Genomic DNA, 72,089 nt, shown 5'->3' with positions numbered 1-72,089 from the left:
ACAAGAAATGCCTTTCTGAGACTCTACAGCTTTTCATCTCTTGGTCTCAAAGACATCCAGTATAGCTGTAGGAGACCATAACTGCCATCCTCATCCAGCCAACCTGCGTTACAAAAGCTAAACTGCAGCTCACCTTACTTATTGTGGATTCAGGAAAACAGACTTCAGGTGCATTTCATAGGCCTCTTTTCCCAGCAGATGGGCTGACTTTGCTATCGTACATGGTTTGTCAAACTGGAACCAGCGGTAAGTGTTGGGCTGACTTTGCTATCGTACATGGTTTGTCAAACTGGAACCAGCGGTAAGTGTTTGGTGCTTGATCTTCTAAATTATTTTGTTGGAACCACTAAAACATTGTTGACAGCACCTTGTATCAGAAGAGGCTACTTCTGTGGTCTAACTTTCATCTTCTGCATAGGCAGGGACAAACTTTGCCCAGTGGTACAAATCTGTGCCTTGGCCACTCTGAAACTTGGTGTCTCAGGCCAGAGGAGTTTGCTGCAGAGACAAACATTCTGGTGAAAAATATGTTTACACCTCTCCACTACTCATGAGTGGAACTGGAAAATGCCTTAATTGGTCAGGTCAGGGCAGTGATTACGGAGGGAGTCAGTACTGACTTCAGTCTGCTACTTGGATTAAAGAGGATTGTGAATTAAGTCAATTTTCTGGATCTAGCTTCATCAAGTATCAAGACTTGATATTATGAAGCTAGATACTTCATCATGTATCTAGCTTCATAAGTATCAAGACTTATCTTCTGAATGTATATATTGTTTCTGTTGAACTTGGCTTGCTTTCAAATGGGATTCAGCTGAATCAGTACAATGAATGGTGAGCCCTGGAGAAAGCCCTTTGCTCCAGCTGGCAGGAGGGAAAAGCCTTGTTCTTTTGTTGCCTATATAGGAAGGACCACTCCTGCTCTGTGCATCCCATCTGTAAGTGGCAGTAGCAGCAAGCATGACTTCTCAGATATCTAGAGTAATTGAAGGACAGTGATGTCCTCCTTAGCAGTCTCCTATTTTATGATAGCAGTATCCTATCCTGGACAGTTATCCACTTGCCTGTGTCAAGAATCAGACTTCCATTGTAATCTGCCTGTCATCTGAGTAATCTGTCTCTGGCTTGACAAAGTATTTAAAATATGGAGCTAATACTGCACATCTGAGCACTCTTTTCATTACTTTAAGGGACTAATCAGGTTGCTAAATGCAAGCATGTGGCTTAATGCTTTGCTGAAGCAGGACCATAACACTCAGTAGAGTGCAAAATAATTTAAAAATAAAATTAAAAGACATTTCATCCATAGAAAATGTGACTAAATACATGTTAAAACTAGAAATAGACCCAGACCAAACTATGGTCTCTGAATAACTTTCAGATGTGTTTGAAAGGTTGAATGTAAATTAAACAGGAAAGACAGCAGTGGTTACAAACAAAAGTTTGCATTTTTGTAACCTAAAGCAGAAGCACAGGTCAGCATAAACAGAATACAGGAGAGGTCTCTGAATTAAGGGTTTTAAACACACAGATGAACTTCTCACCCATGTGAGAGCAACTCATGTAACATGTTTACAACTCACAAATATTATTTATTCTGTGTTTCCAACTCCCACTTATTACTAGGTATTTCTTTTGGATATATGAAATGGGGGAAAATGCATTTACATTATAAAGGAAAGTCTATTACATCACTTTAACATTATATATATTTTCTTAGTAAATAAGTAGATATCATTTCAAGTCATTATAAACTACAAAGTTCTGATGTTTGTGAGCTTTGAACACTGGACAACTCAAACTTGGTAAAAGGTTTTCTGTGGAATTGAACTTCATTCCCTTTGGCAAATCTTCATCTGAAGGACTGTATTTATTTAAATTTTTTTTAATTATTGTCGCAATATAGAAATACTTTCATTGCTAAATTATATTTTTGAACTTTAACTCTCAGATAGGACATATAATTTATTGCATGCAGCGGGATTATCTGTGTGCTTTAAGAAATTACTAGTAGTGTATCCAGCATGACTTCGTCAGTCATCAGATGAAGCATGACTTCATCAGACAGGCTGAGCAAGCTGGTGTTGTTCAGCTTGGAGAAGATGAGGTTCTGGGGAGACCTTATAGGGGCCTTCCAGTAGTTAAAGGGGGCCCACAGGAAAGATGGGGTGGGACTCTTTATCAGGGAGTGTAGTGACAGGATGAGGGATAACAGTTTTAAAGGTAGATTCGGATTAGCTATAAGGAAGAAATTTTTTACTGTGAGGGTGATGAGACACTGGAAGAGGTTGCCCAGAGAAGCTGAAGATTCCCCCTCCCTGGAAATGTTCAAAGCCAGGTCGGATGGGACTTTGAGCAACCTGATCCAGTGGAAGGGGGTTTGGAACTAGATGATCTTTAGAGTTCCCTTCCAACCCAAACTATTCTATGATTCTATGATTCCAAAACAGATAAATCATGCAGTCCTGTCCTACCTTCTTGCTGTCCCACTCAAATGACAATTTACAGTCAAGTCTTAATTATTCCAGTAACTTAATTCCCCATAGCAATTAATACAAAAGAAAAAGGAAGTTTAGAAGCAAAGTTATTTGTGTGAATTAGGCAGATATCTAGACCACTTAGGTTGGCTTTCCTAAATTTTATGCCAGCTGCCATTAGGAAAAAAATGAAGAGAATAGGCCAAGCACTTAGCATAACTTAAAAAGCCAAATAAAATTGTAAGTGAAAAGGAAATGGAATTGCTATAAAACACATATTAAGGAAATGTACTCTGGCAGCCCCAAGGGCCAACTTTCTCCCAACAAGCACACTCCCAGAAACCAATGGAAACCATAAACACAGTGAAGCAAACACCAAGTCCCACAGCCTCACACAGATGGCAAGTTAGTCGTTACACTGAAATGTGCTGTTTCTACAAACTGCAGGCACCAAAGAAAAAGAAGCCCATAAAATCACAGCAGCATAACATTTATGCAGTTTTACAATTATAAATAACCTTAGCAAGATTGTTTGTTTCATTCAGTGTTGTAGCAATGCAATCAGTCAATAGGGGAAAACTTACACAGATTTATTCAGACAAAGGAGACAGAGGACAATCCAGCTCTGATTGTCTAATAAAGATTTTTCAGAAAAATATGATGAGACTTCAAATATATTTTTATGCTGCCTTATATAACAAAATTATTATTCAGGAAAAACTAAGAGAAGTACAAAAAGATGTTTCCTGATATAGATATATTTTAAAGATGAATAAACTTTGAAAGATTAAGTAAAAGTAAGGGCACATTTATTAAGGTGGATAAATTAATTTGTGGTAAGTGTATTATTATATGCATGCACAATACCAGAGATGAACAAAAGACCTTAAGAAAACCTCGTTATATTGGAATCAACAGCAGGAAACCTTCCATCCTATTCTAGCTGCTTTTGAGCTTTCTCATCTAAGGCAAGAGACTTAGTCACTTTTGTACGCTGTTTTTAAAATGGTCTACCAAGAAATGACCCTGAACTGTTATGCTCTGTCCCTGACATTTGCAATTGAAGAGCATTATCCTTGAATTTTCTTAATCTAAAGAAAATTAAGTAACAATGTATTTTTATCACATCCAGTACAGGAATTTTGCTTGCCCTAATTACCCCTATTTGTAATCCTGTCTGAAGTGAATTTTTTCCCTAAGAATTAAGACAGCTTGGTAGAATGAGGAGTTGGCATGAGATAAACTGAATGTTAGCACCAATAAGTATCATTGAAAGGTGTTACTTAGATGACAGCTTTCCACTTTCAAGGAGGACAAATCAACTCTGTGACCAGCTGTTCCATTCTGAAACATGACCCTCACATTTCCACTTATATTTGGATGCTGGAGCATGTGAACTGAAAGCTGATCTCAGTTCTACCAAAGAAAACAGAGATAGTTCCAAAAAGCCTTTTGGCAAAGAGGAACATAAATGGAGATTTTCAACTTGATTGAAAATAATTATCACTTTCTTGGTAAAAAATGTTTGGGTTTTGGTTTTTTTTTTTTCTGTTTGGTTGGTTGGTTGTTTTTTTCTCTAGTTCTCCTTATATAGAACTAACAGTAGGATAGTGCCTGTATGGAACACCTCTCTACATTCTTACTTTCCACCTTAATGGAAGGAAAACTCTTTCTAGACACTTCATGTTAGCTCATGTTAAATTTATTGAATAATTAGGACTGGTGTCAACACCTACTTTCTCTTCTGTTTGCAATATTGCAATCAAAACACTGATACTTTCATTGGAGTGTAGAATTACCAGATGTACTCTACCTATTTTCATAGTACACTTTTGAAAGGGAAGTAGTACATAGACCAAAATATATGGTTTTGTTCCTTCTATGGGGTTTACAGTACCTGTAACTGTGAGTTACAAAATTGTATGTGAACACACATTTCAGGAAGTCCTGAAGGTACCTTTGAATTACATGTGCATATGCACTCTTTTAATTTTGTATTTTTATTAGTAATATACAACTTTTTGTGTGTCTAATCACATACATTGATAATAATAAATTTGAATAAAGCTCAAGAGGGCTAACAGGGATTTTCGTAATAACTTTACAGAGGAATTTTGCTCCTAAGTTGCTTTGACCCAGATTCTCATGAGCATTTAGGTAGGTAAACTTTAACTGAATTAAATTACTTCCATTTTAGTTGAAGCTTAATGTTTTAAATGCTTTTGAAAACACCCTGAAAGATCACCTCCACCTAAAATGTTCACTTGAATTGACAGTAAATACGATATGTTTACATCTCATGCTCTTATCTCACTTTGAAGGTGGCCCTATCTGTAATGCTATGCACAAAAAAATCAAATCAATTGTGTCCTTTATGTATCTTTTAAAAGATATAGAGTTTATATGGATGACCCACTAAAACATACAAATGATTTAATGCAAGAAAGGAATATGTTGGTTACTAAACTTTCTGTACCCTGTAATAGTCATGTTTGACTGGCTGAATCATTCTTAATCAAAAGTGAGGAGATCTGTTTTAATTCTACTCAGGTTTCAGTTATTTGGTTTGGCTGAGAGGCCTTTACTGAACCTGAAAACGTTGAGTACTTCATAATTTTGCAGTGGATTGACAAATTTAGTATTCCAGCAACAACATGGACAGTCAGTGAAGAAGAGTGGGAATAAAAATTATGGAGTTTGATTCACGCACATTTTTCTACCACTCATCACTGTTAATTCTAACTGGCTAATTAAATCAAATCTGTAGATTTCTAAAGCAGAAAGTCACTGGAAGTGGGTGTCTGATTTCTTCAGGCTGCTTGTAGAAGTCCAACTTAGTTTTTCCTTCTCTGGTCAGAATTGCTAGATAAAATAAAAATTCAGGGTCACCAAGCTCAGTGGGTTTTTTTCCATTTATAAATAGCCTTTCATGTCTTTTGAATACTAACTTTATTAGAGCAGTTTCTACCTATTTCCTATTTCTTGTTACTGATGGATGCAGATCTTATTTGAGTGAAAACCAGATAAATTACTCTGGCCAAGGGCATTAGACCCTGGTCTTTAGCAGATTTTGGTCTGTTGCCCAGGACTAGAAATTCATTAACTAAGCAGTGTGGAAAACATTCCCAATTAATACAGTGCATAAAGTTTCACTGCAGCAATAAGATTCACTGCAAATTCACTAATACACTTTAGAAACATCTCATTACTATGAGAGAAGTAACTACTTCTGTCATTATTTTCTATTAACATACTTGGGGTTTGTATAAAAAAAAATATTAGCAACTTAAAATATTCTAAAAAATATCGTAAATTAAGTATATATTAATTGTCTTGACATGGAAGCTGTAAGGATGTTTCATCCTCGCGGGGAAAAATTACCAAACAAAAAACACGTGCCAGAAAATCCTGTTAATTCATTGCTTAAGTAATGTGAATTGCTCTGAGAAATTTGGACAAATAATTTTAAAAAAAAGAAAAAAAAAAAAAAAGAGAGAGACTTGCCTCTCTGTATTTCGGCTAAATATCGTATCAGAAAGCTGATACGTTGTTTAGGCAGCATTGCAATTCAGGAGGTACTTTTACCCAAATCTGCATCTGCAATTAGGCTTGTATCACTCTGAAACCAAGGACTGCTGCTCACATTGAGTAGCACTGTCATCTCCAGGTTGCCTCACCTGCTGAAAATCCTTTTTGATTCCAGTGGGAGTGCTGGAAGGATAGTCCACAACACAATAACGTGATCTCTGCCTTGCCATTTAGTCATTCGTGTTATGCTGAAGCTAAACATGTTCAGATTCTTTCCAGTTCAATTTGGTATTTCCTTTTGTTCAATTTGGTATTTCCTTTTGCATCTCTGTTTCCTAACTATATGAATCTATTTTAATAAGGACTAGCTGTGCTTCCTTAATATTAACAAATAAAAATTATCATACTTGAGATGTTATGGAAATATCAGCTACATAAGTAAGAGAATTGTAAGATTCGAAGTTTAGTTACTGCATTAACTATACAATTTTTTTTTTCCCTTTTTAACCTTTAATATTGAAGAATATTAAGAGAAGTAGACAGTTCTGCTCTGTGGGTAAACTGGGAATATTACTAATAATATTTTATTTGGGTATTTCATTGCAGCAAAGACCTTCTAAAACAATTAACACATGCTCTAAGGTCTTTATCACCATATCTATTCTATTGCACTTTTATATTGAGAAACAAAATTGATTCTGGACTTCATCCAGTCTAATTTTCCAGTAAGTGGCAAACAGTATGTGCCTTTGAGTGCCAGTGAAAAGTGTCTGAATAGGAAGCAGTGCAAGTCATCACTAAGACAAACATTGCCAATGCTCTTCATATGTTCCAAAAGATAAGACATTGCTGTTCTGCTTTCTGTTTTATGGACTATTGTTAGATGTGGAGTAAGAGGATGCTAATTTTTTTTAGTATTTTGTCATCTTTTTCTTCTTCAAAACTTAGAGGAACCTAAAATCTCTGCAGATATTTCTGTATTTATAAGCTTCAACTTCACTGAACAGTGCATATAAAATACTGCCTATCAGATTTCTATCAGTGCTAATGCCTATTAGTGCTGTAGCTAGCCCATTACTCCCCCTTCCATTTTATTTATTTGTTTGTTTCTAAAAACTACACTGAAATGTGGTACAAAAAGCTTTTTTTAAAAAAGTCCATTTGGAAAATGCATGAACTATTCAAAAACAAAACATTGAAGAGGGCAAGGGGGAGCTGATTTTGTAGTGCTAAACCTATTTAAACAATTATTTTGTAGGGTAGTTAAGACAAAAGATAGTGGATCAGCTTCACTCTTCATTGTTAGGAACATTATATTCAATACTCACTGTATTTGTAATTGACAAGGTGGTTTTGTGACAGTTGTTTGTCTCTGTACAAGGATATCTTCCTACACAAACCAGCAAGGATCAAATACAGTAGACTATAATAACCATCTTATGATATGTCACTGTATTTTACAGTTAAGCAGCTTTATAATGAACAAATTTTTCTGATTTTGGCATCTAATTTCCATTAAAATAAAATGGGGATTTAAACACCCATGTGTTTGTAGTTTGGATAATCATGACAATGACTTTGTTTACCACATCAAATGTTTAGTTTCTTAAACTTCTGTGTAACTTCTCCCATGCTAAATTTAAGCATATACAGAAATCTGAGTATGTTTGAGCCACAATTAAGCTACCCACTCTTCAAATGCTTTCAGGACTCTTTAGGTTAATTTAAGGAAGATCTAGATACAATGCACTTTGAGAAACACCTATGTATCGTTATTATCTTTTGTATCCCATTGATTAAACAAGAATATAAGCTATGATTATTTTTAAAAAATATTTCCTTTTTTTTTTTTTTTTTTTTTTGGTAATAAGATCTGATCACAGGAGACTTTATCAACAGTGAAAATGGTATAGGAAGATCTGAAAAACTGGATGCTCACACAAGCCCACATACAATTCAGCATAATGTTATTCACCAGCAAATGAGGTGTGCAGTGAGATGAAAGTCATCATTTCTGATTTAATGGATCTGCATATTCCAAGGCTAAGAGCAGCTGCAGATGGATAAATTATTTTTAAGAGTAGCAATAGTATGAATCACTCTCAGGAAGCAGTATGCTTCAACTGGCCTTTTGGCATCCAAGTTCAAGGTCCTATCTTTATACCCAAGGCAGCACTGGCATTGCTCCACACTGTAACAACGGGATCCTGAGTACCTGGAGCTCTCCAAGTTAAATGTTGTTGACTCCTTTTTCTAAAGGAAGGAAGGAATTGTTGGTGTTTTGACCAGTGTTACATTATCTGAAAATAAAGTGTGCTTAACTTATTATTAGAGGGTATCATACTTGCTGTGTTTGGCTATTTTGATATCAGAATTTTGGGTGCTAACTCTGTTCTGAAGGGGATTGTGAGTAGCTATGGTGACAAAAAAAGAATTTCTTTAATTACTCACTGACACTTAGATAAGTTACAAAATTTACTAATTTTCAAATTTACCAAAAAAAAAGTCTAAACACGACTTACCCTTAAAACCCTCATTTCATTCAGTAATATGTAAAAATAATATTTTACCATTTTGTAATGTTTTCAAATAAATGTATCTCAGCTACTGTGAAAGATGCTCTGAGGTAGCCTGTTTGACTTTGCATTGTGATACAAGATATATACACACATCCTCTTCTGTCTGGGGGATGTGGTGGACAAAATTCTACCACCCTCAAGCTCATCCTGCACTGTCACTGCCACATTCTCTTGAAGATTGCTACTTTATGGGTTTTCCTGGACGAGGTGTTCCTGTGATTACTTTCTAATCTATTTCAAACAAAAAGTGTCAGGTTAGCAAAGAACACCTGTGACAGGTGCACCCACCCAATGAAAATAGGGCTTCTTGGCTGCTGAAGTGTATCATCTCCTGATTGCCTTTGTTCTCAGGGCTTCACAGTAGTTGGGGCCATTGGCCAACAGGAGCCGCTATTGACTACAGGTCAGATTTGGCCTGGGTGTAAATGGAGTCCCCTGGAGCAGCATACTGGGGTCCAGGACTCTCCCCTTGGGTCAGGATGCTGCTCAAGAAGAGTCCTTGAGGTGACTTGGATTGGGATGCTGCCCTGAGCAGGTCCTCGAGGTTGAGAGCCTTCACTCATTAGGTGAGTGATAGAGCATTAGGTTGTTGTTAATCCATAGGGAGTGTTATTTTGTTCTGTGTTTTGGGTTGTCGTTAAACCCTAGGAAGTTGTTCTGTTCTCCTTTCACAGACATTTGAACCTGTAATTTGTGGGGGGCTAGTTAATTGTGTTAATAATAAATTTTTAATTTTTGGTAGTTATTTATTTGAGAGCTTCTGTAACAAATCGGCAATGTTGGCAGGATAATAGAGGAGTTACTACAGAAATATAGTTGTGTCCCTTCTCCTCCAGATGTACAATGGCAAAGGAGAAGTGGTTTGATCCGGTGGCAGTTGTGAAACTTGAAACAAAGCTGGGGAAGTTGGTAGAATAGCGGAAGTAAAGGAAAAATGTATGCCAGTTTAGGTGCCTGCTTGATTCAGGCACAGAATTATTTTGTATAGTGGAGAAAGACATCTTAGAGGTGCAGATGGAAATTGATTATTTGAAGGCAGAACTGCTATGACAAAGAGAAGATGGTTATTAGAAAAAAAAAAAAAAAAAAACCAAAAAAAACCCCCAAACAACAACTTATTTTGGCATGAGTGAAAAAGCCTCCTAGTGTTGTTTAGATTTGAAAGTTAATTACAAATGTAGATCTTGAGGAGTGGGATGGAGATTATTTGGGGACAGTCTGATGAAAGTGGCTTGGAGGAAATAGAGGAATCGGAGGGAAAAAATGTGCAACCTCTCATTAAAACAGAAAGGTACACAGGTCCACAAGGTGGGAACCCCCAGATCTCCATCAGTACAACCCCCTGGACAGGACCTGAGCTTAGTGAACTTGAGGCTAAACATTCACATAAACCAGGTGAAACTGAAACTGAGTATTTGTGGAGAGTTTCTTTAACAGTGTGGGGGATTGAATTCTGTTGAGTGATGAGGAGGTGGAAGGTTTCTGGGGTCCTGGAGTGTTTTTAAATGACAGACTAACAGGTAACCAGTCGATAACACCTCAAGTGGCTTACTGGGCTGGGCCTGTGGACCCTAAGGAGACATGGGAACCTGTTACCATTAAGGTGAAGGGACTGTCGTAGCTGGCGCAGGGAGTACAGAAGGCAACTGGCATTCAGGTAGTGGATGAGAGGGGGCGGTGCAGAATACCACTTGCCATGCAGGTGGATCCCAGCCACATTAGACCTCTTATTAGAGGGCTCCTGGATACCTTAAGGATACATGTCCTGTCCCTCAGAGAAAGGGTGCAAAGAGCTATTGAATGCAACCAGCGGAACCCCCCTGCCCCTCAAGTGCACGTGTTAATGTGGGCAGAAGTGTTACATGATCTGGTTACTTATGGGCGAAAGATGGGCTGGACTGACCTGGGTGGGGGTGAAGAAGGAAGCCGGAGGATTCAGCAAGTCAGTTGGAAACTTCCCCCTGAGCAGCCTCCTCACAGAGAGTTTAAACTGCTCCAGAATAAGTCAGGTCGATTTTATGATTCAGGAAGGAATCGCCTTTGGCGGAAGGTGTTGGCACTGGGGGTACCCCAGGCAATATTACATGGGCAATTTACTGGTAACATCTTGAAGCTGGTGAAATTGCTGGAAGGGAGACCTTGAGAACAAAGGAAAAATCTTAGGGTTTGATGTTTTGGCAAGTAAACAGTGGTGTTTACCAGATGGCAGAGTGTGGAGTTTTAGAGTTAAGGGGACAGAAGTTACCTGTGTCTCAATATCCATTGACAACTCTTGCCAAACAGGGTATTTTTGAGGTGATTCATGATACTGAAAAAAAGATTATAAATTGTACACAATTTTCTTATCATTCTCCAGTGTGGCCAGTCCCCAAATCACAAAAAAAGTGGCAATTAACAGGTGATTATGGGCAGGTGAATGCCCATCCAGGCCTTTTGTCAGCTGCAGGGCCCAGCTGGGCTGGGCGCAGCACTGCAGGAGGGCACCTACCACGTCTGAGATGGGATCTTTGTGGATCCTTTGTCGGAAGCAAACAGAGATCGGTAATGGGCATTCTTGACATGCTTGGGAAGCCTTAGGTAAAGGTGGAAAAACTCACCCTATTAGTGCCCAATGGATAATTACTAATTTTTATCTTGATTCCCAGGTTCTGATCTGAGGCCTAGTTCTGTGGTTTTTTTTTTTTTTTTTGTCAGGATCTTGGAAGAACAGATGACTTAGGCATCCTGATTGGCAATGATGATCCATATGGACAATCCAGACTTGGATGACAACATGGTGGTAAATGAATCTTGTGAAATTGGCAGCATTCAGAAGAATGTGATTGAACTTGGTTCTGTTGTGTTAATGCCACTTTAGGTCCACAAATGAAGAAAGTGGCAAGAGATTAGAGGCAATTGTTGCTATATTAAGCATTAATTGGATACGTTTGTATCTTCCTTGTTAGAATGGTTGATCAGCTTCCTTCAATTTTGATTGTAACACATTGTATGTTTAGAGGGTTTTTTAAGATTTGACTGTATAATCATCTAAGAATGACAATCCACAACAAGTATAGAGACTTACCGGGACCGCACTCCCTTTTAACCTTGGAGGCAAGAGGTGACTGCACGACCACTTCAAGGAAACCAGCTGAATCATGACTGTAGTCATGGGATGGATTGTGTGGCAGGTGCATGCACCCAATGAAAATAGGGCTTCTTGGCTGCTGAAGTGTATCAGCTCGGGGCTGCCTTTGCTTTTGGGGCTTCATGGTAGTTGGGGCCTTTGGCCAGTGGGAGCCGCTATTGACTCCAGGTCAGATTCGGCCTGGGTGTAAATGGAGTCCCCTGGGGAGCCATTGGGAGCTCATCCCCTGGAGCAGCAGCTGCGGTTGAGGACTCTCCCCTTGGGTCAGGACGCTGCCCAAGGAAACTCCTTGAGGGGCCTTGGGTCGGGACGCTGCCCTGAGCAGGTCCTCGAGGTTGAGAGCCCTCACTTGTCAGGTGAGTGATTGAGCATTTTGGGTTGTTGTTAATCTGTAGGGAGTTGTGCTTTGTTCTGTGTTTTGGGTTGTCATTAAGCCCTAGGAAGTTGTTCTGTTCTCCTCTCACAGACACTTGAACCTGTAATTTGTGGAGGGCTAGTTAATTGTGTTAATAAATTTTTAATTTTTGGTGGTTGCCTCTTTATTTGAGATCCTCTGTAACATCACCTTTGAGGCTGTTTAAATTAGCCTGGCTAGTTTTGTTGGAATGGAAGGGTCACTTGAAAATACTTGAAAGGACAGTAATTTCTGAGAAGCAGGCAGTTATAAACAACTGAAAACAGGATGGGTGTGATAACCATTTATCTGATACCATTTCTATTGGAAGTCTCTAGCTTCAGGTTATACAGAATATATAAATAAGTTTGTCTGTTACTAAGGTTCTTGATTTCTCTGTCTTTGAAAGTGTTAGAAACTAATAGATATAGTTAGCAAAGACAGATGATCTGACTAGACTCTGAAATTTCATTAAATCAAAGATGTGTAAGGTATTTGGACTTTGTATCCCAAATAGACACAGGAGAAAACCTGTGGGGAACAGCACTAGTCAGCACTAGATGAATAACGATTTCACAGAAGGTATTAAAAGCAAACAAAGTGCTAGGATGGAATTTAATAGGGGATTTACCATCAAAGAAAGCTCTTTCTCAGAATGCAGAAACTTTATGGATAAGGTGAGAATTGGCAAAAGTCAAATTGAGATAGATATTTAAAATTAAATCTAACAACCAAAGATACGATAAGGAGCAAGGTGTAGCAATCAAAATAGGATTTAGAGCTAAACAAGTGATCTTTAGGCTTCAATACAAATGATTCTGAACACAGGGGCAAATATGCATTGACAATGGGAAGGGTGAAACCATAATGTGGAAAAGCTGTGGAAGCAGTACCCTCATAATTAACATTTCTGAAAACAGGGTAAATTACTTTATCGTCACCTACAGTTTTGGAAGAACTCTAGTACATAAGACCTAGTTTACAAACATTTTAGGCTGGTCACACATAAAGAAGAAATGGTGCATGATGTATTTCTATTTAAGAAAGAGTTGTGATATATAAGTGGAAGCAATCAAAACAAAGCAGAAGTGTTAAAGGAAAACAGCTGATATATTTCAGTAACTTTCCCAAAGCTATTAAATACAGGCACCCACTGTGCATCAGGGAATGCATGACTCGCATATCTTGGGAGGTTAGGGTAACAACCTACAGAAGTATCACTGCTTCTGTGTCCTAACTATGCTCTTTCCCAGACGCTTGTTTTTGATGGCTGTCAGTGAGAAGGTCATGAGTTAGACAGGCTTTTGGTCAGACTCTCTACATTTGTTCTGTTGGAAAATAAGGAAAAGTCTTTAAAATCTACATTGGATTAGACTATCCACCTATTTTTTCCCCGATGAGATAGCAGATTTCCTAGTTACAAGATCTAATTCACCTGGATTTCATAGCTCTTAAAATTGTAAAGTAAATGGAGATGTTAAGGAAAAAGTGAAGGGGAAAGAGCCATGGATAAGATTCAGATCATCTCATGCAGGACCATCTCATGCATGAATAGAAGAGTTCATCAAGGACAAGTCTGGAAGGTAATTTTATTTAATATGTCCACTGACAAGCTTGGCACATATATAGGGCTAGGTCAGTGAAATTTGATGACAGTAAGGTAGGAAGCTTTATTGCTACAGAGGAAGATTGGAATATTCTACAAGTGGTCTGACCCTGAGAACTAGAGTCACAGCTCTGGATGAAATGTAATAATGCAGAAAGCAAGGCTACTCACTTGAGAACTAAGAAGAATTTATGCTCTGAATTGGGAGTTCATCAGTTGGAAATGACAGAGGCTAAAGATTTGGGTGCTTCTATCAATCACTAGCAGCTGCAGAAGGCAACTGTGGTTTTTAGAGGCCCTCAATCAGGGGAAAAAATGTCACTAGAAACTGGAAATATTAGTGTCATCATGCAAGCCATTAATAAGGCATTGGCTAAAAACACAATGTTCAGTTCTTATCACCCATGCACTAGAGTTGTGCACAAAATGAAACAGACATGCAAAAAATGTCCTGAAATAGAGGAATGGAGAAACTACTTCATGAGAAGGAAAAAACGAAAGATCTTTTTGTTTTATATCACAGAAGGTGAATTGGAGAAGATATGATCACCCTCTCTGTACAAATATTGTATTGAAATAACTGTAAGGGGAGAGATCAGTTAACTCAAGAAAAACAAAGTCAATTATTTGAGAAGGAAATAATCTCTTACCATCAGTGATGTTAATTTCTAGATCTACTTTCCAACAAAAAACCCCTAGATAGTGTAAGGTAGTACTCATTCTCTGATTAGGAAAACTTTAAGACTAGGTTATCTATGATGTCAAGAGTTTTGAGTCAGTTGTTCAAGGAGTCTGAGCCACAGTTCTGTTTCTATGTTGGCAGATATGTTGTGGCTGGAGTAGACAAACATTTGAAGTGAGATTAGAATGGGACAATAATGGCCGTCTGGAAACCTCAAATCCTTTCATAGCACTTGACTAAAGCATTTCTGTCAATAACTGCTATTTCTTGGCCTAAATGGCTTAAATTGAACTGTTCCTTCCAATTTTCTTGAAAACAAAGATAACCTCTTACTGAGTCTTGAAGAAAATGGACAGGAAAGCAGTGCATGGCTCTTCTCTGCTGACTTTCAGTGAAAGATGTCTAGAGAGCAAGCAGCTAACTTGCACCAGAAATGTATTTTTGTTCACATGTCAGTACTACGATGTTTTAAGGGAAGATTGTGCAGCCCTGCTCCTACAAGAGTTGTAAAGTGACAGACATGGTCTTGAGAGCTCATCACATATTTTCATAAGATGAACAAATTAATAAAAAACTGTGGATAATTCATGAGTGGGAAGACTGTGCATAAACTTGAGAACATTATTTCTTAGAAATAGGTCCTACTCATATAAACAAAGTGCAATAAAGTATCTTTTAACCGAGTAATAAGTACTATACACTAACAGTAATTTCAGTACTAAATTCTCTCTTTATTTCAAACTCCCAAGGTTGTGCAATTAAAAAGGGGCAGACCCAGCCAAAATGCAACATTAATACACACAGCATTTTAATAGACTATAAATACATTTTGTTGTATGAATCAGATCTTTAAGCAAGGACTTTTTAGTTTATTCTAAGTTTACTCCAAAGGAACTAAGAAGAATGACAGTATTGCTACCTATTGAGGAGGCTTCAACAGAGTAATTTAGTACAGAATCATTAGTGAATACATTTAAATTCAGAAATATTCTATGTTGCCTTACTTGTTTGTTATTAAGGTTACCAGTAAACATGAAACAGAAAGCAAGTTTTTGACTCAAGAAAGGTAACTTGTAACTACCACCAGAGCTTTACAATTGACTGACTGATACTGACTGAGCGCTTTATTTATCCAAAGTACAGGTCCAAGTTTCTTCATTCCAGTCATAAGAGCTGTATATTTGTACAAGTGGATATTATCTGGAACAGTATTTCCTTCAAAGCTCTATATCACTGCATAGAGGATCCAGCATTTTAAAGCTTTAAGTTAGCTAATCCTTTCAGGGAAGTTTTAGGTGTGCCAAAAATTTGGATGAATGTCTACTACATTTTCTATAATCACCAAGATTCTTAATTTTCTGTTGAAAATAAGAGGAAAAGAGGATTTAGGTAAGACCGGATGCTTCTGAGCCCATTGACTCAAGAACCCATATCTCAATTTTTAAAACTTAGATGTCTAAGTTCATTTAAAAATTATAGACAAATTACATCTTCGTAGTTTAGGGGGCTGAGAGGAAGCTTTTTTTTTTTAATTCCAAATAAATTAAGGGTATTTTTGGTAGGAAAGGGTTCCAGGCTTTGCTTCCAGTCTCATTATTAGTAGTATTTCTGGGTTTTCGTTACTGAAGCATAAAACGCATAAGGCATTCAAAGACCAGGGACTAGAGTTTAGGTATGTCTCCATTTCATCTAAACCATCCAGACACAAACCTACAAACCTCCTGTGCTATTTTCTTTTGGGGTCTTTGTATGTGAGCATTTAAAGGCTATAGCTGAAATCAATTGCAGATGGAAATTTCAGTATAATCAGTGGTGGAGCTGTACAAAAAGACCTCTGCACTTAACTTGGAAACCTGGGCAAAGTGTCTTTGGTGACTTAAATGTATTCAAAAATCTGACATATAGAAGACTAAGCTGTTTCAAAGTCAGCAGAGCTGACATTCCAGAGACATTTTACCATATTTGAGAATGTTAACTCTTGGTCTTAAAATGTCAGTAAGGTTTGAGCCTCTAGGAATCTCAGCTTTGCTGCTGTTGATAAGTAAATGAAAGTTAGCAATATAAGCAAGTGAAGACTTCAGATATAGGAAGGTAGATCAATCTCTCTTTGACCTCACTGAAACTACTGACAAAAGGACTTATTCTTTTTCTATTGAAATCAATGCATTTTTTTGGCATTGATTGCAGTGGGAACATGATTGAGCCCAAAGGTGCTAATTAGTGCTTATTGGGATAATGATTTTGATGTGGACACAAAAGCAGCTCTTCTGTGCTTTGCAATGTTAATGAATCTGAAAAGCGAGAAGAGTGCAATAGGAATAAACCTCAAATAATGCCACTCAGAATGAGACGGTCTGCTATGAATAGATTCTTTTCATTTTATTTTTTCTTTTGTTTTGTGACAACTGTGTTCTGAACTTTGTTTAAGTTTCCTAGCAAAGGGCCACAAGTAAATGCACCCTTTTTACAGACAACTGTAATATGTTCTCTCCTGAGAAGTGAGGACAAAGAACATTTTGCCATATGAATTTGGCAATTAATGATGATAACTCACTTGGGCTTCTGTAAGTACAGCAGGAAACCCTAATGTCTGCAGTATCAAGTCCCAGCTATCAACTGAAACTCCAGTTTTAACATCAGGCTATAGAAACTGTGGCAATAAAGAAACATCTTCAATTTGGATTTTAGTGCCAGTGCCTTTCAGTGCCTAGCCAGATTTGTGTGTGTTGTGTTCAACTTGCAGTCTCATTTCAGCTGGTTCATGAGAGCCTACTCTGCTCCTCAATATCTTCTAGCCCTTTTCTTGGCCAGAATCACACTGGCACAAAATAAATAAAACATGAAGGGAGGAGAGAACTGAAGCTTATGGGCACATGTAATTTCACATAGTGATTAATATTGCTGTGACACAGGATAGTATATAGGTATCTGATAAAATGCTAGGACACAGTTGGGTTTTCTCTTAGTCTGTATAAGACAGAAAGCATCGTGAAACATCATGAAGTTGTATTTCACATGGTAGCAGGATAACAGCACACCAGGTGCAGGCTGTGGAAGTTTTCTCCTTAAAATCACAGGTGGGCAGCTAAACACCACAAAGCTGTTCACTCACTCCCCTTCCCCACATCAAAATGGGGAAAGAATCAGAAAAAAATCTAAAATTCATGGGTTGAGATAAAGACTTTAATAGGACAGAAAATGAAGGTAAAATAATAATAGTAATAATAATAATAACATCCACAACAATAACAATAAAACAATTAGAATATAGGAAAAAAGTGATGCACAATGCAATTGCTCACCACCTGCCAATCAAAGTCCAGCCTGTTCCGAAGTAGCAGCTCCCAGCCAGCTTTCCCCCTAGTTTATATACTGAGCATGACATCATATGGTATGGAATATCCCTTTGGTCAACTGGGTTCAGCTGCCCTGGCTGTGTCTCCTCCCAACTTCTTCTGCCACCCCAGCCTCCTTGCTGGCAGAGCAGTATGAGAACATTAACTCTATCCTAGCCAAAACCAGAACAATAGATTAAGTATGAGGAGGGCAAATGCAGACTAATGGAAAACCAGAAAGTCATCACTAATTATGTTGTTAGCATTTTTACCTGAGGAGTGCTGAAGGTACCCATAGAAAACTTATGAGATGAGGCAAGAAAGTCTCTGCCGGTTCCTATCAGAGTTCAGGGATCAGGCAGGTGTGGAGCATGTGGTACAGCCCCACCAAGACAGTGGCTTTCTATATGCCTACAGGGAGCTGAAATTTGTGTATCTGTTCTAACCATTGGCACCATGGGAAGGACTGGGTATTTTTTATTTGCTGTCAGCTCTCACAGTTGTATTTTTAACAGTAGGACCTCGTGCTCTTGAAACGATATAAATTCAAGCTTCAGTTATACCTTTGTAACCCAACTGAATTCAAGTAGTAACTCAAGACAGAGTCTAAAACCAGTATGGCTTTATCAAATGCAATCTCACTGAGAGTTCTATTTCTAAATAGATTTTTTAGTTACTAAAGTGAAATAAACATCCAGTAAATTTCTCAGAAAGCTATTCCCTTTGAAGAGTAAAATAAACATTTATAATGGATTAAACAAACAGCACTAGAAGAAAAACAGCAGGTAATATCAGAGACGTGTCAAAGAAGATAAAACCCTCTATTTGGTCTTAATAGTTTTAAACCAGTCTATGTCAGTCAATGTGTCTTAATGTGCTGTTGTGTTATCTCAATTACTTTGGTACTGTATTTCTGTTACTACTACTGTTTTGCCCTCAGGCATTTGCTTATACAAAATATAACTGAGCTGAATATAATAGTACTGAACCAGCATTAACAAGTCTCCACCCATTTTATAAATGTTGGAGGCTATGACATTAACCAGGCCTCCAGGTTTTTTTCTTTACATTACAGTGACAAAGAGCTCCGCCGGAAAGCCTTAGTTGACATAACATTGAAATGTATATGCTTTTTTGCTGTCTACATTAGAAATGGCATTATTTTTAGTGTATTTATATTATTTAAAAATATTTATCTCAAGGATAAGGCCATGGTTTAATTTCTACTATTTAAGCCCATTATTACTTCAGTGACCAGTATTAAAATCCATGATGGAGCAGGTGCTAGGCAAACGAATGTTATCAGGAAGACTGTCCAGTGCTGCTTAAAGTTTCAGTCAGAGTCACGTAGCTTCTCTGAATGTTATGTAGTAGCTTTTGCTTTCTTGATGGCTTGTTCTCCCATTGAGGACCAAAAGATTAAGAGATGCACCTTCTACTAGTATTACTGGAAGTTGTGTGTTTAAATCTTCCTAGAAATCACTGCAAGAAAAAAACGATCTAATTAAAGCTAATCTATGTTGCTAGAATACCAACACTCCAAATATTAATTAAGGTTTGAGGCTCAGAAAGAATGTGCAGCTCATCAAGTAAAACATCCAGTTTAACAGTGGAGAAACCTAGGTTGCAGAGATTGAATTGAGATCAGTGGAATGCAGGGCCCAGCCTTGTGGAAAACGCTTAAATTCTTCTAGTAGAAGTTCCTAAATGAAGGGAGTAATCCCTCTGATAATGAAAGAGTGAAGACTGCATTTGTTTGGTAAGGGCTAGATCTAGACTCCACTCCAAAATTGAATATTCTCATAAATACAGCATACAAATAATATTAGGAATGAGTCTGAGTACTTTCCTGGTGTGAAAAGAAGGAAGTATAAAGAGCAAGACTGATAACAGATAGAGCTTGGTAAATAAGATTGCAGACACATTAACAAAAGGAAGCCCTGTGAGTCCTGAAAAGCAACACAGTCCGGTTCAATAGCAAATTCTAAGGGTATTGTCATAACTGATGGGCTAGAGCCTCTCAGCCAGTTATAAACACAGTGCCTATAAGGTGCTGTGAGCAAAAAAGCTCTCTTGTTGTCTCATGTTGGGCAACTACATGTGAAAACCATGTGAGTTTAGTGCAAATTGCTTGACCCAGCTATGTTGCTTACAGAATTCTACAAGAATGATACACCTCACTCACCCCCTTCTTCTCCTGAGCTCCAGTGCCTGCTGCAGAGAGTAGAGCACAGCATGCATACTCTTCAGGCAATGAAAACCTTCGACCAGAATATTCATCTATTACCACTATTGTTCACATGAAGAGGTCTAATTAATTCAGCTGAACTACCTATGTGAATAACTGTTTGAGAGCTGTCAGTGAAGGCTAAACAGTTTGGACTTTAATTCACCACATGTCTGATCAATAGCCATTAGCATACCTGGATCATCTGACTAATTAAAAAAGTTAGTTTTGCTAGCGTAAACAGGCTGTATGGAAAAAAAATGCAGTGTGTTAGGGCTGGAATACTGCAGACAGTTTGTCAGGAATTTTGGTTTTCTTTCAGTCTGATAAGAATGTTTTTCTCAGAGAGACCTATCTAATCCCTTCTGTCCTTCCTTCCTGGCATGTTTTAGCAGCACATTATACACTGTCTATGTATTTGGTTCTGTTAACTGGAGTCTGTCAGTAAAGCAAAGAGAAAAGTTATCTACTGAATTTACTTCACCACTAGTTAAGTTTGTAATCTGAAATGACCATTCAGTGAAGTCCTCTGCCTGTCTATAAATTAGTGTAATCTTAAACTGACATGATAGATGTACCACCATGCCTGAGGGTAACAAAACAACCATTTTACACCTTTCTGTTCTTTTTATTTTTCTCACTAGCATTTACTCTAAAGAAAATAATTTCAGCTATCTCGGGTCAGCATGAGGATACATGGTATCCTTCTTACTAATAAAGTAAGCACAAATTTGTTTAAATCATGTTTTACATTGTTAGTGGAAAATCAGGGTTTTCTGATTAATTTTATTGTGAATTAATTTACATTTAATAACTGAGAGTTCAACCTTTTTGCTTGTGTGAGATGAATAAAAGTAACCTTAAATGACGTTTGTCTATACAGTGGAAAAAATAAGCTCTAAATAAAGTTGTGACATTGGCAAGCTGGTACCTCAAAAAGGTGATAAAAATTGGAATTTGTTCTGAGATAGACATTTAAGATAGATCCAATAAATAATTTTCTAAGAGTACCTCTTCCTCTTTCTCTATTGAAAGAGTTCAGATTACCTGAAAGATATTTAATAACATAAATTTAAGATGTTTAAATTGTGCTAAGTGAAACTTACTTAAATGATATATTTATTTCTTAAATAGAATAGTTAAACCCCTCTATGTCTTTGCCTTGGCTTCTGTAACAAAAATTGTTTTGAATTCTAAGTGTCTCTTAGGGGTTGAGTTTCCTTCCGTTTCCTTTAGTAAGTAAAAATGCCAGTTGTTTGAGCCAGATTTCCTCTGTGGAGAATAGATGGAAAGGAACCATTTGGTTCCTCAATTCCACCTGCTGCTGCTGCTGGCAGCCTGGGCATGTAATCTATTTCCCAAACTGATCAAGCTTAAAACTAGTTCATTTTTTTCCCCGCAGTATTCTTATTGGGAAGCTACTCCAACATGCTGTTTTTCTGATGGCTGAAACCTCCTGACTTCCATCATAAATCCTTTCATGGCCAGTTTATTTCCAATGATCATTTTGCCAACATTATCCTTTGCACAAATAGATGGTTTGTCTTAACACAGTTCATCCTCTTGGTTTTAGTGCATAACATAAGACCTTGCATTTTGCCTTCTTGTAATTCAATCCGTTTTTCTGCGGACATTACTTCTCATGATCCTTGCCTTTCTCTATGGTATTCAAGCCTCTTTTATCCAGCTCTTCAACAGATTTGACCCTCCTTTCACAGGTCACTAAACAGAATCTAACTGAATTCAGAAATGTATCTACTTTGTTACATTTTCTTTACTATCAGAAATATCCTAACCCTAATTCATCTTCAGAAAGAGCAGTGGAATAGATGACCATCTGGAGTCTTTTTCAGACATTTAGAAAATTTTGCAGTGGAGAAAACTGCTCCATCATTTTTCCATTCAAAAAGACATAGAAAAGAAACGTTCCTTCCTCCCCAAATCTCAATCATTTTAGAATGATTCATTTAAGGAACAGTAGATCATCCCAGCTGAGGACTGCTTGTGGTAAATGGGAGAAATCCAGGTGGCAGAACCAGATTCAGAAAAGTTTTGCTGAGGATTGTTCAGGAAAGGCACAAAACTTTTAAAAATTTGGTTAGGTCATCCATCTTTACATACCAAAGGGACCACACATTTCCCTCATATCTGGTCAGTGTGACCATGAATGTTTTCCTTATCAAGATACTGGGGAAATATTTTGTCTTTGTGTCCTAGTTTGAGTGAGTGGCAGGGTTTTTTTGGTAGCAGAGGAGGGGGCTACAGCAAAAGAAGGTTTTTGAATCTCCCCGGCTCCCAGTCAGACCCATCTTTGCACAAAGGCCAGGCCATTAGCTGTGTCTCTGCAATAACAGATTTAAGGGAAACTTGGGGGGAGTTTTGGGAGTTGTGAGAAGTTGCGAGGAGAATATTTGTGTGAACACCAAGGTCAGTGGAAGGAAGGAGAAGGAGAGGAGGTGCACTGGAGCAGAGACTCCCCTGTGTCCCTTGATAAGACGTCAGGGCCGCCCCCCACCCCTGCCACCCATGAAGGTCACTGGAGGAGCAGATACCAATTTGCAGCCTGTGGGGGCCCCACGCCGGAACAGGTGACTGCGCCCGAAGGAGACCGGGACCCCATGGGAAGAAGGCCCCCCTGTTGTAGTTGGGTGTTGGGAGGACTGCAACACATGGGGGTGACCCACGCACCTGTGGGGGTGACTCATGTTGGAGCTGGTTTGTGGAAGACTGTCTCCTGTGAGAGGTGGGCTGTGCTGGAACAGGGGAGGAATGTCACAAGTTCCCTGCCTCTGAGGTGGAAGAAGTGGCAGGACTGACTGAACTCCCTATTCCCTGCACCCTGTGCTGGTGGAGGGGAGGAGGTAGAGATATGGGAGCAAAGCTAAGCCTGAGAAGAGGAGGGTAGGGGGAAGGTGTGTTTAAGATGTGGTAGTTCTTCTCACAGTCCTAGTCTGTTTTGTTGTTATTAGTGTCTGTATTAAATGTATGTTCTTTTTTCCTTCCCCTAATGAGACTAGTTTTTGCCTGTGTCTTAAAGGATGACGTTATCCCTCCTTGTCCTTATCTCAAATTCCTGGTTCTTTTGCTTCCCTCCTTCTCAGCACTGTGGTGGAAGGGAGTAGTGAGCGGCATCTTTGCTTATTTTCCCTTTCCCAATGCTGGGAGGGGAATCGAGGAATGAGCAGCTGCGCGGTGCTCAGTTGCCCTCTGAGCTTAAACCATGATACTTTGGATTGTCCTTTCACATCCTCAAAACAATTACAAGATTTTAGGCTGGGTCTGCACACAGTATGTGCTAGGTCAGTGCTTTCTATTGATACCATATGTCATAAACTGTTGATCTTTGATTCCTATGCTGTTGCATACTCTTGTGTTGTACTGAAGGAGTCAGTCTTACATATGTGATTTGCTAAACTGAACACAGCCATGGATGATACTTGAATGAGGAGTTAGCAGTTCTATAATAGAAGTACAAATTGCCATTTACTTTGGAAAAGGGATGCAGGGAAAACATGATCTCAAGGCTTGCTAGATCATAGGGAAGAAAGTGAAAGTGGGGAGCACCCTGACTGCTCTGTGGTTTATGAATGTCTTGCATGCTTTTACAGAGCTCATAAAGAAAAAAAGATAAAAGGGGCTAAGCTGGCCAGTTTGGGTTGTGTTCTTGGTAATAAGGTAAAGATGATCAATTTAAATACAATATTGTATGATCATATGGTCAGCTGAGATTTTGTTGTATTTGTGGCCATTCTGTTGTCAGAAGAACACTATTTTCTGCCAAACTGGCACTAAATTTCATGGCCATATGGAAGGTGACATGATTTCACTTTTTCCAAGTGTTTTTCAGAAATTTGAGATTCATTTAGCTTGGGATTTGGCAATTTGGGGCACAGCTTGCTTGTTTGTTTGTTTGGAGTGTTTTTTGGCTTCAGCTTCAGTATTTGAATTGTATGGACAAAAACTGAAATCAAGATGGTAGCATCTATTGCGTTGAGAAAAGATGTCAAGGTCTTTAACCACCACTACTCATTGATTAGAATTCTGAAAGGCTGATTGGGAAAACTGTATGTGTTAATGAGACTGTTAGCTATAGCTAATTTTTTGAGATGAAAACTTGTTCTAGCTTAAAAGTTAATGATTCATGTTTTGAACCTGGAAACAAAAGATAGATCTGTCATGCTGGATCTGAATAACATGGGTACCCTGGTTTATGTTACTATTTCAGCTCTACATTTATTTTTTTAAGTGTTGCAGTAAATCAGAAAACATATTGAAAACTTTCTAAACAGGCATTTTATGGCAAATAAATGGATTTCCAGTTTTAATTCATTTTGGCAAAGCCTAAACAGAGCTCTTGTCTTCTTTAGAGACATTTAGATTCTACTAGATGATAATCCACTGAAACCAATTCCAGTTCATGCCTATGTTGAAAATTATGTGCTGACAAACGACTTGTGTGAGCTTGCTGTTGTGTCTCTAACACTGCAAAAGCACCTTGTTGCAGTTTGATTTTTTAATTAATGTGGAAGCCACTATAAATTTTCCTCTAAAAAAATGCCTTTTTTTCCTCAAATATTTCTGTGTTCCAAGACAGGACAATAAAAGGTACAGAGCCAAGGTTGTTTGAAAAGATGCAAAGAGACAATCCCAGATAAATACTAGGTAATAGGATAACTGATATTTCAGAACAGAGGATAGAGATTTCACCCTTTCTCCTCTCCTTTTAATTCTGTTCTACAGATGGCAAAATTGCCCAAGAAATGTCACTGCACAAATAGAAGAGAAAAGGCCAAAACTGTGAGTAATTTTTTTAAAGTATTATTCAGTATTTGCCAAGGAGAGCATAAGTTAGGGTGAATGGTTCAAACCATCTGTGATTAAAGATCAGCCATACAATTGGAATAAGAGAAAAGAAAAAAAAAAAGTCTTTAACTGATCCCAAGGTAGTCTGGAATGACACAGTCATTGAATTAAATTCAGAGAGTGAGACTGGATACAGTTTTGAAAGTCGGAACAGGGTGAAAGAAGTTAAATGAAAAATAAGTGGTGCAATTCTTGCTTAGCCTTTCTGCATAAAGGGAAAATTCTTCTGTGTTCAAGATGTCCTAGCTCATAACACTGAGTGTACAAAGCTGTCACAGGAATGAGAACCGAGTTGCAGCTCAGAGCAGTAAACAATTGAATGACTGAAAGATGAGAAATGCTCAGACTCTGAGAAAGCTTTTCTAGCTGCTGTGTGGGATTAGAGAATTTTAATTACATCTATATTGGACAACGTTCTTGAGACTAATCATTATTCAACAGTGTCGGCAAAGTCCAATTAGATTTGGAAAGGGTAAAGCTTCCAACACAAAAATTTTTGCCTGTATGTTAGATTTGGAGACCAGTGATGTGAACAGTATGGTGTGTGCCAAATGAGGATTGACAGAAGTGCATCAGAATTAGGAAATGCATAGTGTTAAAAGAGACAGGCTAGAAGGAATGAAGAGTTCATTTTCTTCAGGGAAATGTTCTCACTGTTCTATGATGATTTTGTGTACAATATTTTACCTGTTATTATTTGAGTGGATAACTTTTTTCAAGCAGTCATATGATGTAGAATTATCTGTGTATTTGAAGAGATGGAGGGAGGAAAAGATCTGTCTCATGACAGAAATATTAACTGACTGATGTTAGAAACAAACATACGGAAATAACAGGTGTTAAACACAGACCTGTTATTAACTTAGCATTTCATAATAGATTTGTTATTCATTTTGGTCACCAAAACAGTGGACTATATTCATGCACCAAATGAAACTGTTTAAAAAGTATCATGTGTGTTGTTAAATTAAGTCACTCCTTGGGAAACCATGGCAGGTATTTGGTAAATGTTGGGAATAATAGCTAAATACCTCAAAGAAAAATATATATTGCATATTATTGGTGTTCGTTTGGGTAAAAAAAAAAAAATAAATAAAGTGGAAATAGCTAAAAACTAAACTGAGAAAGTCTGCATGAATGTCAAAGAGATGAAAGATTTCATTTTTACCATTCGGTCTACAATCAAATGGGCCTACTGAGCTCATTACAAGATAAAGAATGAGCTCCTTTTATCACATACTGAAATTCTGACCTTAAAGTAACCTTTGAAAGCAGTATTCTCCTTTGCCCATAGGGGAAAAAAATTTGAAAGGATATGCTATGCTTAGTATGGCCAGACATCTTTACCACCACATGATAAATTTTTAAGATCTCTCTGAGAATCACATAATTTTTGAATTTTAATTTATATCGATTGATGTAGAAGTACATAAGTGCTTGATAATGTAAATGTTTCAGAGTTTGTAAAAGAGTTATTCTTTTGAAGGGACTGAGAACCATCTACAGTTGACATGCTAACATAAGGAAAAATGTGGGCAAGACAGAGCCATAAAATCCTGGAGCTACTGCAGAGGATTAGTCATTAACATGTATTATAAAGGCATTTTCATTGAAACACTAAAATAGAGTCATGGTCTGGATATAGAAGGGCCAGTTAACTGTTTTCCCTGTTTGTTTTACTTTAGATGTTGCCTTTGCTTTCGTATAGATACCGTTCTTCCTTCCCAGCACACAAGATCTTTAAAGTTATTTATTTTTCAGATTTTTTTTCAGAACATTCTCTTTCTAAAAATTTGAACTAGAGCTGTCACATCACTACTATTAGCAATATTCAGGTTAAACAAATATTCCAAATAGTATGACTAAAGTTTACTCAATTGAGTTATTTTTCTGTGAATGCTTGCTGTTGTGTACCTATTTCACCACTAAAGATCATTGTAGGAATGAATTATTTTAATATGTGTGGAACTGTCAAAATAATGACATTAGGATAACCTTTACAAGTGATTTCTACTTCTTTATGTGCCTGCCAATTGCCATTCTACTAATTGCTGACCATTCTGTAATGGGAATTTACAAATTATACAATGCCCTCATTCCTCTGCCTGTCATAATTCTGATCTTATCACCATAATGAACCTTTTAGCTTTTTAAATGATGAAATAGGAATATCCAGAAATAACATGGAACAACTATTATCTAGTAACAATAAATGTGTAACTCCATTTGATCTTGTATTAGAATCATGTCCCTAAGATTGTACACATACCTAAAATTCAATGTGTACAAAAATTTTTGTTGTTCTGATGTCTAAAGTAGGAAATTTTCTGATAGTAATATTACCCATCTGCTAATGAACATGAAGATCATTTACTCCTGCAGTAAAAAGTCGTGTTGTTCCTAAAACTATGCTGAATACAGTTAATAATTTGAATAGTATCTGCTAAGTAATTTAGGATCTGATCCATAATGTAAAGCAGGTTTTGAAGTTACTCTTAGTAAAACTTCAGGTACAATTAAAAGTCAAGGCATGTCCATCTTCCCTGACTGATGATACCCATTTGAACGGAAAAAAGATCTTAGTGCAATGTGGTGAGCTGACCCTGGCTGGATGCCAGGTGCCCACCAAAGCCACTCTGTCACTCCCCTCTTCAGCTGGGCAGAGGAGAGAAAATATAATGAAAGTCTCATGGGTCAAGATAAGGACAAGGAGAGATCACTCACCAATTACCATCATGGGCAAAGCAGGCTCAACTTGGGGAAATTAAATTAATTTATTACTAATCAAATCAGAATAGGATAATGAGAAATAAAACCAAATCTTAGAAACACCTTCTCCCCACCCCTCCCTTCTTCACAGTCTCAACTTCACTCCTGATTTTCTCTACCTTCTCACCCCCAGTGGCGCAGGGGTATGGGGAATAGGGGTTGTGGTCAGTTCATCACCCTCTGTCTCTGCCACTCCTTGCTCCTTGGGGGGAGAACTCACACTCTTTCTCCAACGCGAGTCCTTCCCATGGGTTGCAGCTCACAAACTGCTCCAGCATGGGTCCCTTCCACAGGGTACAGTCCTTCAGGAACAGACTCCTCCAGCGTGGGTCCTCTGGAGGATCACAGTTTCTGCCAGCAAACCTGCTTCAGAGTGGGCTCCCCTCTCCACAGGTTCACAGGTCCTGCCAGGAGCCTGCTCCAGCGTGGGCTTCCCGTGGGGTCACAGACTCCTTCAGGTATGCACCTGCTCCAGCATGGGATCCTCCACAGGCTGCAGGTGGATCTCTGCTCCACCACTAACCTCCATGGGCTGCAGGGTCACAGCCTGCTTCATCATGGTCTTCACTGTGGGCTGCAGGGGAATCTCTGCTCCAGTGCCTGGAGCTCCTCCTCCCCCTCCTTCTTCACTGACCTTGGTGTCTGCAGGGTTGTTTCTCTCACATAGTCTAACTCCTCTCTCCTAATGCTGCTTTTGCACAACAGCTTTTTCCTCTTCTTAAACATGTTATCCCAGAGACATTACCACCATCACTGATGGGCTCAGCCTTGGCCAGCAAACCCAATACAGTGCAGCTATTGCAGAAAGGACTGTTGTGCATAGAATCATTCTGAGATTAAGTGGCAGAACAGTGATGGTGTCATAGCAGAGTTTTTAATCTGAAAAATACTAACATTGTTCTAATCAGAAAACATCTGATCTCTCCAAACTTTCTTCAGTTTGCAGTGAAGCTTCTCTGTTCTGTTTGTGAAAGGTAAGAGAAGTGTAGAGGAAGCACTCAACATGGAAAATAATTTTGGGGGCAGCAGCCAGAGGTGTTTCTGCATTTAGTGTCTAGGAATCCTGCAAGATTTTATAGAAAAGGCCACAGCATATAAGCTTTTAAAAATATCACTAGATACCTATCTTCATATCAAGACCAGTGAACATCTTTTTAAATCTGGACCTATTTCTTTATTGAGAAATAAAGATTGAGTAGTATTAAATCTAAACCCTCCTTAAAAAAAAAAAAAAAAAAAAAAAAAAGTGGAAACTCAGTGATGCTTCTTGTAAATATTTTTAACTCCAGAATGATAAGAAGTATGGGTTTTTTTTAAATTTACTTCTTAATCTCTGCATTAACTTTAATCTCCAGAAGGCATTTTCAGGCTTTGCCACATACAGTTTTCAGTATAATTTGATCACTTCTTTCAGCATGTCTCCTTAGACTGTATGACCTCATCTAAACTAAACATGAGCACAGCAAACTAGGGGCAGATGGCAAAATGGTATTCTGTCCATACAAGATATCCTATTTCAATCACAAAAGCATTGACTGCATAGAGCACCATGCCCATGCGACATGGTCTGTGTGGTGTTATCTTTTCATGCGTGGCAGAGTTTTCTAGTGCAGATGCATAATGGCTGTGGTTTGTAGCATCTGTTTTCTCCCATTCTTGATTTTAGTTATGCATCTGAGGCAGAGGAGGTATAAGGTTTTCAAAAGCAGTAATCTTCCAATAGATACTGCCACTGAGAGTACTCTATGATAACCCTCCAATTCATGATTTAGCTGTGTTATAGTATTCTTAAATTGCTACTATTTTTTGACAGTGAAGTTTTAAATCAGTATGTTTCTTAAAGTGATGCACTGTGCTGCAAGCATACAAATCAAGAGCCTCACCTTAAGAGGTACAGTTTCTTTTACCAGGTGTCAAACATCTTCATCTTACATTTTAAGTAGTTATCTTTGTATCTGTCAGGTCAGAGAAATATGATGGTTGGGTTTTGTTTGTTTGTGTGGTCTTTTTTTCACAAGGTACTGAACATACACATCTTCCCTTTTCAATTTCATTCAAATTCTGCATGTTTTTCAAATGGATTTGCATGTCTTTGGCCATCAGAAGTAGCAGTACACAGTAGGAGGATAAGTGCAGATCCCAATGGTTTTCCCTGTTTTCTTAACATGGATGATGGGTGGTATAAAATCCAGAAGGAATTCCCTCAGCCATAATGGAGCAGCAATAACAGGAGGGGCTTCAAAATGTCTAAAAGGCCCACCGAAACATCTCTCAGCAGCCAGACAGACCTCATATTGCAAATTATTATAATGTATATTCATGTTCCAAATTAATACATAAAAACTTTAAAGCTCCATTTTAAAGCAGAAAGTCTATCTTTGTTTCTTTAGTGTTGAACTTGCCATTCCAAAGATGTTCTGGGTCCTAAAAGTGAGTCCTTTTTAATAGCTCAATCAGAATTTGGGGAGATTAGGTTAGCATTTTGAGATCTCCACTGAGAGGAAAGTGACATTAGGGTTGGGGTTTCTTTATTCTCTTTGCCAGGAGTCATGTGATATTTATGTAGATGACATCTTCCTCCTTGTCTTTGGGCTTGCTTTGGTTGATTTTTATACATTCTGTTAACTTGGTCTGCCTACATGCTCTTTCTCCTCACTGGTTTCTAATTATTCAGTTTATTTATTCTCTTTGTTCTTTCTAAAAACTGTTTTTGCCTGAAAAATTCCAAGTTACACTCCTGTAGTAGTCCTGTACACCACTGTGATTTTTGTTTCTAGTACAGGACCTTTAGTATCACCATGTGTCTGCACTCTACCATACCACATTTTATTCTAGAATCATTCAATGTACACAGAGAAAGTGCTTGTTATTGCTATATGTTAAAGCTAAACTAAACTGAGTTTTGACAACAGTTATCTGACTGATTCCTAAATAAATTTCTAGCACAGCTGAACAAGAAAAGTCTAGACAAGTCCAGAGACCCTGCACTTGTCAGACCCAGAGAACTACTTGTGGTCTTTGAGAAATAATAGCAAAATTATATTTTACTGGGTTACAGTTTGCCTGCTTCAGCTGTTTCTGGACCTTGTCATATTCTCTAAGGTTTTAAACTGGAGTTTCAACCTTCCTTTTTATGTTGAGAAACAATCATACTGGATAGCGAAGCAGCTTTAGCAAGAGATCTGGGTGGTACGACATATTGTACTTTTAGGACACCTGTTTATTCAGAAGACCTGGAATGAAAGGTAGACAAACCATCATTTGTACTAACTGCATCTGAAAAAAAGAGAGAATTCCAGCATGACATCGTCACTTTCTATAGCCCAAAACTATAATCCATACCCACACAGATGAATGTGCACGTGTGATTCCACTGATGTGTCTAGAACTTGTTGGTGCAGTGACAACCATCTTGGGTAGAATCTGTCCTGATGACAATTACATGGCAATGAAAAGTGTCTGTCATTCTCAGGCACGTGGTGGGGTACAGTGACTTTTTCCTTGGATTGAACCATAAATGATAGGTTATTCAATAAGTTACTCCTCAGCATTTTCCAGTCACTTAACTTGGTATTTCCCTTTTTAGCAGTGCAGCCCTAGTGAGTCCTACAGTTAATATAACTAAAGATCACCAGGCATTTTAAACAGAACAGAAGAGTTTCACCTGAGAGTGTGATTCCCAGCAAGAAATGAGTAACTGTGAAGCTAAGCCTAAGTTTCCCATTGGAATCTAGCTTCATAGAAACAGTTTTCTGAAAATGACCTATACATTTTAGTAAGGATTAAACAAATCTTGTTAGCAAGACAAAGCTAGAAGGTAGAAGTAACATCTTTTATTAGACCATCTAATAAAACTTGGAAAAACATACAAACTTTCAGAAGCTCTTCTGAAGGTGTAATTTTATAGTACTTATTCTAGAATCCCACAGGAGATTACCTAAGAGTATCCTATCTAAAAAGTGCTATTGGCTGGTTTAGAAATTATTCATATAGAAGTTATCATTCACAGATAAAATCTACAGGATTTACTCCAAACTGTGACAGTATAAGCAGTAATTAATAATTCTGTATTTGAAAGAACTTAGCATCACCAGTAATGTTTTAGTTTAATTTGATGTAATCAGACTATAAAGAAAATATAACTATCAGCATTTTTTTTAAAAAAAGGAAATATCTAGTGAACAGCAAAGTGCTCTTCAGTTATTAAGCTTCCTTTTACACACCCTGTGTGAAGTAAGATGACTAGTAAAAGTTGCTGGCGTTAAAATACCACAGTGCAAATGACAGTGCCATTAATGGTTTTTGTAGTTAATTTCTGTGTCTCTTTAAGTATAATGGACCTAGTAATGCTGAAACTTAATAACATTTATTGTGTAATCACAAAAATAATTTTCTGTGATACTTCTATTTGTAAATATAGAAAATCAGAGAACAGTTTCATTTCCTTGCCTTTTCTTGACCACAGATATTGGTTAAGATTAAGTTTTCAATGCTGAGCTGTAGCAAGTTGAACAGAATAGTTTTAGGTAGAACATCCCCTAGCTCATACCCCACACCCTGGGGGCAGCAGTGTGTCTGCACTGTCTTTTCTATGACTGAGTGGCATAGAAACCCTCAGGTTTAAGAGAAAGAAACAGAGATCACAGACAGAAGATAGCTGTAGAAGTGTGGAAAAAAGAGGGGAGCACATTGTGAGGAAGAGTGGAAAACTAGGCACAATGAATAGTAAGTAGAGATTTAAAAGTAACAGGAAGAGGGAATTGGAGGAGATAAATGGGAAGAGTATGAGAGGAGTATCATAATGCTGAGCTGAGACATTAGACTACACGAGCAGTAAATCCGCTGACATTTTGAATTAAGACCAATTCAGTTACTTTATATTTTTCTAAAATGTCAAGGTGCACCGTAGTTGATAAAGTCAATTTGCAAAAAATAATTAATGACTGCACGTACTACTGTCTTTATTATGGACATATCTGCTGTGCTACTTTTGTTTCTCATTTCAAAGAGGAGACTGCCTAGTTCCTTTCTTAAGTTTGAGGTAAGATTTAACCTCAAGAAAAAGTGTGTGTCATGGAAATCCTGCCTATGCTAAGGGAGAGTTTTGCCCTACACTTTTCTTTTTTAAAGCTTTCCTTAGTTTACCTCTGCTTTTTCTCTTATATACATAGGGTTTGAGCCTCTATTGAACCTGAATTTAGCATTCTTCATCCTGACCTTTTAGAAGGGAGACAGCTTCTGAGCCAATGGACCGTGTAATGCCAAAACTCAGATGTGGTGTCCATTGACAGTCTTTCCATAGACTTTGAAATGAAGGGCCACTACTTCTTGCTGCACTGCAGTTTCAGACAAGTTTTGATTCTGGAAAAAAGCAAGGTATTCTTTAATGACTGTATCAATAATATTATTGACAGAAAACCAAAACAAAATTCCGGGTATGACTTTTACAAAATAGATTAACTATATAGGACACCATAAGACAGGCCAATAAATTGTACCATTCTCAAAATAACTCCCTTATGGTCAGTTGAATAAGCCCAAGTTTGCGTTTGTCCCATTAGATTAAAAAGAATGAATTGTGGAAATGTCCTTTGCTTCAAAACTAGCGATTTTTAAAATTATTATTCTTGCTTAGAACAGAAGACTGGATTGTACAGTAGAATCTCTGAGGTTCTGGTTTCAGAATGTCAAGAAGTCTGATTTTGGCTCTAGATAAAATACATGGAACTAAAGGTAGAGTGAATGCTGTTTGTAAAATAACTTCTGTGCTTTAGAATTTAATCTATATTTCTATCCTGTACAATACGTAAACAAATATTTAGTGACTGAAATATGCTCAGCCATGTGTTCCTTTAAAATGTGGTGGCATAAATCTCTATCTTCACTGATGTCCAGGCAATGTCATTATCATTTCTGTTTAAGTTGGAGACAGTTCATACCAACTGCTTTCAAATTTAAAAAATTACTTTTTAAACTTCTCTCTGAATGCTGCACGAGATCTTGGATATTGTAACAAACGTAGCTGAGACAGGACAGTATACCTTCACTGTATTTGTATTTGTTGTATATGTAGGCCTGGAAATAGAAAAAATTAGTGAGGGAACCTTTAAGTTTAAAGAGCTTCTTTGCCTGAGCATATTTGAGTGATGCTTATTGTAAAACTGAGATTGGTCAAATTATGTTCATCTTGCTGTGGCTCTAGTTCCACTGGAATAATGGTGGAAGAAGAATTTTAAAGATGAACAGAGAGAAGTTATTATCTGAGCTATGCAAAAATAAAAACATCTCATATTAGATAAATAAAATATATCTCATAGGGCTGTTGATCATACTGGCCTGATTAATTAAACAGCATCTTTTTCTGCCTTGTGAAATTCTGTTTTTCCTGTGAAAAAGCACTATCCCCTAATGTATTGCTGAGGAATGGAAGGCAGATATCATCAGGAGGGATCAATGAAGGAAAGAATATTCAAATAATGAAATATCTACCTTGGATTATATCCTAATTGGATATTACATTAGTCTAAATTTATTTCACTCTTGTATTACCTTATTTGAGTCATTAGAGACTAATGAAAGCTAATGTCAATTAGTTAAATCCTTGTTATATTCCATCTAACAGTCGTTTGTGAACCACACTGTATAAGAAATAGGCACTGATGCATTTTCTAATTAATAAAACAATAGTTTGGGTGGAGGGAGGGAAGGGAGATGTCTTTTCAGATTTCCTGTAGTTCTTCATAATTCAAAAAGCTTGGTTGTTTTCTTATGAATTTGTAAATGAGAATCCATTATCTCATGTGAAAGAATATTCAATATAGTGCATTAAAGTTTTCCTTTTTTTAAAAAAGAAATAATTTTATTCATAGAGGTAAACAGTGGCAAAGAGCTGTTGTAAGATAGTCTATTGTGAACTGTCAGAAGAGATCCTCTCTGTCAATCTTACTAATGGCAACCTCCTGCTCTTTTTGAATCTAGAGATTCAGGTACTATATTTGCCCTTTCCAGACCATTTCTAAGTTTGTCCTTTCTAAGTCTGAACTTGATTAAACTACATTTGACCTACATACCTGGATTTCCTGCCTATAAAGTCTCCTAAGTAATAGTACCTATCTCAAAAGAAGGCCTCTAAAGCAATGAAAGAGGTGATAAAAAATATAACACCTTTTAAATATTTAATATTACAAAAAGTATCTGCATTCCAAGATGCTCTGACAGCCAGTCAGTATGTGTTGGAAATCCAGTTCCCATTTTAAGGCATGTATTACTCCCAGACACTTCTGGCTGACCTTCCTGTCCTCTGCAGAGGTGTATGTTGCAAGGAACACATACTGGGTTTTCCCTCTTCCACAACAAAAGATCAGGTGTAAATCCAGTCCTTTACATGACTAAAGCAAAGTATTGCTCACTCTATATCCTGTCCTTAATGCTGTAAGACAGTAACTAGAAATAAATGTGCTTAAAGACTATGCACCTTATTAAGACATAATTTAAAATCTTTCCAAGATGCAACCGGAGTCTGAATACGGCTCAAACTCTAAGGACAGCAGCCTGGCATCTGTGGGGCAGGAGAAAGGCAAACTGTAAACAACAAATGCATGTAGCAGGGTGCCTGCCTCAGCTACCTGCCGAGAAAGCTTTGCAGGGATTATGCTGCTGCTGAAATACTTTTAATAGTGGGTATTTTTAACTTTTGTTGTTGAGAACTCATCTGTCCCACTGAGTTTCATTTCTTTTGTGACATTGAGCCACTTTAAGACTGTAAATAATGAAAGCACAATTTTCTTTGTGCTCTGAAAGTTCTCCTCTCCAAAAGATATTAGAAGTTCAAGAGCATAAATAAGCTTTTCCATAAAATCTAAGCAGAAATACCTTTCTATTGAGTATTTTGTTTACATTTTTGACAATAGGGAGTAAATTTTCAATGCACAGCTTGAGATTTTACAGAAGATTCAACTCTCATTAACTGTAAAGAGTTTTATAACTTGTCATTCATGTACCATATGAAAGCTAACTCTTGGGCATGACACTTGAGTGTCTACTCTTTCATAATTTTAACAAAGTATCCAGTATCTCTGCCATTATTGTAAATGCAATAATGTTTATTAAAAAAATTTATCACTGGCATTGAAGAGTACAGCTGTGGATGACAGTGTAGTGCATGCTTTGTTGAAAACTGCCAGGACACTGATAATCAAATGTGCAGCACAACATAGTTGTTGCCATTTCCATATGGAAAAGTATTTTTGCTTCAATATAGCAAAATGAAAAATAGTCATTGTTCATCATCCCTTATTTAAAGCTCTTCTACTTTTGTATATAGATTTGGCAATGCCAGCACAAAGCAGTGTTACCTGCTAAGAAATAGAGATCATTTAAAATTTGCAGGAAAGAAGTTTTATGGTGGGAGCACTGCTCTTGGACACTCGAAATGTGGGTTCTGTCCCTTTTTCTCCTGCTGTCCTGCAATGTAATATTGGGAAGGTCACCCTCAACTACATTTGAAAGGGTTTTGGTGGGAATTATGTGCTTCACTATCCTTTCGCCCTATTCTTACTCCTACACATTTCCTCCTTTTGTACGCTGTAGCACTGACCTCTGTTACAGATGCTCTCAAACAAAAAACAACCACCAAAAATAAAAATAAAATTTAAAAACTATTAACACAGTTAACTAGCTCTCCATAAATTACAGGTTTGAATGTCTGTGAGAAGAGAACAGAACAGAACAGCTTTCTAGGGTTTAACGCCAACCCCAAACGTTTTATCATTCACCTGATAAGTGAGAGCTCTCTACCTCGAGGACCTGCTCAGGGCCGCGTCCCGACCCAAGGGGAGAGTCCTCAACCACAGCTGCTGCTGCTCTAGGGAATGAGCCCAAGATGACTCCCCAGGGGACTCCATTTACACCCAGGCCGAATCTGACCTGGAGTCAATAGCGGCTCCCACTGGCCAAAGGCCCCAATTGCCACGAGGCTGAGAACAAAGGCAGCCCCGAGCTGATACACTTCAGCAGCCAAGAAGCCCTATCTTCATTGCGAGGGTGCACCTGCCACAACCTCCCTGTAAGAAGCTATGTATAAGATCATTATAAGATTAGCAGTATGATTGCACCGATCAAGAAATGAGCTAAAATGAAGTAGCATTAGCACAAGAAGGCAGCAGTTTGTGTCTGTTCAGTAATACCACTGGTAGCGCTGAGATGCGTCATTATATAAAGCAGTGGGCATGCTTACTCCAGGCTTTTTCAATGTCCATCTTCTATGTCTGAATTTATTTGTATCGATGGAGTCACATTGACATTAACCAGAAATTTATTCAGTGGTGGTGATTCAAGCTTAAGATTTAGAAAATTGTCATTCAGTTACTCTAGAGGGTACATGCTTTTGGTTCTGACAGTGGGGCTGATTCTGCTTCCACTGAACATGAAGGCAAAATTCTGTGTTTCTTGACTGAACTGCTGGCTTTGCTAAAATGTTCTGGGTGTCACAGGAGAGGCTGAGAGGTATCTGGAAGATAAATAAGCTGTAGCATTTCGATATTTTGCATCCAACTGCATACTGGGAAATGGTTTTACATGCATAAACTAATTTTCAAAGGGACTTCATGCTACACTTTAAGGGATTTACAAAACCCAGATAGAAAAATGCTTCCAAAAAAAACCATAAGGAGGAAACTTTGCATCCTTACAGATTCAAGAGCTAGAAAGGAGATTTGGCACCAGAAAATTATATAGAAAATTCAGTTTTAGTTATTTGCATCTGCAGTTTTAAAGAGATGCCAAACAAACAGAGCTCAGCAGGATAGTTGAACGATCAAGGAAACTGCAAGAAGCTGAGCCTGTTTAAATTATGCGATGTTTTGTACAATCTCATTAGTTTGCATACACAGACTATAGACCCATTTCAGGAGCCTTAGCAAGGCATAAGGAATAATATTCCTAGGAATGGTGGAATGTTTGTTTAATTAGGTTTGAAAGATTTGATAATATAATGGAATATACATTACAGAAGACCGAACTAAATGTTGGGGATTCTTATTTAATGTCTGTTTATACTACAAAGAGGGCATCAAAATAACTGGAAATTGTCCTTTTTTCACCTCTTCCCCCACCTGGCTGTGTTTAAATTGCAAGGTTATCACTGCAGTAATCTCAGTATCAAATATCTTAGACTCAACATTTGCATTTTTATAGATTTTAAATATGAGTCAAGGCAAGCAAATTAAAGATGTTAAAGGATGATTGAGAAGTCAAGATGCCATGATGCAATATCAGATATTGCACTAAATCAGCCTGCCTTTTATTCCATTGTTAAAATAAGAAAGAAAAAAATCCTAACAGGTTAGAATGGCATGTAAACCATTAACTCTTTATGAAGAAGTACTGTCAAGTCAAAACCATAACAAGAAAACTTCTAAAATAGGCTGCTTTTTATTGTCATAGTACAAGTTACCTGCTAGGGAATATTTTACAAGGGAAAAAAATTATAGAGAAACCAAAATATCTTCACAGAATGTTGCTTCAATGGAATAGCAGACCCAGCTCTGCAAGGCGTGAATGTTTCCTTCCTCTGATCTTCTGAGGACTTTCAGATGCTGTGGAATATAATTGGACTTAAAGGTGGTTAACACTATATGTCTTGAAACTGGACCGCACCTTTATAATTAACTCCCAGATTTTTCCTGTGAATGTGCAAACAGCTGGGTCTCCATATATCTCACCCAACAGAAGCACCAGATTTAGAGTGTAATTATCTCCAGCCTTATTTAGGCAGTAGAGAGTTAAGCACTACTGGAAATTAGGTCAGAATTGCAGTGGCTTGAATTTCCCCTGGCAATGTCCCTTTTCTTTCTATGGCTCATGTAGGGAACCTAGGGCTTCAGTGCTCTCAGAGACCAAAGTCAGAAGGGGTAACTGTAAATTATTTGGCTTTAAGTGGACTGACTGTTCACCGGTAGAGAAGGTGAGGTCAGTTTGCAAACAGCTAGGAGGGGGAAAAAGCCCTTTCACTGTTAGTTACTGTTGATTATGTAAAAAATCTGCCTCTTCTTCTCAGAGCAGCATAGGTTAGAGCACGAAACCATCTCATGCTTCATGTAACAACTTCCTTTCCCACCTCTAGGCAAAGTTAATGTTGATTATGCATTTTTTTAGAAGTGCTTCTTTAAAGGCTGCCAGATGTTATGCTGCTGATAACAACGACAGGCCTACATTACTCCAAGGTGCTGCTGGTGATGGTGGTACCTCTGGGCATGTCACAAGGGGCACCCTGTGAAGAGACAACCAGCTGCTTAAGGCAGTCTTATACCTTCATCAGTACAGGGTTATGCTTGAATTTATACAGGAGCCACTTAGTATGTAATTGACATTAATGCACATCACGAGTGCCTCTGTTTTGCTCACGTGTACAATGAATTCCCACAGCTAATTAGAAACCTATAGTCATATGTACATCTATTTTCAGAAGAGAGTGAGAGGGAAAAATATATGTCCACACTATTGTGTGATATGGTGTCGCTGATGACATAACTTGATTTTGTGGTCATTAAATTAAGTTCAAAGTGTCAGATCATCAGTCCTAGTGACTGAAGTTTCCTTGATGGGATAATAAGGCAGAGAGAATACTGCCACAGCCTTTCTCCAATATGGAAAAGTTGTTTTTACACATGTAGGCACCCACATGCTTAAACACTATGTTTTGTAGAGTGACTGATTTGCTAGTTTGTCCTCCTGCTTAGTTTAGAGTCTCTTGTTGATACAGCAGTGAAATTACTACCAACTTACTGTGTAAGTGTGGTGATAATGAATATGATCCCCCTTACATTATTATCACAGGCTTACATGATATGCTCCTCAGACACCTGAAGTGAATAAAGACAATGAAGAAAATATCTGCAATAACTTTAAGCTAATGGATCCCCTGATTTTTTTTTTTTTTTTTTTTTTTTTTAAATTGGGTCATAGTTTTATATAGCTTTGCATAGTCACAAAATAAACAACTTTTATCAGCTCTTTGGAAAGCCCAATGACTGGGTCTTCCCTTCACTTACCCCATTCCACGAACTTCAGAAGTGTTATCCCTGATTTACTTTAAATGCATGTGAAATCATGATCACAGCACTCAGTTCTGAATTTCAGAAATCAGGGAAAATTAATCAGGAAAATCAGCTTTTCCTTCTTAATCCTATTATGTTGTATTTTCTCTTGCTTCTTGTCCCTTGTGTTTCTTAACAAGCCCCTTGACTGCTTTTATATGGTTTCTATCTTTACCAGCCTTGCTATATTCAAAATATACCTTTGACTTTGAGGTCTATTGGCTTTTGAGTTTAAGATATAGAAAGATAAAGAGTTACAGCTGTGGTCAGAAAAGTAATCCTGTTCAGTCAGGTTTTTATGCTTGTCTATACCTTCAACAGAGGGAATAAAAGCAAAAATAGCATGTAGCTTGAGTGGGAGATCACTGGATAGGACTTATTTCCTAAACAGTTATACAGTTGTAGTAACGTCCATCCTGTAGTAACACTTGCTACTTTTTTTATCCAAACTGAGACTAATATATTAACCACAACACCTAATTTTAAACATCTAAATTTCAAGTAAATTTTGTGGCCTACTTAGGAAGGTAATATTGCTGTACTTCCTGTATAATCAATGGCTGGTAAGAAGGACAAGCGGAAAAAAAAAAAAATTATATTCCAACTGAAGCAAATTAGAAGAGGCAGAGAATCCGGGTTTGTGCCTTTACACCAAATTAAGCAAAAAAATAAAAGTTTTACTAAGTAATGAATATTTGGTTACTCGGATATTTCAGCATTTGTCTTTTAGGACAAAAAGCCCCAAGCTATAAATACATTTATAGAATCATTGAAGAACTAATGGCTAGAGAAAAAAAAAAAAAAATTTGGTAGCATTACAAATTGTATACCTTTTCCCTTTTTTTTTTTAAATAATAAAAGGAAATTTGGTTGTAACATGAACTATTTCATTTGGTGTCAATGCTAATTTTGGTGTCTAGCTAACTGCTAAAGTACATCATGACCTCAGCAGATCTGTGTTTTTCATGTCCCACTTTATTTTGTGTATGAAGGCTGGATGTGTTTCTGTCTGGCTCTAATGCAATCTCCCATAATGCATTATGGTCTTTCTTGTTACCATCACCCTACAGCCCATATTTTACATTGTATCCTCTGTATCCTTTGTATCATTTTAGGCACAGGCCCCAAACTCTGGATTTTCCCTGGGATTAGTGTGAGGGTATATTTTGGCATCATTAGGACAAGATGATTCTGCATTCTCCAAATCTTTAGTTATGTAAAATAAAATACATTTGATGTGGTTAAAGACTTTCTTTACTGAATTCTTTGATAAAATAGAACTAACATAAGTATAGTTGCACCAGGGAAAGTTCAGACTAGATATTAGGAAGCATTTCTTTACAGAACGGGTTGTTGGGCATTGGAATGGGCTGCCCAGGGAGGTGGTGGAGTCCCCATCCCTGGAGGTGTTCAAGAGTAGGGTCGATTTAGAGCTTAAGGATATGCTGTAGGTGGAAACTGTGCTAGGTGAACGGTTGGACTAGATGATCTCCAGGGTCCTTTCCAACCTAGATGATTCTATGATTCTATATAAAAGATCACGGAAGAAAAGATAAATATGGAAAATAAAATCTTTATGGCTTTTAATGCTAATTCAGAACAATAGAATTTTTCTGAACTGTAATTTCTTATCAGCTATTGCCTTTTATCCCAAAGAAATGAGGTGATATATACTTCAAGAAAACATCTACTGAACACACTCAGCCATGTCATTGAGGTCAGTTGCCTCCATACCCTGCAATACAGCAGAAGAAATGTTACAATTAAAAACTTATTATTATGCCTTGAGGAATTTTTGATCTGTTGAATTTCTAGTGATACAGAATTAAAATTAATATTTTCAGATTATCTATTTTTTAAAAGATTGGTCTTTTCCCACTAATAGTGATTGTAAAATTTCTACCAATTCAGTAGAAACAGAGATAAAGTAATGCTGAATGTATTTAATCTGAGGTTTCTGCGAGCTAAACTCTTGAGAAAAGCTGAGTTGGTAGAAGAAATCATTAGTCATTTTGTGAAAATTTCAGCTTGAAATAAAACTTTTAATTCAGTTTCAAGCCACTTCCATGTTCTTTAAAATAGAAAGCTATTTTTTTGTTTTAAAACAAAATACTTATTTTAGAAAGTTTAGAGAGCTTTTAAAGACTTTTATTGAAAGTAAACAACTTGGCAAATCAAGTACGAGTTGCTTTAGTGGGGCTGAGTCTCAATTGCTTAAAAAAAATAAGTTTGTAGAAAGTGCAAGTTGTCAGATCTAAAAATATGACTTACATTTCCAGAGCAAGATTATAAATCTGATGTTTTTGGCCTATCATATAATTATTTTAGAAGATGAAATAATAAACTAGTAAAACTCTGGACTCATTCTCTTAAGAAAAGCAGATATATACTGTTTAAAAATAGATGTACTTTCTCTAGAAAAAGAAAAAAAAAGATGCTTGTTCATCAGTTTTACATGTTTTACGACTTCTATTACCAAACACTACCCTTACTCTGTAGATGAAAATGGGAAGGAGGCATCTTGCATAGTCTCTGAATTCAATGATCCATTAAATAAGTGCTTCTAATCTCTTGAGAGAGGGAGAGAATATAAACTTTGACGTCATGCTTTGGTCTCAAACCCAGCATGTTCCTGACCTGCTTCAGAAACACAAGGGTGGTCACCCGGAAAGTTGGTTCTCCCAGAGTGTCAGCCTGGGGGCAAGCTGGTCTCCAGCTCACTGCAGCTACTCGCTGAGAAGAGAGCAGCAGCTCTGCACCCATCCATCATCCCAACAAGCAGCTTGCGCAGAAATGCAAAGGATTATCATAACCTAACTCCAGTCTGATGTGGTAAGAACATAGGTGGGAAATATTCCAGTTCTCTGTGATAATTTCAGTTTTATTTTTATGATATTCAGAACACATGTGAGTAACAGAAAAATGTTTGCTTTTCGTCCAAAAGCAGTGTTTTGGAGGAGCGGTTCTCAATGGGAAAAAGTAGTCTTTGTGTGGCAGCTTGACAGGAAGCATTCACAGTTTAGCTTTGCAAATCCTGCTAAAAGCCACTTGGTAGAATATTAATCTGTTTCAAAATGTGAAATGTTGTACTAAATTACACAGAAAATTATTCTGGTTCAAATGCCATTTCTATAAAATACCTGTCCTTTCCGCTAAACACAAACTTAAGTCTCACGGAACTTAAGCAGCTCCTTTACAGTAGGAGTCTCTTTGGGCATGTTGCTGAGAAACTTTCATTTTAAAGACGCAGTTTTATGCTTCACGTACCAGCCATGAAGATTACTCGTGGCTCCTTCTTCACCCACTTAGCCCCAGTCAGAGCAGGAGATTAGCAGCCAGACCAACCAGGAAAACTTTCCCTCAGTATTGTGCTGTCTATTTTTCAGGAGTGTCCTGGAACTCTACAGCATTTCAGACCGTGCAGGAGAAGGCAGTGAAGCATAAACGCTGCAAAAAGAAAGGAAAGTGGAAGAAACAGCTTGGGATCTTCTCAGCACTGCCAGTATATTGCAATTATACATCTCTGCTTTCCAACAGAAGCGCTGGTGGTTTCTCTGAAAATGCTGGCTGGGACATGGAAACTTGAGTGAGAGGGAGGCTACAAGGACAGGACAGGTCAGCCCGGCAAGCCAGCCACAGTGCATAGTACCTTCTTGGCACTCAGTGCCAGTCTTACTAGATGGAAAGCTTATATGGGAGAGGAAAATTCCTGTGAAACTCTGCTCCAGAAGATGAAAGTCATAAGCTTCTGAAAAATCATTCTTGGGCTTTTGTTAGGAGAAAAGAGAGGAGAAGGTTGAAAGGCATGGCAATGGAGAGACAAAGTCAGATATAAAAGGGCACACTCTGGGGATACACAGGAGCAGAAAGAGAACATGACAGGACTTCAGCTGTGAAGGAAAAGGAGAAATCAAAAAGCAGTTGTGGAGAATAATAGCAAAGTTTATAATTACTACAGCGTTTTCCTTTTCTGAACATTAGAGAGAATGCTTGAATATGTTTTCTTCTACTGTCACACACCACTGTGACATGCATTAGCAAGGTATAATTTGCATAGCATATAACAAAGTGTAGGAATCATGTATGCCTACACAAAGTGCAGACAGGTGTATGTTGTTGGTGCTTCTGTGTGAAGCAAGGTTTAATGCAGAAGCTGTAGAGTCACAGGATATATTACCTGTAGGATAACACCATACTTAAGGTGATTTGGCTTCTAGGCTGGGTCAGGCTGATGTGCAGAGGTTGGGAGCACAACTGACTTATTTATGTAGGTAACACACTGGTGTGAGTGAGAGCTGAGGGACCACATGATGATCTAACAGAGTGCTGCATTACCTTTTCTCTTAACTGTCTCTTCCATAGGGAGACATTGCCAGGGGATGACTTGCAAGTACCGTAGCTCAAGTGACAAAGGCCTGTGCATTCCATTTGGAAAAAAAAAGGGTCACAAGAAATGTGCATGCTTTGGAAAAAAACCTCATTGGGGACTCTGATGAAAAAAATTATAATTTCTGTGCAGGGAAAATATAGAAGAAATAAGTTTTCAAATTTTTTCCAGGATAAATCTTGTTGTTAATAAATATAGGAGGCAATATGAATCCACATACTGGAATTTTTAGTTATTATTTTCCTCATAAAAACAAAAACAAAACCACAAACAAATAAAAAAATCAACCAAAACCCACAAACTAGGCAGTTGTATCAAACTAGCAGCACTGCTTTGCTAAATAAACGGTAAGATTGCAAAGCCATCTGCTCAGAGTAAGGAAAAGCTGTACTGAAGATTACCAGTGCTCCCTTTGTACATCTGCATTGGAATTAATTACATGATCATACAGCATTTTTTCACAAAACTCTTGCCTTATTCAGTGCACAGCATAAATGGAACTCACTGAATGGGTAACTTCAATATTTCAAATGTGGGGAGCTTTCAATATTCAAGTGATTGATTCCAAATACTTAAAAATTGGTTTGGTTTGCATACAAATTGATCCTGAATTAGGCAATGGTCATGTCCATGATGAAAACACTTCAGTTAAATGACACATAGAGAAAGCCTAATTGATACTTTATGGTTTCTCAGCAGATGTCTACATTCAAATGGAATTACTGTAAAAGAATTTGCTAGAAAGATATAGGTACTGTATCTGAATAAATCATTTGCATTTGCTAAAATGAAGTTATATGCAGTAGGAGTTGCTGGTTATATCAGCAAGCCATAAACATGCCTTTATTCTTGTCTCTCTTTTTCATATTATGCATTAATATGAATCCAGAATAGGACTGATTCCCTGTACATTATACCAGTTTCAAGCTGATGCAACACTCTTAATTTCAGTCTTTTACCACCTAACTGCCTATTATAGTGGTAAAACTCAGTCTGTACACATATATACTGTATTTAATGCCCTAGCATTTCTTTTTGTGAAAATAATAAAACCATATGAGATTTTTATAGTGCTAAGAATTTGACTTCTGAGTTAAAAGTGGGGCATAACTGAAACAAAAGTCTTTGCACTGCCCTGGGGGGAGATGGGGGGGAAGGAAAGTGGGGGAACAAGAAATCAGCAGAAGAATAAAATTTCACATGTGGGTTCCAATAAGATTGTGAGTTCCAGTTCATTTTGCCCCTCTTCCAGTCTCAGCATAAGTGAGTATGCATTTACCGTATGTCCTTGCAATGCATTCTGTCTTTGTAACCCTATTCTCTCCCCATAATAAAGCTCTCATGAGGCTATGAAGAACATTATGCAGAAAAATAAATGCAGATTGGATATCAGTATGTGAAATAAAATGCTGCCAGTGCTTTTTATCCTTTCTGCAATTTGATCCAAATGCTGTGACTAGGTTACTGTGGTTAAGATTAATGGGTAAATTATTTTCCCACAAGAAACCACCGCTTTTCTACACTTAATTACCAGATGTTAAAAAAAGAACAAGTAGTTACTCTTCTGTGTACTCATCTGTGCCCTTTAGCTAATTGCAGGCAAATTCAAAGTGATTTCACGTAGCTTTTGCTGTGATGTTGCAGGATTCTTAAGGTTAACAATGATCTGTATCTCTAACATAACCTGGCATGATGACATACACTGATAGCCATTATTTTAGCTATGTGTGCCCCTTCAAACAGGTGCCTAGTCAAACAGCTAGAATCTGTAATGTTTTACAGAGTCTCTTTCTCCCTGCTTTTTTTTACATACATGGCTAGGAACGGAAGAGAGAGCCAAAGTCCCAGGCAGTGTAATAGACTGCATAACTCAGACCCCCTTCATACTATGAAGGCAAGTCCATAATTTTTAAGGTTTTACAAAGGTAAACATTCTACAAGGAAGAACTGGAAAGGTTCAGATACATGCATTAGGGAACATCCTAAACTGTACTAGAGAAAAAGGAATCCTTTATGACATTTCTGCTCTGCTAGAGCAACACAAATGAGTCATGACAGACTTAAGTGTCCTGTTCATTTTGTGGAGATATAAAGGATCCACAAAGCTGAAAATGAGGTAGAGTTGGACTACTGACATTTTAAAGGCAGCTTATCCGTTGAGATATGGAAAGGGAAGCCTCAAGACCCTCAGCTGACTCATTTCTTGGGGGTTTGAGTAAACTTTCAGGTTGTCAACTATCCTACAGTCTCTACTATTTGAGCAATGTATTTGAAGCTAGTATTTTGTGTTTGATAGGTTTCCACCTCCAGACTGGCAGAAATGCTATCAGTAGGTTAAAGTCTTTGAATTTAATTAGCGAGCCAAGCACTCCCACTAATGTGTAGTAGAACACACTCATACATTTTTATTCATACTTCCTGTCCTGAATCCAAACCCAGAATTATGATTTCATAAAGGACTGTGAATAACTAGATTTGCAATTCTTGCATAAACTACTGTTGTCATGTTTAGTAGATAGAAAAGAACTGTGGTAGAGACTCTGTGTAAGTCACCACAGACTTCATTTGAATCTCTACTTATAAAAATACCACAAAAAGTATTAAAACACATGCAAGTATTAGTAATGTTTATTTTACTTGATTATTTAGTATTATGATTGCAAATATTTTGTTGAAATTAATACTGTAGGTATGCTATTGCAGTTCTACCATTATTGCAGCTGTGATTAGTACCACATATCTAGTAGGTCCTCATGTTTCATAGTTTTAGCCTTCCTATAGTTATTCATAACTGTGTCAGTAATATTAAAATCTTACAATTTAGGGATATTTATTTGTAATGATAATCTATGCTGATGTTTACAGTGACAAGTCATGTTACCTATTAGGATCAGGTTAACAGTCAGTCCTGAGAACACTTCCACACCATGTATGCTTTGGCACTTAGCTTTGGGCTAGGTCTAGTCTGATTCCATGGGTGGGGTTGCTAACAGAAGTGAGTGTGCTCCAGGGGCACATATTCAGGTACAGTTTCATCCAAAATTAATCCTGTTGTATGCTCTAGCATCTTTCCACGATATGAAGCAAAGTGGAATAAATTGGGATGATCAAGGGAAAAATTTAAACATAGTCCCTTTTAAAACAGAAAGTGAAGTCAATGAAAATTGATACTATCACTACTTCATGAAGTTATGCAAAAATGCAAAAGATACTATGATTTCCATGAAAAGAGCAGAAATCATCCAAGCATAAGACTTTCACCTGCAATTAAAATTTATCACAAATTCAAAGATTCTTTCTGTCGATATTTTTATTTTTGTATGTATTTAAAAAATTGGGAAAAAAATTGTTCTTGGGGATTTCCTAGGTTGACTGATGAAAAACAATAACAATAATAAACAAATAAAAGTAGATAGTTTGTCAATTTGAAAATCAACAAATTTTGAATGATACATTGATAAGTAACACAATATTTTTTTCAATAAAATTTTTCATTTTATGTTTGTCCTTTTTAAATAAGAGCATACATATATATTAGAAGCATTGTCCGTAAATCCCTTAAAGAACATCCTATTACTTCACATGAGACTAGGGTTTGTAGTTCAAGTTGCTGTAAATCAGAATCATAAAATCACAGAATCATAGACTGGTTTGGGTTTGAAGGGACCGTAAAGATCATCTAGTTCCAACCCCCCTGCCATGGGCAGGGACACCTTCCACTGGATCAGGTTACCCAAAGCCCCGTCCAACCTGGCCTTGAACACTGCCAGGGAGGGGGCAGCCACAGCCTTTCTGGGAAAACTGCTTCAATGCATCACCAACCTCACAGTGAAGGACTTCTTCCTTGCATCTAATATAAACCTATGAAAGTAAATTTGGCCAGGGATGTCAAGGGTGACAAGAACAACTTCTATAGGCATATTGGCTGGAGCACTTGCTAGCGAAGAGTGAGATAAAAAAGGCTGAGTACCTCAGTCTTCTTCATGTCCCAGCTAACCAGGTCTCCTCTTTCCTTCCAGAGAGGGCCCACATTTTCCCTAGTCTTCCTTCTAACACAGATGTTCCCATCAAAGCTTTTCTTATTGATGTTGACATCCCTATCCAGATTTAATTCCATCAGGGATTTGGCCTGCCTAACCTGATCCCTGGTTGCCCACAGTTTCTCTGTATTCTTCCTAGGCTACCTGTCCTTGCTTTCATCCACTGTAGGCTTCTTTTTTGTGTTTGAGTTTGTCCAGGAGCTCCTTGTTCATCCAGGCAGGCCTCCTGGTGTTTTTACTTGACTTCCTCTTTGTCAGGATGCATCACTCCTGAACTTGGAGGAGGTAATGCTTGAATATCAACCCACCTTCTTGAGCCCCTCTTACCTCCAGGGATTTATCCTATCCTACTCTGCCAAGCAGATCCCTGAAAAGGCAAAAATCTGCTCTCTGGACGTCCAGAGTGGTGAGCTTGCTGTGTGCCCTCCTCACTGCCTTAAAGATCTTGAACTCCATTGTTTCATGGTCACTGTAGCCAAGGCTGCCCTTGAGCTTCACATTCCCCACCAACCCACCCTTGATGAGAACAACGTTCAGCATAGCACCTCTCCTTCTGGGTCCTGTGTCCTTTGGAGAAGGAAGTTTTCATCAACACATTCCAGGAACCTCCTGGATTGGTTATGCTCTGCTGAGTTGTCCCTCCAAAAAGTATTGAGGTTATTGAATTCCCCCATGTGAACCAGAGCTTCTGAATGTGAGGCTGCTCCTATCTGTCTATAGAAGGCCTCATCTGCTCGGTCTTCCTGGTCAGGTAGCCTGTAGCAGACCCCACTATAATGTCACCTGTCCCTGCCCTCCCTTTAATCCTGACCCACAGATCCAAATTCCCAAACGGTTTACCTGATGTAAAGTAGCTTTTTTGCAAACAAACCATTTGAGATTCTCTTCACAGTCATGTCAGATAAGTTTTTCCTTTGCTTCTTCAACTATTTTTAATTGAATTATTGTCATTTGTATTCCAGTAAGATATATTGCCTCCCACTGAGACAGCACCCCTCATAGTAGGCATGCAGAGTGAGTGACAGTCCCTGGCCTGTATGGTTTATAAATTGGCCAGATAAATGATGGGAAGTGGGACCTTGCCTAAGGTGATAATGGAGGTCATTCATGGGGACAGAACTGGAAACCTTTACACATTACACTGAACTCCAATGTCACACTGATGGACCTCCTAACACTGTTTAAAAAACACAGTTGTTTGAGCTGGGGAAACAGAAATTAAACACATTACTTCAACACATCTTTCCCTGCCAGTCTTTCTCAGTCTTTTTTCCTTTTAAATCAGAAAAAATATCCTTTAAGACTTAAATAGCAGAAATTTCTTTTTTCTTCATGTTTGCCATGTTCTGGCAAAACATATAGAAATAAGCGAGATCATTCTTCCAGCCCGTTATATACATGCACTTTGAAATGTCAGATAAAGTCAAAGGGCTAAGAAACAATTCCAGCATCTTCTTAAGAAAGCTAGAATTACTGGCAGGCAATAAAGATCTATTATTTGTATTTAATGGGAATTAACCCATTCTTGCTTCTAGTATGTCACTACTATGCATACCGAAACTTTGTCATACTTCCTCCTCTAATGTTAAATGAAGTGTTCTCTTTTCCCTTCATAATTTTTTTTTCACTCTGAACAAATACTGTAATCATTACTAACCGTGTGAACTGACATATCTGTGAGCAAATGTGTTCTTGATATCTCACATACATGCTTAATGAAGCTTTAAATGCTGACTTTATCTAACTGGTTTTCTCAGACTAGGCATAAAAAAATATAGACCCATTTTCCCTCTTTTTTAATTATTATTTTGTAAAAAAATCATCAAATATGCTTCTTTCTGTCATTCTGTGTGGCTGCAGTAGAAGGAAATTAAAAAAATTAAGACTTTTAATTCATCATGTTCCTTGTGAAAAAGAAACATTACACTGACTGTATTCTGTGGCATATAAACATGGTGTCACGCTTTGCTGGGAAAATATGTAATCTGTTTTGCTTTAACCTCATTGTGGAGCAATTGTCACAAGCATCTTCCATATGAAATTCTTCCTTATCCCATTTGACTGACTAAGATTAAATGTCAGTGCAAGGGCACCTAAATAAAGCAGAACAGATATTTCTGTAGCTATTGCTATTGCTGTCAATGGAGTTTAACATCAGTTCAATACAGAGAGGAAAGGGATATGCATGTTGCTTTCCAGGGACTGTAAGATGTCTTTCAGGCAAAGCTACATATGATAACCTCCTAAACATCTTACCTGCTGGATAGATGCTGATCCCTGTGAACTCTTCATAAAATACCGAAAAGATGGATAGAATAGATCAATCTTGAAATCTTAGGGCAACATTCTCAGTACTATGCAGAGTACTGTCCTTCACCTAACAAAGTAATGCTTCTGTTTAATATAGCATCATCTCTACAGTGAGGGTTATATTCTGCTACCCTTTGTCTTAGGAGAGCAAGGAGAGCAGAAAGTTATGATGGGATTACAAATAATAAAATTAATCAAAGTACATTTCTTCAGTTTTTAAAATGGGCTTGAATGGAAAATTTCTAGAATTTCAGCAAAGGTAAAAGGAAAATACTTCACTCTTGACTAAAGCAATAGTTATGCCCTGAGATTTATCATAATTCTATTTACCTTCTACTCACATGCACGTATGGATTCTTGTAAAACGCTACACTGTATAAACACATTGCTGTCAGATTATTGAAATTAACTTGTCTGGTTTGGAGAAAAATTATTTCTTAGTTTACAGGTCACCTTGTTCTGACTGTCTAAATGAGATGGAGACCTAGATATACAGTCTAACACAGAGAGTGACATTTGCCCTATAGCTAGACTTGCTAAATGAGTTCATAAAAGAATGAATGACATCATTTGAATGAAGCAGAATGTGGTTCCATCTTCTGCTTTCTTGTCATTCCTGAATTCTGGATTTCCTGTTCAGCTTTAGGGGTCAGTCTGTAGATTTCCAAATAAAGGATGAATAGTATCTGCTGTGTGGATGAATAAAGTTTGCTGCTTTGCTTTGCTTTTCCTTCCCTCTTTCTTTTTTTTTTTTTTTTTTTTTTTTCTTTTTCTTGACAGTTATAAACTGAGGTAATTATAGTTCACTATTCAGACATAAAACACGGTTTCATTTCGAGTCTTAAATAGTATTTGGACTGCAAGATTCCCTTATGTGTAGGCACTGAGTGACTCATTCAAAACTGAATAGATTTTAAAATAAAACGAAAATTCATTTTGTGAGAGTGTCTTAATAGAAAATCAGTCCGAAAAATAATTTGTGCCATAGAAAGTATTATACCCATCCAAAAAGTGAATTGATTTCCTTAGTGCTTTCAAATGTCAGTGAAGGTTAGATTTAGTTTAAAAAGTTGTTAAATGACTCAGAGATTTTAAATTTTTTTTTTTTTCAATTTTACACTGATTTTCCCAAAGAATTCACCATAATTTTGAAAGAATTGTCTTTTTTATGGGCACTGTTGTTTTGCTTGATTTCCACTTGCTCTGCCATGGGGCCCCAGTCCTTGTGACACCAGAACAAGAGACCAGGTGAACTATTTAGCTCTAAAGTCACTTATGACGGCAGAGGCTGACTAATCAGTAGAAATGGATTATCTCCCTAGCAACAGCAGTTCAACTTTCATGGAAATATCTAGGGAGCTAGTGATAGAGAAACAGGCAAAACGGAATTATCTCTGAATTAACTGTGTTTGAGCAGGTAGCAAGGGAGAACAGAAAGGCACCAATCAGGAATCCCAGAGCATAGGAAACATGTAGCTCTTCTCAGAAACTCAGACATGGAGGTTTTGTCTTCTGCCTCCTAGGACACATCCTACAGAGCAGCAGGTTATGCTCAGCCCTTTACTCCTCATTCAAAACATTCAAAATCTTATGTTCAGATTGCCTAACTGAAGAACTAAGACACTGAAATAGTTAACCAGATAGTCAATCACAATGTCAAATTTCTTACCCCTAGAAGAAAGACACTTTCTACGGTAGGGATTTTTCCTTTATGGGGGACTGCAAAGGCTTTCTGCAAGAAATAAGGACTTTTGTAGCTTAGTCTGTTTAAGTACAAGGCATATTTCCTTAATTATATCTTCTCTGTTATCATACATGTGGGTGAATGTAGGTGTGTGTACATATCATGTTCAAAGAAAAAAACAGCATGCTCTATACACTGGACAGGAGTGAAAAAAAGTTCATCATATGCCTTCATACAGTACTGGGAAGCATTCAGCTGCTACAGTGAAAAACACAAGGAAAAAATCAGAACAGGACATAAAGTGTTCCCAGACAACTAACTTCATCACCTGACAAGTTTACTTGCTCTGAATGACCCCAGAATACAATGTACTTTGAAACACATGGGAAAAGAACAGTGGATTGTATTGGCACTTAGGTGGGAGAAGGCTGCGTCATGCAAAGTGTTACACAGCCTGCATTTTCTTTCTTTTTATAGAGTAGGAACAAAGAACAATGGCTCTGGCTCCTATGTCTTAATAGACAGCAGCTCATGGGCTTCCTGCCAAAGGTTAAGTGCTGCTGTTTGGCCCTTAGTTTCAAAGACAGAAATGATCATCTTTCAATAGTAGAGTTTTTACACTAAAGAAAGAGCAGTCAGCTGAAGGGAGAAAAGCAACGGTGAATAAACAGGGCTATAACAGCTGTGATACAATCTTCGTCTTAGCTGAGCATTTAGTTTGAGGTGGGTTTTCTTTTTGTTTTCACTTTTAATTCTGTGAGGGATTTTTATGGATGATTGCTTTCAAAAGAAGATATTATTCCAATACTATACACATTTAAATGTATTTGCTATTGAGCTTTTGAAGAATCCTAGCAGCATATTATGAAAAAAAAAGTTAGCAATTGCTCACGGAAAATATCTAACAGTAAGGTCAAGTGAGGCACGAAGGAGGTGACATTTGTCGATTAAGCTCTTGCTAGGGAACGAAGGAAGTTGACCAAGAAAAGCACACTACATTTAAGGATTTAGTAATATTTTCTATGGCAATAGTGTAGTTTCATGTGTACTAAAGAATGGAAATGAATTTTAATGCTTAGCAGGCACTTAGGCTATCTTATATGAAACCAGATTTGGCAACTCCTCTTGCAGCTGTTGCAAACAAGTCCAGCCAATCATCAGTACTTGTGTGCTTCATTCATCCCTCTGTAAGAGAAATAGAGAAGCAATAGACTCAGAACATTTGGAGATTCAGTTTTAACAAAGTGGATGATTTTCTTTGCAGAGCCAAGTCTTTCAGTTTGTTGTTGTTGGGTTTTTATAATAATTTCACCAGCGGAATTGGATTGAGATTGCTGCCTTCACAACTACAGAAAGCAAAACAAAACTGTTTTCCAAGCTTCTAACATCCTCTGAGCTTCACCAATGTCTTCTAATGGAGAAAAAGTGTGTTCACAGCCCATCCTGAGTTCTGCAACCAAAGATATCAAAACCACACCTGTATGTTTTTGTCCCATGCCATCTGGTGGCATGTTGTTAATTCCAAGTGCCACATCAGGTAAAAGTAGTATCTGGTATATAACTACTTCTTTCCACCAGTACACCCAAACTTGATGAGGTGCTCTAAAATATTGTAATAATAGCTGACAATATAAGTAATAGTTAAAGTAATAATGATGCCGGTGTCTCTACCAACTTTTTTCTAAATGGGATTCAATTTACTCTACATTTGGTAAAATCCTTCATTTTGGGTCTGCCTCTTGAATGCCTTTATTGAATTGTTAGTTGTGTCTATATGAAGCATGTACTGGAAAATTCCATTCTGACAGGCAACTTTTGACACATTCTTTCGTTGTCATTGCTCATGACACAAGTTTCAAGAGACGTTCATTTTGCATACTCGTTGACCCTTACCACTCAGGAGAAGTGACAAGTGTCTGTGTCTATGTCAAAGTCTATAGTCTGATTCAACTAGTAGCAATTAACTTGTCATCTGCATGATAGGCCTGCCGAGTCATCTGCACAATACTTTTAAGTGCGTGATCTCCTAATTATTCCTTTTTTGTAGTTATTCAGGTACAGATGCTTAAATATTTCCAAAGCTAACCTAAAATCTATTACCAAAACACATTTAGTGTAAACTGAAATCTGGAAGAAATTCTTTAAAACTACCAGAATGTCAATATGACCTATTGTCATTATTTTTAATTATTTTGCCACAGATCTGTCTTGCTTGTTGCTCTTGGTTTTGGGGAAAGGAGGAAGCTGCTTCGTTTGGTTTGGATTGGGTTTCTGGGAAATTGGGCCAGAGACCAAATGCGCACATGCCAAAAGTATGTGCAAAATGTTGACTTTTCCTCATGAAAAACATTGTGTAGGTTTGAACAATCAATTGTCCTTTATGCATTCTGCTTCCTTGGTAGAAACCCTGGTCCAGTTTTCAAAACTTGATGGAATAGATGGAATAGAGTATGTCACAGCTTATTTGTAATAACTTATAGTAGCCTGTAGTTCATTTTCCCTTTTAGTCATACAATTTCTATTCTCTAATATAGCTACAAGCATCATAGCTCATGCATTTCACTAGTAACAGGTTTTAAATTCCATATAACAATGTCATGGAATGCATTCTCATCCCTTTTTGAGGATGCACAGGTGGCTTATAGGCGATGATAAGGGATTTTTCAGTAAGGGAACATCATCTGCAACTACATGGGAGTAGCAGAGTTGTACCAAGCACCACTGATTACTTGATTTTGGAGTGAAGATCATATCTTACAGAATAGAGATAGCCATGAGCTTAGAATAAAATCTTCCAGCCTCTGTATTCAGTATTTCTGAATACTTTTTTATCTGAAGCAGTGATTTTATCATTTTTCTGATTTATCATTTTTTATGATTGAAAGATTGCATGCAGCAGTGATACTTTAATACTTCCTCTTCATTTTGAATCACAAAATAAACCCTAGAGATAAGGAAGCCTAAGCATTTTGAAGTGCATGGGTTATTTGCTGTGGTACATGAAGGAAAACATGGAGGAATACTGAGGTGAAGAAGAAAAGCTGTAAAGCAAAGAAATAATGCATAAGCAATAAAATAATACATAAGCAATAAAATGTAAGTCAATTTGGCCTTTTTTTCTATCTGAGCCCTATCTTGTTGCCCTAGTGGTATTTGCTGGACCCGGGCAAAAGATATCTGCTGCCTCTGAAGAATCCAAAAGACATCAGCATATGCTGTGCTCAGATTATACTATACTGACTGACCTACATGGTCTTGCCTTCAAGTTTTGTCTAAGGTCTGCATTTCTGCTGTCAGCTATGTGAGTGATATGCATTTGTTCTCCTCCGTTTCCCCAATCATCAGCCTGCAAACTGCAGTGAACTTCCTGCTTTTGTGCTGCTATGATACTGTGATACGTATTGCTGTCTTGCTTGTTTCCAGTAATATGCCAAAGATAGAAAATGAATAAGTATGTCAAAATAAAGCTCTAATATACCACATATGTGCTGTCCTAGTGTCCCATTTTCCCATCATTATGTTTTCACTTACTCCCAAAATAGCAAAGATTTTGGACAGTTGTTATTTGACAGATGCAATGGATAATATAAAGGTACAGTTCTGAGCAGTCTGCCCAAGCCTTTATAAACCGACAGACAATTGTTTTGTTGCTGTAAACATAAAATGTTAATGCCATGATGCCACCAGTGTCATCTCGCTGCTTTCCATTGCACTGGCTCTGCTGCTCTCCGTGCAATATCCTTGCTTCAGAAAGCTCCCAGGACTTGGAATTCCTTCACTGGAGGAGAGAAGGACCATGTCTTTAAAGTATTATTACATCTCTCTAAATGCATTATTGTATTTCTGATAAGGTTATCATTTGTACTGAGTTGGTAAGACAACCTGCAGAGCTGATTCTGTAGCTGTCATCTCTGGCATAACTGCTGAAATCAGCTGTATTATATTGAGTTACCTTGTGCAGTAATTAATGTGTGGAGTGTGTTAATGGCTCTTCTCATATTGTCATTCATATCTCCTGTAAAGATTCTACATAATCACCAAACTTCTCTAATTAATTTTCAGGGTTTTTTTGGTTGTGGGATTTTTTTGGTGTTTGTTTTGTTTTGTTTTGTTTTGTTTTGTTTTGTTTTTAACTCTGTGAGAAAGACTTGCTAGCCTGGGCCTCCATCTTGAACTTAAACTCATAAAGTCTCATCAACTGCTTTGAAATGTACATGCTTGCTACAGGTCTAGACATAAATCATCCATATTAGTGGGAAATTATAGACACTGTCTGTGAGGCTGTGGTCCAGCTCTCCCTGGTTATTTTGACGGAAGAAAAAGTAAAATCACAGAATCATCTAGGTTGAAAAAGACCCTGAAGATGATCCAGTCCAACCATTAACCTAACACTGACAGTTCCCAACTACACCATATCCCCTGTTGACTCTACTCTTAAACACCTCCAGGGATGGGGTCTCCACCACCGCCCTGGGCAGCCCATTCCAAAGCCCAACAACCCGTTCTGTAAAGAAATAATTCCTAACATCCAGTCTAAACCTTCCCTGGCACAATTTGAGGCCATTCCCTCTTGTCCTAACGCTTGTTACTTGGTTAAAGAGGCTCATCCTCATCTCTCTGCACCCTCCTTTCAGGTAGCTGTAGAGGGCGATAAGGTCTCCCCTCATCCTCCTCTTCTCCAGACTAAACACCCCCAGTTCCCTCAGCCGCTCCTCGTACGACCTGTGCTCCAGACCCTGCACCAGCTTTGTTGCCCTTCTCAGGACACACTCGGGTCATTCAATGTCCTTTTTGAAGTGAGGGGCCCAAAATTGAACACAGGAATCAAGTGCTGAGTACAGGGGTCAGATCCCTTCCCTTTCCCTGCTGGCCACGCTATTGCTGACACAAGCCAGGATGCCATTGGTCTTCTTGGCCACCTGAGCACACTGCTGGCTCCTGTTCAGCCGGCTGTCAATCAACCCCCCCAGGTCCCTCTCTGACTGGCAGCTCTCCAGCCACTCCTCCCCAAGCCTGTAGCGCTGCTGGGGGTTGTTGTGGCCCAAGTGCAGCCCCCGGCATTGGGCCTTAATGAAACACATGCAATTGCTTGATGTCAGGGGAAAGGGAGCAGATGGTGGTGTGTTTCAATCCTCATGTATAAAAGGGAAGGGAAGGGAAGGGAAGGGAAGGGAAGGGAAGGGAAGGGAAGGGAAGGGAAGGGAAGGGAAGGGAAGGGAAGGGAAGGGAAGGGAAGGGAAGGGAAGGGAAGGGAAGGGAAGGGAAGGGAAGAGAAGAGAAGAGAAGAGAAGAGAAGAGAAGAGAAGAGAAGAGAAGAGAAGAGAAGAGAAGAGAAGAGAAGAGAAGAAGAGAAGAGCCTTATTTATCAGGAAATCCCTTATTCTTATTAGAGGATCATAAAGAGAGGATTTGTGCAAAGGGAGAAGCAGTATTCCTTTTCCTTTTTGCCTAGGTTTTAGGTCTAATTGAGATGCTTCAGAGCTGGAGACTAATGGAAACATTCTGTCTGAAGCCACTACAGGATATACTGCTCAAAATAAAGGCCGAGAAAGGCTGCCTGCCTTAGTAAAATGTTAAAGACCTTTTGAAATTACAATGTTATTTAACCTTTGAGTCAAATTTCTGATAGAAAGAGTAAGCTCTTTAAGAAGCCTCTCTGAAAATTATTTACTACACATTGTGGTAGACACAGATGGCCATTTCCCCTTTCTTGTCATTTTGACTAAAATTAAGGTGTCTTAAAATGTGAGAAGCTTCTTTTGCATCACTTCCCACCAAAAAGTTGAATCCTTTTATTTGTCTCCAACCTGGAAATCACCATGAAGCGAAAATTCCTTGACTGTGATGAAAATCCCATATACTGAGAGCTGGAAAATCACTCAGCACTCCCAAGATTTCCTGATGGCATCAGCAGTCACTAGTAGCTGTGCTGAAGTGAACCATTTTCCCATTATGGTGTTCCTGAAAAGCTCCTGGCCTCTCTGGTTGCCCAGGACTGCCAGATCCCTGGCAGGGAAAGGAAGCTTACAGCAAGGGCAACAGGCAGATCAGGTTACTGGTTTAGTGTGAGAAAAGTGTCAGAATATTCAAGATTTTATAAATGAGTTTAAATGTGAAATAGAAACTGGGATAATAAAAGGCTTAATTCAAGGCTAGCAGTGAGTCCATTACAGACAACGATGATTTGAATTTGTTTTGACTAGATTTGTCAGCATCTGCAGCCTGTGAATACTTTTTCTTTCCTCATTTTTAGATGGGTAGTTCTAGCTGTATGTTTCATTATACATTCATGTACTTTTTTTTTTTTCTTTTTTTCTGTAGGCTACTTGTTTTGCTTTCAGTTGGTTTGGTCACTTCACTGACAGGATCAACAACAGTGGTCTCAAGGGTTTCTAGATATCCCTTGAACAAAACCTGTCACTATACAAAACAGAGAATTAGGATAATTTCTATATTTCACATCTAGTTCCCATCCCATCTGAGCATTGTTAAACAGGCTTCTCCAGTGATGAAGTTTGTTTGTAATTAATTAAAATGCTTCTGTAACGCAAATTTCTTTTTATCCAGGAAAACTAAAAGACCGTATAAAATGAAAAAGCCTTTGAAAAGCCTTGTCAGGAAATTTCTGCCTACAAAGTATTCATAACCACTTTTCTTATTGTGAAACACCCTACTCTGGGTTGATGGCTACAGTATTAGCACTGGGAGACAGGAGACAAGAGTTTCTGACCATTTTGATAATTTTTCCTTTTTTTTTTTTTTTTCTTATTATTGTTAAAGAAGGCACAGGGTCAGATTTTTGGAATTTACTTTTGGCTTATTTCTATGTCTTCCAGCTTGAGTGGAAGAGAAATTAAGCCAACAGAAAGATACTTCAGAATATTCCTTTAAGGTATTTAGGATAAGAACTGTGTTTTACAGTGAGTTCATACAGTGTATAACACAATAGAGATAATTGAGACCTCCAGGTGCCACTGTATTATAAACACTCATTTACTTAGCAAATTAATTTAGTCTTTTCCATGGACTGTGCATGTCTCCTGTAAAGACATGTGGAGCACAATGAGAATATTGATCCATCACTCCCTAAATGTTACACTATGCTATAGTTTTAGGGAAAGACGTACAGGGATTTCTAGTGCACTTCTCGTGCAGAACAAAATTTCCTTCCTCAGCAGTGTGTCTCTCCTAGTATTGACTAGGAAACATAATTTAAGATGTATTACAGATTCCCTAGTATCTCTGTTTCCTAACCTTCAATACATATGCATGGTGGACACATGTGTGATAATAACATGTATTATAAACAAAGAAGAGAGAAGTGTCCTGTTTAAATTTCCTGCAGTGTGACTCTTTAGGAAAATCATAGAGGCTGTTCTGTTTATATAGGTTAGAGGGAGGGAAATAACAGTCTGAAAAAACTGTGATAATGACAAAGGTAAAGCCAAAGGATTAGTTAGAACTAAATAACAATAATAAAAAAAATTGCATGTAGCATACAACATAGCTATACCTACATTGTCAGGTACTGTAGGCCAGTAAGAGCAGATGTGGAGGGCAAGAGAGTTGGTGCTGGGGATCTCATTCCTGCAGTATACGTATTTCAGGATATTTTTTCTTCATCTCAGCTCTGGACTGTTTGCATAAACTGAATGCCCACTTGCAGCCGAAGTGTATTTGTTTTGCTGATAAAGACCATATTCCTGTTCAGTCCCATCCAAAAGGAATCCAGCTCATGTGCTCTAAGACCAGTCTGTGTTGAAACCAGACAATAGCGTGTGGACAGGATGGAGATTTTCTTAGATCAGCAGATGATCCAAATTAAAACCCTAAAATAGGTGTGCCTAGGTAGGTATATCAGACCTGAATGCATTCAACATAATATGCAAGTTGCAGTGTTAATTACTTTAGTATTGTTGTATAGGGTTTTTGTGGCAAGGTTTTGGTACCAGAGGGGATGCAGGGATGATCTCTGTGGGAGGGGGATAGGGGCTGCCCTGTGTTTTGCTGATTAAGGATATCAATTAAACTCATACACCAGAGTGAAAAGAATAGGGTATTTTACTGTTGATAACCAAATAATGTAACAGTGTGATACAGAAGACATGCAGTAAGAAAAGGCAGAATAGTGCACTTAAAGCAACAAACAGAAAAATACAGGGTAATGCATCAAATCATTACTACATGAGAGAGAGAATAGTGATTAAGAAAGATATATCACCACTTGCATATATTATCATCATCCAGACCTGCAGTGGCTGGGGAGCCCCGGTTACAACGAGGGTTTGGAGAGCCTGTCCTGGCAAGTGGGAAATCCTACACAGTGCGTCCACCCATAGGTGAGGCTGCCAGAGTCGCTGCAAATGGGCCCAGCCTTATATACCAGAGATCAACAAGCCAGAATAACTAGCATCTTTGTTTTGAGCAGAAAATTTCTGGTTTCATCCTCCTGTTGGATTCCACCCAAACCCCAGCCAGGGCTTGGAGGGGGAAACCAAGGGAGTTTCTAACAAGTCTAGATACTTTGGATGAGAAAGGAAAGTTGGATACGTTCTCTCCTCACTACTGATTTTATTTCATCTAAGCTGCATCTTTCACTAGCAAGCTTACATACTTTGGTAATGATTACATACTAAGTTAGCAGCTTCAGCTTGGGACCTGTTGTTCAGACTTCAGTATTTCAGTGCTTTAGCACTTTTTACATCAGCATAAGTGGGTTGTTATCACTTAGTACAATACCTACTAGCACAATTTTCAGTTTTCAGTTATAAAATATACAGGATTCATCTATAGGTCAACTCTGGCTTGGGCTGGTTGTCCAAACCTCAGCACTTCACCCTGTGGCAGACACAGCCAGTTCCAGGTGGCTCCATAATGGACCCTATTTAAATTGTCAATAAATTAAATTATTCTTCCACAAGTTGAGTTTGCTTTGCCCATGATGGCAAATGGTAAGTGATACTCCTGTCTTTATCTTGACCCATGAGCTTTCTTATCCTTTTTTGGTTCCCTACCCCACTGAGAAGGGGGAGCAAGTGAGTAGTTGGGTGTACATTTGACTGCTTGTGAAGGCTAACCCACCATTATCTATAACCAACAATTACATATAACCCACGAATTATCTGTACTGTTTATGTCTCATCTGCAGTGGAAAAAATGCAAGGGTGAAAAAGAAAGGATGAATAAGAAATAAAAGGCAATTGTCGGCTCTGAAGGGCTTATGGTTTAAGAGAGTGAAGGTAAGCTAAAGATGTGACATCCAAAAGAATAATCACCTTAGTCAATAGTCACAGTGGAAGAGTGTTTTACTCTGACATTTCAGAACTGAAGTTACAAGCAGGCATCTTAGGATAGCAGCCAGGAAGGAAACATTTTGGCATAGCTATGTAATGACAATGGCCTAGACAGAAGCCATGTCTTGTGTTACCCTTTTACTCTGGAGTGAGGAAACTGGTTCCCTTGGCCAGTACTGTTGATTCAGTCTTCTCATCAGTAGTACAGAGGTGTCTTCTACCCTACTACCTTGTTTCTTCTCCAAAGATACCCCTGCAGCCATGCAGATCTATTAAATGCCACTATCCTTGCATCTCCTCTTCCAGTGCTTAGATAGCTCATCCTTCACCACCTTTAGGAGTCAGACCTTTTGTTTCTCAGGGACCACTGTAGTTTTATAGGAGCTGTACAGTTATGTTGGACATCATAGACACCACAGTTCTCATTAAGAATCTTGATGGTAAGAAAGAAACATCTTCCAAGACTTGGTCAAGATCAAGACGGGGAGAACACAGGTGATCAAGAGTTAGAAACTCAGGATGACCTGTTTTCAGAGACAGACCTATCACATCCCAGATGTGTTCCAACTGTCTATATCTGATGAGACAGAAAGGAAGACTGTGATCCCCAAAAGACGTCATTAGGGGTGAGAGAAATGTAGCTTTGTGCTAGAGCCTGAGAGTCAGGTCTTGAACATAACATCTACTTTGTATCCCTACAGTGATGGTGCAGGAGGGCTGGATAGAAAGTCCATGCTGGAATACTGTTCTGAAGATGGTATTTAAAAACCTGTGTCCTTGTGAGCCTTCAAGCCAGATTTTTTCCATGGATCAAGAAGAGAGATCAGGAGATTGCAGTGAGTCTGTTAGTGAGAGATTTCTAGCAAAGGCCCATAAAGCTGCCAGGTGGTCAGGATCCCTTAGAATGATTTCAGCATGCTCTTCCCTTCTCCAAGAAGCCCTGTCAGAGATGCAGCAACCCTCAGGCCAAGCACACTGAACAAATGACAATACATTCAATACATTTGATGTTGTCTGTATAGGAAGAGCAAATGACTAATTGCCTCCTTCTGTTACTGTGACAGTGACAATGGCTTTCCTCTCTCCAAGCTGGTGCCTTGCCAGTGGTGGAATCTAGATCAGACTGCAGAGGCCAGTCGCTTCTCACTGCTAAGAGAGGACTCTGGCTATAATCTGGTCACACAGGACAATTTCCTGAAGGATTATCACTGGCTTAGGTGGGATGTCTCCCACCCAGGAACACTACCATGGTTCTTGATGGCAAAACCAGAGAAAGAGCCAAGGAACCTCAAAGTCCCAGTGTGTCAGACCTGAACACAGAACCAACTGGGTGCTCTAAAATGACTGTCATGGGCCTGATCCACATTTCTGCAAATACCAGGCTTCCTGAGCAGCTTATTTTGTGTGGATGATAATCGGCTGAGACAGGCAAGGCTCCCGAGACAAGTCAGATTAGAACATATATCTGCTAGGACACCCTGTCAGACAGGTAGAGGACATGGATGTAGGATATCTGGAGAGGTCAGGTTGCTCCAACTGAAGCACAGAGGGGGCACAGCTAACGAGAGCCAGAGATGGGCTAAGGCAATGCAGATGCAACTGTCTCAAGCTGCTTAGCTGGCAAAGCTGGATCTGAATTTGGCACCGCTGCTGAAGTAGCAGTATAGAATTGGCCTACAGTGCTCTAGGGAGCTTCTGCAATTGAACTGAAAGGGAACGGTGGGCGAGATTTGAGCAGATTTTTCTATTTTATGCCTTCTCTAGAGAATGCTCTATCATCCCTGCCAGAGCTGGTTTATCCCTGTGTTTCATAGCAATATGTGAGCAAAGCAAATGCTGCTGATTGCAGCACTTGGCAAGTAAATTCTAAATAGTTCCCAGGGAAGAAAATCCCTAGGTCCTTTTAGGATGTCTTTACTTGCATTTAAAGATGCCCTAAGTCAAACACGGTGATAGAATAGTTACAGGAACAGACTGTACAGTTTCAGAGAATACATCTAGTCTAAGCTTGTTTACCAAATGAAAAGTCCTCACTCTTGGTTGCAAGTATGGGAAACATATGTTTTAATTTGGTACACAAGCAAATATTCTACAGTCCCAGAGACCCTTGTATGGGACAGATTTTATTTAATGGAGCAAGGGAAAACTTTTTGTAAGAATATCTCTTTTCACAGATGGTTTGGGGCAGCAAGCTGGCAGCATGCTTCTGGGCCTCCAGGAATCCCAGACACCCCTGTAGAGTATTTGACTTCCAATACAGTCCCTCTTCCCTTGCCCTCTAACAACAGGAATATCAAGGCAGCCCTCAACTAATCTCTCTGGTTTTTTCCTTCCTAAAAGAAGACAAGACCCAAGGAAAACAGAATTTAGGCTGGGAATTCATTTGGTCCTCTGCAGAAAGTTTTGCTCCAGTCCCTTCCCTAGTTTTGCCCTCTTGCTCCTTTTCATGTGTTTGCAGGCAGGTGCATGCTGCTCCTCTGTGTCCTACAGCCTGGTGTCTGGTCATCTAGGGTGCGGGAGGTATTTAAGGATCTTAACTTTAGGCACCTTAATGACCTAGAGAAGTTGTCTGGGAAATGACCTGAACTCCCTCTGTACAGAGACAGATGCTCCTGTGGAGAACAATTCAGGTCAGCTTGGATAGGTTCTCACTCTGAATTACCCTCTGGAGGAGCCCATCTATCTCCATTAAATACACAGGGAATCTAGGAAGCCTATCATGCTAATGTAAGTACCAAAGTTAGGTGCCTGAAGTTAGGCACTACGAAAACCTCCCTTCAACCTATGAGCTCCTGGAATCTTGTGTTCCACTGCTGCAAATATATAAGGTTTCTCTTATTAGGGGAGAAAAATCAGGAACAATTTTCAATATTTTTTATTGCATTTGACATTAAAACAAAATCACTAATCAGACTCACTTTTTTTTTTTTTTTTAAAGTGCACTGCTGAAAGAAAAAGAATGCATAGCTTTCCCACACACTCATGCTAATATGTACAGTCACTGCTAATAATGAGGGCATCTCAACTTAATTCCTGTCATTGCCTTTCATTTTCTCATGTGTCTGAGCTCCATAGTTACTCTGATGGTCATATCTATTATTTATTAACACAGAAAGGCATTAAAATGGAATTTCCTTATTTATTTGTTTCTTTCCTAATTACACACTATTTAATACTCAAATAAATTCAGCAGTAGTTGGCTTGATTTTCCTCAGTTGCATAGATGTATGAGTTTATATTTAATCATTGTTTTTATTGGTTTTATTTTTTTATGTGAACTTTGTGCAGTATTTCTTTCCACTTTTAATCCATTAGCTGTTTATATTCTATTTCTTTAGCATTCATTTAATCTTATGATTGATTTTTAGCTTCAATATTTTGAAAAGTTTTCTCTGAAAGGAAAACCATTATGTGTGACATTTCTTACATTTTCTACAGACTCCGATTTAAGCATATTTAAAATAATTCTGCTTTCTTCCTGGTTTAGGTGTTAGAAACACTAGCTTCCAAAGAAAGGGCCAAATCTGTTGTAGAGGTGAATGTAAAACAGACTTTTGGTTCAGTAAAAAAATGCTGAGACTTTGAAATTAACTTCCCTGAATCAAATTGAAAGACATTTTTCTAATTAAAAAAAAAAAAATCTGATTACAAACATTAAATGTTAATCTTTTAAGTTTAGTCAAATTGTGTTCTTTGTTTTGTCTTTTTCATTATTTTTGACACATTAATTTTGAAAATGAAAAATTATCTAAAGCTAACCACAGCAACAAAAAATGAAAAGCAGAAATCAAAATGTTTATATTTAAAAATCTTGGTGTCTGTGACTTTATCAATATTTAAAAAGGTTCCATCGGTGAATTAATTCTAACTACTAGCATGGAAATTTATTACATTTTCTGCAAGATTTTTGTTTCGGTGAAGCATCGTTAGGACTTTACAATGAACCCTGCTTGCTCTTTTTTGGATGAGCCTTCTTCTGTTTAACATCTGGGAACATATAATGTTTTCATGTGTCAATATGACTGAGTCTAAAATTAGATTTACATGCTGACACATTCATTAGGTTGTTTCTCTAGTGTTCTGCAAAGAAGCAGGAAGCCTGCTCCTATTCACAATGTTTGCTAGGAGCTTTTGCATTGTTTCTTCAATTCAAGGCCAGTGTGCTCAGTAGTTATGATTCAGCAGTCACCTGCTCCATTACGTAGGCTCTTTCTCATTTACCATATAGTTTTCTTCTGAAGGAAGCTGAGGACAATGTGTAATTTGATACAGAACAAAGGTGAGGGAATGTATACCATGAACCAGGGCTGCAGAAAGATTTGCCTTAGGTTGAGATGGCAGTTTAATTGTTTAATTGTAGAAGGAGCCACCGGATGGCACAGAAAAAAAAAAAAAAAACAACAAACAAAACACAACCAAAAAAAAACCCGAGGTTAGATTGTCCTCAGGCTGCAAAGCAAAGGAGTAAGTAAAGTTTGATGGTGACTTTAAAGTTACCATGTATCAGTTGGCATCACCAACACAGCAGCCTCTGTGATTCATATCAGAAACTGAATTTCAGTGTCTTGATAAAGTGTCTTTCAAAGTTGTAAATAGAAAGGAGTGGTTAAAAAAACCCCACAAAAACCCTAAAAACCAAACAAACACCAAAGTGACAGAATTTTAGACATTAAACCTCTGTATAACTTCTTACTGTGCAAAGCAGTTGAGATACTGGACCCCAGTGCCTTAAATAAAATACTTTGTAACCCATCTACTCCTGACACATTAAAGTAGGTTTTTGGTAAGTATTTGTCAGTATTTCAATAAACTGCATAAGTCAGTTCAGTAAATTGAATATTTAGGAGTAGGATCATTTACATTCAAAGTAGTGAGTCTTTCATTCTCCTCAAAGAACTCTATTTTTTGACTGGTAAAAAAACTCCTAAACAAAAAACAAAACCAAAAAACCCACACTTCCAAAGTTTCTTCTTTCAGGGTCAGGATGGAAAGATGGCATTTTCTACTCTCATGTAGTCTTTGCTTCTGACTTGTGTAATAATTTTGAGACTTCCTTTTCTCATCACTGGTCATTTTTCAGTGGTCAGACCGGGAAATAACCTTTTTTTTTTTTTTTTTTCCCCCCACCCTTCTCCCATTCTAGCAGACCTGGGCAAAAGTTTTGGATTTTAAAACGTTATTTAAAAAATGCCAATTTTAACAACAAAAAATAGATCTTACCTATAGGAAAAAAAAAAAAAAAAAAGGCTTTGTGATTCTTTTTCATATAGAATCTTAAAATGTTTGCAATTTCATTTACTTCTTTTTATTGTTAGTTTAGTTTCTGGGTTTTTGTTGGTTTTTGTTTTGTTTTGTTTTGTTTTGTTTTGTTTTTAATGCTACTTCTTTACTTATATAACAGGCATAATGAAAAATGACACGTGAGAAATACAGCTGAAAAGATTTTTTTTTTTCTTGGCAAAAGGAAGTTGTTGGATGATAATATTGTTTGATGTTGCAGGAAAAATTGCTAGTATTCTGGTAAAGACTCAAGTGCTAGAACTTTAAACTGGATCTTTGTCTTCAGAGGTTTCTGTACAATTAACAGAATTTTACCCAGTATGTAATGCTAATACATTAATGTATAAATAGAAAAAATATAGAATTTTTAAAAATTACAGTTTCATCCTTCTCCTCGGTCTTTGGTCTGAAAGATGAGGGACTTCTTTTGCTTTTCTTTGTCTGAACTGGCTCTTAAGGTTGAAGATGGATCATCTAGCAGCCATTGTCATGACTTTACAGATACATTTATAATAGGACTGGCACATCACCTTGATGCCTAATCCATCATCACATTTTTCTCCAAAGATGGTAAATGAGCCAATAGCATTTAAGGGACATTTTCTAGGTAAGATTTGCAGAGTAACTGTTGTACTTGTACTTGCACAGTACTTTGATTTCAACGGCCTTTGGGTCAGGATGGATCTTTTAGCTTTAGAGCTAAACTTTTAGCAAAATAATGTATCTGGAAAACACAGATTCTTCTAGCTCATGGACTGTTTGGTATTTTAGGAATGTAGATTTTATACAAGGCATGTTGTAGCTTAACATCAGAATAATATAAGGAATTAGTGAATGAGGGATGTTTGAACAGATGCAGGACTGACAGAGATTTTCATTCCTTCCTGTGAAATAGTAGACACAATGTCATATATAGGCCAAAATATTGGGTATTTTTTTAATACTAAAACTAGATTCTAAGATGCTACTACTGGGTGGCCTTGCCAGGTCTAGTGTAACCATGCTGAGTCATCACCCCACAACTATGGATTTGCATGGAAGTCTTATTTTTGTATGATTCTATATGATTAGCTGGATTGGTAAACTGCTGCTATACTAATGCATTGACACGTTAATAGAAAACTGAGAATATTGTGGTGTTTAATCTGAATTTAAAAAGGATGACTCTTATAATGGCCTGAGAAGTGCAAAAGCAACCAATTTGTTACCATAAATACACAATGAAAATGGAGTTTCTCTATAAGTGTAGTGTCTTCATACAAAAACTCTAGTGTAAAAATATCAGTATTATTTTGTTTTCTTATGTCTGCTTTCAGAAAGTCCTCTGCCCTCAGTTTTAGGCAACTGGAAACTGGGGGCTTTACATAAGGATCTGAAAATCCCCAGTGTCTAAATTTCTGATTCTTCAGGAATATTCTCAGGAAAATTAATAAAAGGAAATTAAGTAGATGACAAACAGTATAACTGTGATTGACTTTTTTCTGGACATTTAAAAAATAAAATAACTATCAATTATTGAACTGTGAAAAGATCAGTTTTACCTTTTTCTGTCATATCTGTTGATCTGAGTCTTAGGAAAAGAATGTTCTTCATTACATTAAATATTCATCCCGTTGGAGGATCTGTTGAAGGACATAAGCATAGCAGCCATATGCCCAGATGACCTAAAGTGAAGTCAACAAGGACAAGTATATTTAAATGAGCCAAAGATATGGTCTTGGCCTGTGTTGTGCATTACCGCACAACCCAAAAAATGAGGAAGCTAGAATACTGTTCATGTAGGATGTCTCAATTATTTTTTAGAATATAAGGTTTTGGTAGCAGCTTAAGTAATATTTTAAGGTATCGAGTAGGAAACCAAGATTTCATTTATATCCAGATAATGTAGTTGAAAAAGGTAAATTGCAGGGATACAATAGATTAAAGAATATAAGGCTAAGAATCCTTTACCTGTATGTCTATGAAGACAAATTTGCTTTCTTTAGAAAAGAAGTAATTAATTGCTAGAAGTAATCAATGGAAAATTATATTGACAAAAATGAAATTTCCTCTTATGAAGATGGTAGAACCTCCTCCAACAGCAACTATTTTCTGCACCCAGGATATCGGAGCATGGCTAGGAAAGGGACGAGAACATTCTGAGAATATGGAAATCCCAAGAGATGGCTTGGGATTTACTCCTTGCTTAAATTTACTCCTTATTTACAAGTTCTGACAGAGTCTGAAAAGCTGCTTTAGTGAAGATCACAAAGAAACAGATATGCAGAATACTCTCAAGTGTTGCAGGATCTGCCTTCTTTCTAACTCAAAGTTCAGCAGTGTACAAATTTTCATTAGCTGTGTAACTAATAATGACAAAATAACTCAATACTGTGAACTTTTCTAAAGGCTGTGGTGGGATTCATTAAAGCCAGGGGAATGTCTTTTACCCATTACGTATCTGTGATTTGCTGGCTCCATCTATTTCAGACAATGTTGAAAAGTCTAACAATACATATAAACCAGAAGTAATATTGTTTTGGCATTAAAGTTACTGCACAAAGAGTGATCATGATATTTGATGTGTAATTTAGCTTTGGTTATTCTTCTACAAGGATTTCTTTAGCCCCTGGAGGTTCATAATGCTCCAGGAAATGTGTCTTTTCATTTTGTTAAGAAAATATACTGATGAATGCTCTGATAGAAAAATGTGTGCCTTGTGTCTTGTTAGCCCCAGGATGTCTTGAGGAAGATATCCATCTCAATGGGCCTGTTCCTGGGAGACAGATATAATTAACAACTTGATATATAAATCAACCAATAAGCTCACTACTGTAAGGAATAGCTTAATTACTGGTGTTGGGTTTTGAGTTTTGTTTTCAAAATGCTAATTTTTATAATCACTTTGAATGATAGCTTCATGTATGATATGCACAAAACCTCTCTTTTTCACCTAATGAGGCTATGGGCCCAATCCAGCTCCCAATACATCCCTCCAGAGTGTTGCTTTGGAAATCTTACACAGAAAGATTATTTAATAAATGTAATACTATTCAATGACTGATCTGTCAGTTAAATCTATAGCAAACCCAAAGTCATTGCTGTTATCTTCTTCTTACCATCTTTTCAGACATACTCTCTATTTTTCTAGCTCAACGCTCATCTGCAGATGGATATTAACTTAATCTGCCTCCACTCTGAACTGGATAGACACAGACTTGTTCTGAGATAAAAATCACAAGATATAAGCTCAGTTGCCAGTCAGAGGTGACTCACATCTGATCAACTTACAGGTGAGCAGCTGCCGGTTCACGTCTGTGTGCGGAAGGATACATGAACCCCAAATTTATGTAACACACCTTTCATCGAAATTTTTCTTGAAAGTCCTTGTCTTCCATTTGAAAGTTTTCTACTTTTCTCCTGCCTTTCAGCTTTCCCTGTGTATCTGGTCATGTAACATTGAAAAGTCTCTAAGAGAAGCTTGGAAGAATGCTGTCACCTCGAGTAACTGCAGTCAGGTAAATGAGATCAATGGACAGCCAATGTGATGAAAAGTGTATCATGGTATCTTGCAGCTTACTTGCAAAATTTTGGCCTAGACAAGTGAATAATTCTATAAAGATTAAAATCAGAAGTTTTCCATCTAAAATGACATATTTTCTCCAACAGCCTATTGCGTTTTCTATTGCATGTGGTTTTAATCTCAATCAAGACTGAGAGTTCTGGCAGGCCTGTGTGTTATAGCTTATTCAGTGTTCTTTCCATGGGATATTCCAGGTGATTTTGAAATGCCTTATACAATACCCAAAATCCCTTTTTTTTTTTTTTTTTTCTGTCAAGAAATTTGACAGTTACAATTTAGATACGGCAGGGTCATGGGAATTTTTTAAATCTCATTTGATGCAGTTCTCACACCTTATTAAAATACAGGAAAAATGGTATTTGATGAAACAGTCAGATGCCAGGAAAAATAATATTTATGTAGTCTGGATGATTTACATCATGACAATGTTTACTGAAACTTATTTAGAAATAGATAGTTTTATTTATTTGTTAAATTGCTGCTGTCGCTGTTAGGCCCAAATGTATTTCAAGTATTCATCCTACAGTATGACTAAAGAGACAGTTTTTTAAAGTACATTATGTTGTTTTCTTGTGGTCTCATGACCATCTGGTAATTGGGATATTTCCTAACATAAGAAATAATAATAATAATAATAATAATAATAATAATAATAGGTATATCTTTCCACGAGATGAGTATGTAATACTGGTTATTAATGGTTTGTACCACTTAAAATAAAAAAAAATATATAGCTTTGGTTTTAGAGGTATCTCAGCAGTGACAAAGTCTGTGGAAGGAAAAAGCAAGAGAGGAGGATAGAAGGAAAATATCACAGGATACATATACCTGACTATTATTCTAAAGTCAGTTTCAAATTCTCAAGTCAAATCTTTTTAACAAATTTTGATTAGCTAACTTTTCCTGTAAGTGACTCAATTAGTTGAATCTCAATGACTAAACACAGAGAAAACTCAGAGGAACTGTCACCTCACTGTGTAAGAAAAATTGTAATTGTCAAATAAATGCTTAACACATAAGAGGAGCCACACTTGATCTCCCACTTTTTTTCAGAGAAGATAGGAGCAAGTCTCAGAACACTATAAACATATTTGTTTATTTTTGAAGAAAAAGATTACATTTTTTTAACCGCTGATTCAAATGAAAAATGAACCATAAGTCTCAGTAATAAGCATGTTTCAAATTATTTTAACAGACTTCATATGCCTCTTCATAGAAAAGACAATCTGAGATCCTCTGATGAGAAAATAAATACTATCTACAGTTTGTACAGAGAATTACTATTATTGAGGAAACAATTTGTGTTTAGCAAATACATATTTATAGGATAATAGATGTCTCTGGTAAATAATATATGATATGTTAATAGAATTAATTTCCACCATTCATTTCTAAATTAGCTAAATATGTATTTAACAAACAAACTTCTGAAAAGTGCTTAATCACTCATGGGCAAAAGGAAGATTAAAATTGAAACAACAGGATATATTATGTCTTCTTGTCAAAACAAAACAAAATAAAATCCAATTTATAATCTTCCTTATTAAAGGAACTTCATTTTATGCCTGCACAGAAAGAAAGAAAAAATAAGGCTCATGGAACGACAAAGGCTGAGAATTTGAAGCGTTATTTTCAAGGAAAATATAAAAAAGATATAAGAGAATATGGCTCAAACTATATTATCTGAATATCGAAAGCAGGGTCACCTGCCATTAGTTCCTTTTTGTCCTTCCTATCTGAGCAATCCTGTGTGTAGAACCATGCAGCAAAAATATGGAAATATTAATTAAATTATTAATGTTTTATCATTAATTTAAGTAATTTGTACAACAAAACATCGATTGCTATAAA

Source organism: Athene noctua, chromosome 2 (assembly GCF_965140245.1).
Source record: "Athene noctua chromosome 2, bAthNoc1.hap1.1, whole genome shotgun sequence".
NCBI lineage: Eukaryota > Metazoa > Chordata > Aves > Strigiformes > Strigidae > Athene > Athene noctua.
Note: the sequence above shows the minus strand (reverse complement) of the source record.